Source organism: Mytilus galloprovincialis, chromosome 2 (genome assembly GCF_965363235.1).
Source record: "Mytilus galloprovincialis chromosome 2, xbMytGall1.hap1.1, whole genome shotgun sequence".
NCBI classification, from domain to species: Eukaryota; Metazoa; Mollusca; class Bivalvia; order Mytilida; family Mytilidae; genus Mytilus; species Mytilus galloprovincialis.
The window spans coordinates 69,345,702-69,417,790 of record NC_134839.1 but is presented as its reverse complement, the minus strand read 5'-3'; the positions used below and the strand labels follow the sequence as shown (position 1 = coordinate 69,417,790).

At 32.5% G+C, this 72,089-nt stretch overlaps 2 protein-coding genes and 1 long non-coding RNA gene across 3 annotated transcripts; all 3 read right to left on the bottom strand.

The window, feature by feature from the left end:
• Positions 1 to 17,086: 17,086 nt before the first annotated feature.
• Positions 17,087 to 20,761, bottom strand: LOC143062387 (uncharacterized). The gene is made up of 3 exons (XR_012974723.1): positions 20,596 to 20,761; positions 19,873 to 20,004; positions 17,087 to 17,875 (listed from the first exon to the last, which is right to left on the bottom strand). It is a non-coding gene; the product is annotated as an uncharacterized LOC143062387 (long non-coding RNA).
• Positions 20,762 to 24,243: 3,482 nt separating this feature from the next.
• Positions 24,244 to 42,952, bottom strand: LOC143062386 (uncharacterized). The gene is made up of 8 exons (XM_076234097.1): positions 42,723 to 42,952; positions 32,555 to 32,712; positions 32,197 to 32,336; positions 31,303 to 31,433; positions 29,509 to 29,580; positions 28,895 to 28,942; positions 28,413 to 28,730; positions 24,244 to 24,824 (listed from the first exon to the last, which is right to left on the bottom strand). The coding sequence occupies exons 1-8, from the start codon at positions 42,772 to 42,774 to the stop codon at positions 24,505 to 24,507; spliced, it is 1,239 nt and encodes a 412-aa protein (XP_076090212.1). The 5' UTR covers positions 42,775 to 42,952; the 3' UTR covers positions 24,244 to 24,504.
• Positions 42,953 to 53,547: 10,595 nt separating this feature from the next.
• Positions 53,548 to 62,993, bottom strand: LOC143062384 (uncharacterized). Its single transcript, XM_076234096.1, has 4 exons — positions 62,921 to 62,993; positions 57,766 to 57,813; positions 56,735 to 57,049; positions 53,548 to 54,403 (listed from the first exon to the last, which is right to left on the bottom strand). The coding sequence occupies exons 3-4, from the start codon at positions 57,018 to 57,020 to the stop codon at positions 54,057 to 54,059; spliced, it is 633 nt and encodes a 210-aa protein (XP_076090211.1). The 5' UTR covers positions 57,021 to 57,049; positions 57,766 to 57,813; positions 62,921 to 62,993; the 3' UTR covers positions 53,548 to 54,056.
• Between the last annotated feature and the right edge of the window lie 9,096 nt (positions 62,994 to 72,089).

Genomic DNA, 72,089 nt, shown 5'->3' with positions numbered 1-72,089 from the left:
AAAGAAACAAAAATCATTTTGACTTCTAGCCTGTAATTTCAAAGCATTAAAAAAAATTAAAGGACAGAAGATTTAAAAGTATAACTGTATTATGTCATGATATCTGAATGATGGTATTAGGTTCACGTGTGGTACTTTTATTTCAAATGTCCTATCGCTTTGGATTTTATAGCTTTATGTTTTATAAGTGATAAAAAATGCAATTTTATCGTGTTTAAATGTTTCTATCTAAAAAAGACAGTGGCCATTTTACTCTTTTTAGATGTCCGTTTTTCTTCGAAAAAACAATTTGTTTTAACATTGAAAAACAGGTCTAATTATATATTTTTTTAATTTAAGATAAATAAAAATTCCAAATAAATATATCATTAGTACTACAAGCCCTCATCACTTTCCAAATTATACAATGTCTTTTAAGTAACAAACGACAATATTAAGGCATAGACACACATGAAAAAGGGGGATTCAAAAGGAAATGGTACATACGAATACACTGCTATCATACCATACTCTGTTTTGCTTACAAAGTTTCATTAAGTCCTAGATATTGATGCAAGTTCCATGTATAAAGTGTGAAGGAACGAAAAGACGAACGGTTTGAACAAACACAACGATTAATATATATATACCCGCACTAGTTACTACTTTAATTAGAACTTTGATTAAGTCAAACTAGTTCTACACTCTAGGCGATTGAGATTTTGAAGAAAAAAAACCGTATAGACGTTGATGTATTATTAAAGATCGTATGTTGACCCTGAGCTGACTTTTGGTTTTTGTGTGTATGGTTGCTATCTAAACGACGTTCTAATATCCACGTCTTCTATTCATGTAAAACTCATCTGCTTACTATTATATAATATTGCATGATATAAGTTTGCCAAAATTACACACATTTCTTTTTCATATATGATATGTCCAATGTCGCATTAAGCTCAATGATAAATTCATCCTGGGTGTGGATCTTTTGTTGAGAGCAGTATAATTGTATCTAAAAAGATAGTTGTCTCATTGTTTACACTGTTAAATGACCAAGGAACGGACACACATAGGTACAAACTAAGAAAGAAAGTTCTATCGGCGTATCAATGCATATAACTAAAAGTACAGCCGTCTGAAAAGGGAGAAACCAATTTTGTAAGAATATATCAAAGAGACTGCATGGATTGCCAGTATACATAGAAGCTAATATTGGTTTGTATCAAGAACTTTATGGCAATGAGTAAACTTCTAGCAAAACAAGAAGTACAGGTGCTATTGAGGGTAACCATCCATCATGTAAATACACAAATAATTTATACTTAAAAAGTTTGTTGACTTTTCTTATACGAGATATGATTTAAACTTTAAATAGAGGAAGTTATTTAAAATATATAAAAAAAAAAAACACCAAATAAACATATTTATATGTTAAAATCATAAAATTACGAGAAAAGGCGCGTAGAATATGAATTGGAACTAGATGCATGACTTTTTTATTTTTATTTTTATGTTTGAAGTATTATGCAGAGAGTGCTCGTTTTATTTTCTTTGCAAATTAAACATGCAACAAAATGAGGAACCCTTCTGTCAAACGCCTATGTTTGCATGTATTTTTGTATTGAAGGTGTATTAAAATACTAGTATAAGAAATGTTCATGTTGGTGCGCATGTGATGACTACTGTGATAATTTAATCATGAGCATAACCATAAGTTCCAACCGTTGTCATGAGAAGCACACTCAAACTCATAAACCAAAAGAATCGGAAAACTAAATTAGGTGGGCTATTGGTACTTTACGGAACGGAACGGAACGGAACGGAACGGAAAGGAATTTCATTTAAGGTATCCAAAGGGGGCATTTATCAAAATTTCGAAAAATCTTTAAAACAAAACAAACTTTAAAATTTCTGTGTTTTACGGTTTTCCATATACAAATAACACAAATGTATACTTAATCTCATCTTCACAGGTGAAATGTGTAATAATGTATAACATCGGGAAATATTCTGTAGATGAATATGTCGGATTGTCCTGATAAATTATCATGAAATTAACGCATTTGCAAGTCATGCATTATGATATATAGACTGACCTCACGTCGTCCTTGATTAGAGACAGTGATCAAAATGAATCTGATTTGAACTTTTTAATTTATTTTTCCGTTCCGTTCCGTTCCGCAAAGTACCAATTGCTCTGAGGAATTGGTATTTAACGGAAAAAACGGAAACAGACATCTTTAATGTAATTAAAGCAGTATGATAAAAAAAAATTGTCTGACACCTCTTTTTGCATGAGTGGTATGTGTTTTATATAGCATTTTCGACTTGATCAATAATAAAAAATTTAACACAAAGGCAGGTTACACAAAAAGTCTTTCTCCTTCCATCGGTAATTATATTTTAAAAAAGAGGCCCTCAACAGCCCGTTCCGTCGATGATTAGAGACAGTGATCCAGTTGAATCTGATGTAAACTTTTTAATTTATTTTTCCGTTCCGTTCCGTTCCGCAAAGTACCAATTGCTCTGAGGAATTGGTATTTAACGGAAAAAACGGAAACAGACATCTTTAATGTAATTAAAGCAGTATGATAAAAAAAATTGTCTGACACCTCTTTTTGCATGAGTGGTATGTGTTTTAGATAGCATTTTCGACTTGATCAATAATAAAAAATTTAACACAAAGGCAGGTTACACAAAAAGTCTTTCTCCTTCCATCGGTAATTATATTTTAAAAAAGGGGCCTTCAACAGCCCGTTCCGTCGATGATTAGAGACAGTGATCAAGTTGAATCTGATGTAAACTTTTTAATTTATTTTTCCGTTCCGTTCCGTTCCGCAAAGTACCAATTGCTCTGAGGAATTGGTATTTAACGGAAAAAACGGAAACAGACATCTTTAATGTAATTAAAGCAGTATGATAAAAAAAAAATTGTGACACCTCTTTTTGCATGAGTGGTATGTGTTTTAGATAGCATTTTCGACTTGATCAATAATAAAAAATTTAACACAAAGGCAGGTTACACAAAAAGTCTTTCTCCTTCCATCGGTAATTATATTTTAAAAAAGAGGCCTTCAACAGCCCGTTCCGACGATGATTAGAGACAGTGATCAAGTTGAATCTGATGTAAACTTTTTAATTTATTTTTCCGTTCCGTTCCGTTCCGCAAAGTACCAATTGCTCTGAGGAATTGGTATTTAACGGAAAAAACGGAAACAGACATCTTTTAATGTAATTAAAGCAGTATGATAAAAAAAAATTGTCTGACACCTCTTTTTGCATGAGTGGTATGTGTTTTAGATAGCATTTTCGACTTGATCAATAATAAAAAATTTAACACAAAGGCAGGTTACACAAAAAGTCTTTCTCCTTCCATCGGTAATTATATTTTAAAAAAGGGGCCTTCAACAGCCCGTTCCGTCGATGATTAGAGACAGTGATCCAGTTGAATCTGATGTAAACTTTTTAATTTATTTTTCCGTTCCGTTCCGTTCCGCAAAGTACCAATTGCTCTGAGGAATTGGTATTTAACGGAAAAAACGGAAACAGACATCTTTAATGTAATTAAAGCAGTATGATAAAAAAAATTGTCTGACACCTCTTTTTGCATGAGTGGTATGTGTTTTAGATAGCATTTTCGACTTGATCAATAATAAAAAATTTAACACAAAGGCAGGTTACACAAAAAGTCTTTCTCCTTCCATCGGTAATTATATTTTAAAAAAAGGGCCTTCAACAGCCCGTTCCGACGATGATTAGAGACAGTGATCAAGTTGAATCTGATGTAAACTTTTTAATTTATTTTTCCGTTCCGTTCCGTTCCGCAAAGTACCAATTGCTCTGAGGAATTGGTATTTAACGGAAAAAACGGAAACAGACATCTTTAATGTAATTAAAGCAGTATGATAAAAAAAAATTGTCTGACACCTCTTTTTGCATGAGTGGTATGTGTTTTAGATAGCATTTTCGACTTGATCAATAATAAAAAATTTAACACAAAGGCAGGTTACACAAAAAGTCTTTCTCCTTCCATCGGTAATTATATTTTAAAAAAGAGGCCTTCAACAGCCCGTTCCGACGATGATTAGAGACAGTGATCAAGTTGAATCTGATGTAAACTTTTTAATTTATTTTTCCGTTCCGTTCCGTTCCGCAAAGTACCAATTGCTCTGAGGAATTGGTATTTAACGGAAAAAACGGAAACAGACATCTTTAATGTAATTAAAGCAGTATGATAAAAAAAATTGTCTGACACCTCTTTTTGCATGAGTGGTATGTGTTTTAGATAGCATTTTCGACTTGATCAATAATAAAAAATTTAACCAAAGGCAGGTTACACAAAAAGTCTTTCTCCTTCCATCGGTAATTATATTTTAAAAAAGGGGTCTTCAACAGCCCGTTCCGTCGATGATTAGAGACAGTGATCCAGTTGAATCTGATGTAAACTTTTTAATTTATTTTTCCGTTCCGTTCCGTTCCGCAAAGTACCAATTGCTCTGAGGAATTGGTATTTAACGGAAAAACGGAAACAGACATCTTTAATGTAATTAAAGCAGTATGATAAAAAAAAAAAATTGTGACACCTCTTTTTGCATGAGTGGTATGTGTTTTAGATAGCATTTTCGACTTGATCAATAATAAAAAATTTAACACAAAGGCAGGTTACACAAAAAGTCTTTCTCCTTCCATCGGTAATTATATTTTAAAAAAGAGGCCTTCAACAGCCCGTTCCGACGATGATTAGAGACAGTGATCAAGTTGAATCTGATGTAAACTTTTTAATTTATTTTTCCGTTCCGTTCCGTTCCGCAAAGTACCAATTGCTCTGAGGAATTGGTATTTAACGGAAAAAACGGAAACAGACATCTTTAATGTAATTAAAGCAGTATGATAAAAAAAATTGTCTGACACCTCTTTTTGCATGAGTGGTATGTGTTTTAGATAGCATTTTCGACTTGATCAATAATAAAAAATTTAACACAAAGGCAGGTTACACAAAAAGTCTTTCTCCTTCCATCGGTAATTATATTTTAAAAAAGGGGCCTTCAACAGCCCGTTCCGTCGATGATTAGAGACAGTGATCCAGTTGAATCTGATGTAAACTTTTTAATTTATTTTTCCGTTCCGTTCCGTTCCGCAAAGAACCAATTGCTCTGAGGAATTGGTATTTAACGGAAAAAACGGAAACAGACATCTTTAATGTAATTAAAGCAGTATGATAAAAAAAATTGTCTGACACCTCTTTTTGCATGAGTGGTATGTGTTTTAGATAGCATTTTCGACTTGATCAATAATAAAAAATTTAACACAAAGGCAGGTTACACAAAAAGTCTTTCTCCTTCCATCGGTAATTATATTTTAAAAAAGGGGCCTTCAACAGCCCGTTCCGACGATGATTAGAGACAGTGATCAAGTTGAATCTGATGTAAACTTTTTAATTTATTTTTCCGTTCCGTTCCGTTCCGCAAAGTACCAATTGCTCTGAGGAATTGGTATTTAACGGAAAAAACGGAAACAGACATCTTTAATGTAATTAAAGCAGTATGATAAAAAAAATGTCTGACACCTCTTTTTGCATGAGTGGTATGTGTTTTAGATAGCATTTTCGACTTGATCAATAATAAAAAATTTAACACAAAGGCAGGTTACACAAAAAGTCTTTCTCCTTCCATCGGTAATTATATTTTAAAAAAGGGGCCTTCAACAGCCCGTTCCGACGATGATTAGAGACAGTGATCCAGTTGAATCTGATTTAAACTTTTTAATTTATTTTTCCGTTCCGTTCCGTTCCGCAAAGTACCAATTGCTCTGAGGAATTGGTATTTAACGGAAAAAACGGAAACAGACATCTTTAATGTAATTAAAGCAGTATGATAAAAAAAATTGTCTGACACCTCTTTTTGCATGAGTGGTATGTGTTTTAGATAGCATTTTCGACTTGATCAATAATAAAAAATTTAACACAAAGGCAGGTTACACAAAAAGTCTTTCTCCTTCCATCGGTAATTATATTTTAAAAAAGAGGCCTTCAACAGCCCGTCCCGACGATGATCAGAGACAGTAATCAAGTTGAATCTGATGTAAACTTTTAAAGTTTTTTAGATGAAAATAACAAATCTTCCAACAAAATGACTAAAATGTATAAAACCGATGCATGAATATCGCCCAGCAAACATCCATGTAATCTATATTTATTGTAGCATGCTAACATAAGAAATCAGAGCTATTTAAAACGTTTCTCTTGTTAAAATGTTTCTTAGGAGAGGATCTGTTTTTGCCAAACTTTTAACAATTATTTAAGAGTGCTCAACTAAATAGAAATTTGTATAGTGAAAAAGTCTTCTCTATAATGATAACAATTATCTTTGCTGTTTCTGAACACCTCAAATATATGTACACAACTCTTAACATGGGCGATCTAATATTAAACAGAATTTTAATTTAACTAAACAAGTTGTACTATTACACCATTGCTCTTGAGGGGATAGTGTTATGTATATGTATTGTATGGTCGTATGTGTTTTGCAGTTTAGTCGTGAGAGTTGTGTCCCTTTGTATGATAATGATGCATATTTGTCATGTGATGTTATCTGTCTCTTTGAAATAAACGTGCTATGGAAATAGACGTGTTTTTGTTGCTCTTAAGCAAATGTAACTTTAGCGGCATGGGGAGGCAAGTATATGTCCCCCCATGTACGTAATATGGTGGAGGACTTCAAAACGACCCCTTTTAAGTGTATTTTATGTTAGCTGTCCCCGAAGATGAAGAATCAACTTTCTATAAGTCTAAACCACGAGGCTGGCGGCGCCATTATTTAACTTTTGACCACGTTGAAACCTTGGAATTTTCGTTCAGTACGTGGAGTATAGCAGTACCATGCAGTTGACACTGGAATCAATTTTTGGATTTTATGTGAAAATTTTGATGTTTCAAAAGTTTAATTTGGTAATTTAATTTTATAAGTAAAATAATTGCTAAAGTAATTGGCGTTATCTTTACTAACTAATCAGCTTGACCTATATGTGTATTTAGGATTTAGCAGGGAAAATGTGTTGCACTATTTAAATTATACTACAGACGGTACGTGTGAGATTTATCTCGTCGTACGCTACCCAGTTACAAGGAAAACACCGACTTTAATTATGAATTCATTTAAATTTTTGTCTGAAGGATTTTTTTTTTATTATTAATACATATATTTCTGTTAACAGTGGACTGATTTGATAGCGGATTGTCAGTAGCGGTGAGATAATAGTCATAAATAAAACCTAGGTTGATATTGACATTTCTGGAGCTATTCATTTGTTTCATCTTTATTTTATTTTGTGAGTGTGATGCCAGTATGAGAGATTGAACACGTTAGAGAGGGAGAATTAGTCGTATTTTCTTTTGACTGCATATGTAACTTATGAAGTGTTTCATTGATGTTATATTTACCATTTTCAAGAGTTAAAGGTCTCTGATGATTATCTATCAATTTGATGTATACAGCTACATTTATGACAATATTCTAGTATTTTCCATTTAGTAGACTGAATAAATGTATTAAATGCATATTTTTTTGTGTTGTTGAATGAACGTAATGCGTGCATAAGGTCCTAAGGGGGAGATCGAGATGCCAGACGTTCGGATTTTTCTGCATTGTTGATACTGGTGTGTATGCCAATGGATGCTAGTTGTGAGAACTGGTCAGCCACGAGTATTTCAGTTATTATAAATGTATTTACATGATTATTTGGAAAATGATTTTAGTTTTATACGGAAGTGATTACATAGTTTGAATGTAAAAGTGCATTTTTCTTCTTCTTGAATTTGTATATGGATAAAACACATAAACCATTTTGATAAAATTTGGGAAATTTTCTTTTTGGGGGCGGGATGTTATGTATATGTATTGTATGGTCGTATGTGTTTTGCAGTTTAGTCGTGAGAGTTGTGTCCCTTTGTATGATAATGATGCATATTTGTCATGTGATGTTATCTGTCTCTTTGAAATAAACGTGCTATGGAAATAGACGTGTTTTTGTTGCTCTTAAGCAAATATAACTTTAGCGGCATGGGGAGGCAAGTATATGTCCCCCATGTACGTAATAATAGAGCGCTCACGGCGACTTGAACAGCGCCTCATTATATAGATCAAGATCCGAAATCGGCAGCTTTTAATTATGCGTGTTATATTTGTTTATTGCTTTTTTTTCTAGAAACCGGAAACGCTGTTTTTCTCGCTTTTTATTGGTTTACATTTAGTAGTGAGTGCAAGTAAAGGGGTCTCTTATAACTTACTATATTGGATGTGCTTTGTTCATTGTTGAATGCCATTAGGCATACGATGTTTTATTGGGGTATACATCTTTATTAGTTCGTCTTTTGATAAAAGTTGTCTCATTTGTAATCATACCCATTATGTCTACTATGTTTATATAGACTACACTGCATTGGCTCTGCGATTCCAGTTTCCTTCTGTCGTCGTCAGGCAAGTATAATATTACATGAACATTCCTTCTGTCATCGTTGATTGAATTTATTTCCAAAAGAAGAATCATGAAATTTATAGTAGGATAAACAAAGAAGATTAACACATACATTTTTATTTATATTCAAACCAAATTAAATCAAAATTCAAATCCCGTGTCTACTCTTAAAAAGTTTGCGTACAAGGATCTGACAACACTCCGTTTTACTTTCTGTCCTGGTAGTTTTTACATCAGCTAATAAAAATTTAAGCTTTCAAATTTTAAAAGTGTGTATTAATCCGACAAATTAAGAGAACCTCAAAAGATCTTTAAAGATCATATAAAATGTGTCGATACGTTGCTTATAAGGATCTGAAAACGCTCAATTTTACTTCTGTTTAAAGATCTTTTATAGGGACGGACCATTTAACTTGCAGAGGGGGAGGCATGCGCGCATTTTATTTTTATTTTTGGGAAGTGGCGCGACAAATTATTTTTTTCAAATTTAACATTATTTTTTATGGTAAATATCCTCTGTCAAAATTTTTTTTCTCCCTTTGCTGGCCAAATTATTTATTTTCTCTATTCAGAATCAACATGTTTATTTACGAAAAAAAACATTAAATCAATTTTCAATAAGGCTCTCTATAGACACAATATTAACAACATGAATAAACATAATCTACTACTACGGTTTTTTTTTAACGACCTTGACAAAAGCCCTTGCACGGTTGATATAAATCAAATCAATCTAGCAATACACAATGATGAATAATAGTATAAATATTAAATTACATAAACAAATACATGAACAAAACGGATTACATGATAGTGTTTTGAGTTTTATTGTTTAAATATATAATGATTTGTAAGTATACTTGAATGACGATACATTTTTTTGATTTTTTGATTTCTTTGGATAGTGAATTCCACACCTTTTGACCACTAAAAGAAAAGCTGGGTTTGTATAATTCTGTATTTGATTTTGGAACAATACAATTATCTGAAAATGAGAGTCGAGTACTGTATGACTGTTTGCTATTTGTAGTTACAATAAGATTTGACAAGTATTGGGGTACCAATCCATTGTTTTATTCATACATTAATAAGGACTTGTGGTATAATATTCTATTACATGTATTTACTGGAATTATTCCAAATTCTTTAAAAAGTTCAACAGATGGTTTTTGAAAATCGTGTTCATTTAAAATAATTCTAGCTTCCCTTTTTTGTAATTTAAGCAAACTGTCGATTAAAAATGTGTTACAGTTGCCCCATATTGAACAACAGTAGTCAAAATTTGGAAGAATGTATGCATTATAAAATAAAATTCTTGCATTATGATTTAAATATTTCTTGATCCTTTTTAGTAGAGCTAAAGGAAGAATTTACCTTAAAGTTTTTAATAACATATTTGATATGATCAGACCAAGACAGAGTTGCGTCCACAAAAATACCAAGGCTTGTTCACGCTGACTTTCATTAATATATTGATTATTAATGAAGATATTAAAAGGTTCATTACACATGACAGAAAGTTTGTGTTTTGAACATAAACACATTTTCTTTGTTTTGGATACATTGATTAACATTTTGTTTTCATCACACCAATGAGAAATATTTTCTAACACAGTATTTAGTGTCTGGCTATACAACTTTTGTTTTTACCAGTAACAGAAATAGTACTATCATCAGCCAAAAGATCACTGTTATGATTTGGATTACACAAAGGCAAAAAAATAATGAATAATAAGAATAATATGGGACCTTAAACGAACCCTTGAGGTACACCTGTTTTTACTTTTAATACACCTGAAAAAGTATTTGAAATGTATACAACCTGCTGTCTATCAGTTAGATATGAAGTAAGCCAGTGCAGTGAAGAATAAGAAAATCTGTATTTTTGTAATTTCTGGAGGAGCAGTTTATGATGAAGAACATCAGAAGCTTTACAAAGATCCAGAAATACTGCTCCTACTAATTCGCCTTCATCAATTGCTTTAACCATTTATCTAACAAAGTTGTCATGGCAGTTTGACAGGAATGGTTCGAACGAAAACCTGATTGCAGGACATACAACAGATTATATGTGTCCGTATAGTTCATTAAATAAGTTTTTACGTGTCTCTCAAGTATTTTAGATACTAATTGTAAAAATGCAATTGGTCTGTAATTAAATACATCATTTTTTAACATTTATTTTCAAAAACTGGTATGACTTTAGCTACTTTGAATAATGATGGATAAACTGATTTTTTAATGCTTGAATTAAAAATTTGACATAAGGGAACTTAAATAAGATGAGAAGTAATTTTTAAAAACTTTGCACTGATATTATCAAGACTGCTTTTATTACATTACAGATGCCTGTTTCCGTTCGATTCCGTTAAATACCAATTCCTCAGAGCAATTGGTATTTTGCGGAACGGAACGGAAATCAGATTCAACTTGATCACTGTTTCTAATCATCTTCGGAAGGCCCCTTTTTTAATTTATAATTACCAATGGATTAGTAGAAAGACCTTTTGTCTAACCTGTCTTTGTGTTATTTTTTATACGTCCGTCAATTTTGACGGGACGTATTATGGTATAAAAATGTCCAGTGTCCGTCCGTCCGTCCGTCCGTCTGTCCGTCCGTCCGTCTGTCCGTCCGTCCGTCTGTCCGTCTGTCCGGTGTAAACATGTCGCACCGTAACTTGAGAACGACTTATCCAAATTTCATGAAACTTAACATAGTTGTTTCTTATGATGGTAAAATGATCTGTATACTTTTTTTGTGAAAATAAGATTACAACTTTTTGAGTTACGGCACTTTGTAACTAAAACAGGGGTGGTGTTTTTTTCACATGTCGCACCGTATCTCAAAAACGATTCTTGATTATGGCTTAAAACTTTAAATACTTCTTAGTTATATTAATCTTAATATCTGTATACTTTTTGGTAATGATTCAAAATTTCATTTTTGAGTTATTGAGTATTCTGTAAAAAAAAAAGAGGGGGGTTTACATCTCGCACCATATCTCAAAAACGATTTATGATTATTGCTTAAAACTTTACACACTTCTTTGTTATATTAATCTAAAGATCTGTATACTTTTTGGTGATGATTCATTTTTATATTTTCGAGTTATTGAGTTTTTTGTAAAAAAAGAGGTTTTTTTTTCACATGTTGCGCTGTATCTCTATTGCTTAAAACTTAACAGGCTAATGTTGCGTCGGGTTTCCAAATACATCTTGTACAATCTTCCTATTGAGCAGGAATAAGGAATGAGTCAGGATATACTAAGCATGACATCCTGTACAACCCTGTGTTATTCAAAAAAGATTTATGTTTTTTCACCAGACGACAGGCGTATCATGCGTTCATGGCGCAGCTGTTTATTTAAATATTGATCAAGTCGAAATGCTATCTAAAACACTTACCACTCATTCAAAAAAGAAGGGTCTGACTTGTTTTTATCATACTGCTTTAATTACATTAAAGATGTCTGTTTCCGTTTTTTCCGTTAAATACCAATTGCTCAGAGCAATTGGTACTTTGCGGAACGGAACGGAACGGAAAAATAAATTAAAAAGTTTAAATCAGATTCTACTTGATCACTTTCTCTAATCATCGTCGGAACGGGCTGTTGAAGGCCTCTTTTTTAAAATATAATTACCGATGGAAGGAGAAAGACTTTTTGTGTAACCTGCCTTTGTGTTAAATTTTTTATTATTGATCTGGTCGGGAATGCTATTTAAAACACATACCACTCATGCAAAAAGAGGTGTCAGACAATTTTTTTTTATCATACTGCTTTAATTACATTAAAGATGTCTGTTTCCGTTTTTTCCGTTAAATACCAATTCCTCAGAGCAATTGGTACTTTGCGGAACGGAACGGAACGGAACGGAACGGAACGGAACGGAACGGAACGGAAAAATAAATTAAAAAGTTTACATCAGATTCAACTTGATCACTGTCTCTAATCATCGTCGGAACGGGCTGTTGAAGGCCCCTTTTTTAAAATATAATTACCGATGGAAGGAGAAAGACTTTTTGTGTAACCTGCCTTTGTGTTAAATTTTTTATTATTGATCAAGTCGAAAATGCTATCTAAAACACATACCACTCATGCAAAAAGAGGTGTCACAATTTTTTTTTTATCATACTGCTTTAATTACATTAAAGATGTCTGTTTCCGTTTTTTCCGTTAAATACCAATTCCTCAGAGCAATTGGTACTTTGCGGAACGGAACGGAACGGAAAAATAAATTAAAAAGTTTACATCAGATTCAACTTGATCACTGTCTCTAATCATCGTCGGAACGGGCTGTTGAAGGCCTCTTTTTTAAAATATAATTACCGATGGAAGGAGAAAGACTTTTTGTGTAACCTGCCTTTGTGTTAAATTTTTTATTATTGATCAAGTCGAAAATGCTATCTAAAACACATACCACTCATGCAAAAAGAGGTGTCAGACAATTTTTTTTATCATACTGCTTTAATTACATTAAAGATGTCTGTTTCCGTTTTTTCCGTTAAATACCAATTCCTCAGAGCAATTGGTACTTTGCGGAACGGAACGGAACGGAAAAATAAATTAAAAAGTTTACATCAGATTCAACTTGATCACTGTCTCTAATCATCGTCGGAACGGGCTGTTGAAGGCCCCTTTTTTAAAATATAATTACCGATGGAAGGAGAAAGACTTTTTGTGTAACCTGCCTTTGTGTTAAATTTTTTATTATTGATCAAGTCGAAAATGCTATCTAAAACACATACCACTCATGCAAAAAGAGGTGTCAGACAATTTTTTTTATCATACTGCTTTAATTACATTAAAGATGTCTGTTTCCGTTTTTTCCGTTAAATACCAATTCCTCAGAGCAATTGGTACTTTGCGGAACGGAACGGAACGGAAAAATAAATTAAAAAGTTTACATCAGATTCAACTGGATCACTGTCTCTAATCATCGACGGAACGGGCTGTTGAAGGCCCCTTTTTTAAAATATAATTACCGATGGAAGGAGAAAGACTTTTTGTGTAACCTGCCTTTGTGTTAAATTTTTTATTATTGATCAAGTCGAAAATGCTATCTAAAACACATACCACTCATGCAAAAAGAGGTGTCAGACAATTTTTTTTATCATACTGCTTTAATTACATTAAAGATGTCTGTTTCCGTTTTTTCCGTTAAATACCAATTCCTCAGAGCAATTGGTACTTTGCGGAACGGAACGGAACGGAAAAATAAATTAAAAAGTTTACATCAGATTCAACTTGATCACTGTCTCTAATCATCGTCGGAACGGGCTGTTGAAGGCCTCTTTTTTAAAATATAATTACCGATGGAAGGAGAAAGACTTTTTGTGTAACCTGCCTTTGTGTTAAATTTTTTATTATTGATCAAGTCGAAAATGCTATCTAAAACACATACCACTCATGCAAAAAGAGGTGTCAGACAATTTTTTTTATCATACTGCTTTAATTACATTAAAGATGTCTGTTTCCGTTTTTTCCGTTAAATACCAATTCCTCAGAGCAATTGGTACTTTGCGGAACGGAACGGAACGGAAAAATAAATTAAAAAGTTTACATCAGATTCAACTTGATCACTGTCTCTAATCATCGTCGGAACGGGCTGTTGAAGGCCCCTTTTTTAAAATATAATTACCGATGGAAGGAGAAAGACTTTTTGTGTAACCTGCCTTTGTGTTAAATTTTTTATTATTGATCAAGTCGAAAATGCTATCTAAAACACATACCACTCATGCAAAAAGAGGTGTCAGACAATTTTTTTTATCATACTGCTTTAATTACATTAAAGATGTCTGTTTCCGTTTTTTCCGTTAAATACCAATTCCTCAGAGCAATTGGTACTTTGCGGAACGGAACGGAACGGAAAAATAAATTAAAAAGTTTACATCAGATTCAACTGGATCACTGTCTCTAATCATCGACGGAACGGGCTGTTGAAGGCCCCTTTTTTAAAATATAATTACCGATGGAAGGAGAAAGACTTTTTGTGTAACCTGCCTTTGTGTTAAATTTTTTATTATTGATCAAGTCGAAAATGCTATCTAAAACACATACCACTCATGCAAAAAGAGGTGTCAGACAATTTTTTTTATCATACTGCTTTAATTACATTAAAGATGTCTGTTTCCGTTTTTTCCGTTAAATACCAATTCCTCAGAGCAATTGGTACTTTGCGGAACGGAACGGAACGGAAAAATAAATTAAAAAGTTTACATCAGATTCAACTTGATCACTGTCTCTAATCATCGTCGGAACGGGCTGTTGAAGGCCTCTTTTTTAAAATATAATTACCGATGGAAGGAGAAAGACTTTTTGTGTAACCTGCCTTTGTGTTAATTTTTTTATTATTGATCAAGTCGAAAATGCTATCTAAAACACATACCACTCATGCAAAAAGAGGTGTCAGACAATTTTTTTTATCATACTGCTTTAATTACATTAAAGATGTCTGTTTCCGTTTTTTCCGTTAAATACCAATTCCTCAGAGCAATTGGTACTTTGCGGAACGGAACGGAACGGAAAAATAAATCAAAAAGTTTACATCAGATTCAACTTGATCACTGTCTCTAATCATCGTCGGAACGGGCTGTTGAAGGCCTCTTTTTTAAAATATAATTACCGATGGAAGGAGAAAGACTTTTTGTGTAACCTGCCTTTGTGTTAAATTTTTTATTATTGATCAAGTCGAAAATGCTATCTAAAACACATACCACTCATGCAAAAAGAGGTGTCACAATTTTTTTTTTATCATACTGCTTTAATTACATTAAAGATGTCTGTTTCCGTTTTTTCCGTTAAATACCAATTCCTCAGAGCAATTGGTACTTTGCGGAACGGAACGGAACGGAAAAATAAATTAAAAAGTTTACATCAGATTCAACTTGATCACTGTCTCTAATCATCGACGGAACGGGCTGTTGAAGGCCCCTTTTTTAAAATATAATTACCGATGGAAGGAGAAAGACTTTTTGTGTAACCTGCCTTTGTGTTAAATTTTTTATTATTGATCAAGTCGAAAATGCTATCTAAAACACATACCACTCATGCAAAAAGAGGTGTCAGACAATTTTTTTTATCATACTGCTTTAATTACATTAAAGATGTCTGTTTCCGTTTTTTCCGTTAAATACCAATTCCTCAGAGCAATTGGTACTTTGCGGAACGGAACGGAACGGAAAAATAAATTAAAAAGTTTACATCAGATTCAACTGGATCACTGTCTCTAATCATCGACGGAACGGGCTGTTGAAGGCCTCTTTTTTAAAATATAATTACCGATGGAAGGAGAAAGACTTTTTGTGTAACCTGCCTTTGTGTTAAATTTTTTATTATTGATCAAGTCGAAAATGCTATCTAAAACACATACCACTCATGCAAAAAGAGGTGTCAGACAATTTTTTTTTATCATACTGCTTTAATTACATTAAAGATGTCTGTTTCCGTTTTTTCCGTTAAATACCAATTCCTCAGAGCAATTGGTACTTTGCGGAACGGAAAAATAAATTAAAAAGTTCAAATCAGATTCATTTTGATCACTGTCTCTAATCAAGGACGACGTGAGGTCAGTCTAGATATCATAATGCATGACTTGCAAATGCGTTAATTTCATGATAATTTATCAGGACAATCCGACATATTCATCTACAGAATATTTCCCGATGTTATACATTATTACACATTTCACCTGTGAAGATGAGATTAAGTATACATTTGTGTTATTTGTATATGGAAAACCGTAAAACACAGAAATTTTAAAGTTTGTTTTGTTTTAAAGATTTTTCGAAATTTTGATAAATGCCCCCTTTGGATACCTTAAGTGAAATTCCTTTCCGTTCCGTTCCGTTCCGTTCCGTTCCGTTCCGTAAAGTACCAATAGCCAATTAGGTGTCCCACACATCTGAAAAAGCACTCTATATGCTAGAATATACCACTGTCAAGCTGCTGAACAATGATGAAGCCTTATTTAGAAATTCAAGAAATCAAGAAAAGGTATGTTGGGAAAATTAACATGATTGTCTTTCATTGTCGTTTTAATTGTTTGCTGAACGTCCAGTGACAAAGTGACGATACTTCGTTATATTATTGTTGTGTATATTCTTACTAATTTGATTCGTTTAAAAAGATTCACATGTTCAAATCTGTTTTCAAAGGTAGACTGAAAACAGCAGATAGAAATGTTTTTTTTTTAAGAATATTTGACAATCGAAACAACCAATCAAATGAATTGGTGCTCTACTTCTTACTTTTTGAAAATAATAATAGAACAATTAATTGTAGCCTTTGTATCCTTTCTTCCTTCGATATACATTTTTGTAATTCTTCCAAGTCGATATATGCTCGTAAAACAACTACGCAAAGCCTGTAATTGTATAATATACCCCATTCAATCCTTTAATATTTTCAGGGTTATTGGAATTTCGTGTCAAGGAGAAACTGACGATCATTAAGGATTATCTATGTCACAGATGACAACGGATAAGTTTAATATGTTTTATTTGTCGTCTAAAATCCACAATTCCGTTCTCCTTACCTTCTTCGTGTCTTAGACACAATCGTGATTTACTGAATATTCATTTATCGTGAGCGATACGAAGAATGGCATTGTATTAGCAAAGAAGACCAAAGAACAGTAATGATAATACACATTTAATTTTGATCAACAAAAGTATGACGAAAAAAAACCCGGTTATCTCTCTTAGAACAGAAAGTGACGCAAGTTTTGTTCTTGCTGCTGTAAAATACTATATAAAGTTTGAACAATCATAAAGCTGATTTCAAGAGAAAACAAAATCCATATACTCCAGGCCCAATACTGTGTAAGTATAACAGTGTATGTTTTTAACCTGAAAAATTGTTAATTTAAAAAACTACAAAACACAGAATATACGGTTGTTGAAGACAGTACAGTGCAACATCGTTGTAGAGAATTTTGTCCTTTGGTTTCTGGTCAAGTGGATAGTTGTCTCATTCACAAGTATATCACCTTTAAAAAAATCTCAACCAAAATAATATGGAAACTACCGTGTTTTTGACGAATTACAAAGAGCAATCTAACCATTTTATCATCGAATTGATTAGTCGTATGAAATAACGATATCAACCAAGACACAATTAGACGCATAGTTCTTTTTTCTTTGGTTTCAATACGTCCACTTTATTACTTTCGGTATGTCTTGGACATAGGTCCAACAAAACTATTCCTAGAAAAATAACAATAAGTATAACAGCTCCAAGTTGTCCTATTGATTTAGCAGATTTTCTGTCGTCCGATGTTGATATTTTCGTCCTCCGATACGAAGATAGTTTCGTTTTATCGACTGTCATAACTTGCTCCATTCGCCGAATGTTTTCCATCATCATACTTTTTGTGAGGTTGACAAAATGTGGAGTTTTGTCTGAACATGGGCACGAACATTTATCTGAAATTATAAAAAAATATATAGAAGTTTGACCTAACAAGTCTTCCTTTGTCGAGTACATTAAATGCCTGATGAGGGTAATAGCAAGTTTGTTGTCCCTGAAATACCAACTATTGCTCGAGGCGAATCAAAGGGACACCAAACTTGCTATTACCCTCATAACCAGTCATTAAGTGTTTTATTATACCGAACAAATCAACTTTCTTAAAAGTCTACGTAAATCATCTGAAAGAAAAGAATAATGTTACATAAACATGCACATGATGAAATATATTTTTTTTTATAGTTTTGGTTGTATTTATAAATATTTCATTTACTGTAATCAAGAGTCAAGACTAGGAAAAATTCCCGTGAATAAAATAAATTCTACTAGATTAGCTTAAGTACTGTACAAAAGTCATAGACCCATATAGTACATTTTTTTTTATATTTTAGATCTTTTAAAAATGCGTCGCGAAGATTTTCTTATTCTTTTTTATTTGCTTCTGGTAAGTGATATGTTAATTTGAAACTAGGACAGACATAAACAGATTAAAACAATTACGATATCAAAGTTGGCGTTGCCAACAAGCGCAAAAATTCAATCAGAGAAGTTTATGACGTCATTATTGTCCAATGAAAAATAAATATGAAAAAGTACGGGAAATATGTTGATGGAACTATTAACCGGGGTTATAGTCTTTGAAACTATTGACTGGCAAATAGTCTGTAGAATGAAATAGCACAACTATTTCACTACTTTTTGTTTAAAAAAAAACATACTGAGGTATAATAAATATATATAGCAGTTATTGCTGTATTAGCTTTATCGGTCTTTTGAAATTTGTCTAACAAACATGTCTTTCTTTTTGAAACAAAAACTAGATTATAATATTTACGGGTACTCTGAGATATGTAATATGTGTCTTTTGTGATTTTGTACTTTTATCGATCTGAGTAATTTTGATAGTTTGTTCTTATGTAATACTGTTAAACATCTGTGTCTGTGGGAGGGATTGGCACCTGCAAAAATGTTTCAAACCGCCGCATTCTGTATTTGTCTACCCCAAGTACGGAGCCTGTAGTTCAATGGTTATGTCATTTGGACTCAAGTGAAGAGTTATCTTATTAAGAATCATAACACATCTTTTTATCTTTTATATAAAATGTTAATCGACAAAGTGAGCCAAAATCCGTCTTAATCCCATTTAATAACACTTAGTTAATTGCGATGCAAATCATACTACATCTCCAATATGAAGAACAACAAAGATTTATACTTTGTTGGGTTCTGGCTATTCATCTGCTGGAGCGTAAAGAACATGTTTCAGAATATTTACATCTACACAACTATTTGAGGGCTTAAAAGTTTTAACTCCCTCAGGCAAAATTGACCTCAGATGGATTAAGCTATTACTTGTATGTCCCTTTAGGTCATGCCGCTCTCCACATTTCTGTTCTTGTACATTCTTGGCTTTCAAATATTTGGTTTTGAGCATTCGTGATTAAGGTAAATCAGGAAAGCGATTCGGACGCATACAATATTTCAAGGGTTATTTCCTTTTTTTTCTTTGCATCAGACATTGATAAAAAGATATTAATCTTGCTAGACCAATCATGAAATATAGCTACACATGAAATATAGATCTACATATAATTCAAAATTTCGTTCCTGGGCTTCCTGTCTTTAGCTTCCAATGATTTACCGGAATAAAAAAAATATTCGCTGCAAACATTACATGCATACATCTTTATATTTTCATCATAAATCAAACAAGAAGAGTCACGTTCTGACTTTTGAAATTCAGGCTTAACTAGTGTTGTAAAATAAGAAAATTGATGCAATAGAATTCTTTTTTTTTTGGGATGGAAAAAACCGGAAAACTTTGGTATCTTTCTATTTCCTTTTACTGATATAACCTCAGTTCCAGTTTATTTTGTGAAGATTTTGATATGTTTATTTAAAAGCACTAACAGTAAGCCAATTGTACATTATAATTTCATAAGGTTCTACATACCACTGCATACACCGCAAGATTTCTGACATTTTTGGCTAAAGTTGGTACTACTACTACACATGGTCATATCGAGTGACATCGTTTTGTGACACCCGGGCCAACTATCTTTGCAAATCTCAATAGTGTAAGAGCCTGTTACATATTCAAAAAATATATTGTTGTCGTCATAATAAAACGCTAATGCATAAAAGTATGAAACTGTTGAAAACTAATGGCCCCTACCCCAAATCACAGACCCACAATAAATATCTCGGATATCAGATATCCTTCATCAAAATGATGATAAATAGAATATTATTGATATATAAGCAGGTTTTCATAACGAATCGTGAACGACATTTAATACGCCATGATAATATATTGCTCAGTCAGACTTCAGTTTTAATGGTTTGTTAGTTTTTTTCGTCGTCCTTCATGTTTTGCAATAGCAATGACAGTTTTTGTTCGACTTGAAAAGAGTTGTGTATGCCCTCCGCTCATATCTTCTGTCTTCGATTTTTTTTTACAAAAGATCGGCAAATGATAATTTCAATTACCAAAAAAAAAAAAAAAAAAAAAAAAAAAGAAACAAGGACAATATGTAAAAAAAAAACCCAAAACAAGCAAGAATTGTTTTCTACATATATTTTGAATTTGAGGTAACACTCACAATTATTATATATAAATTTAAGTACTTGTATTACAAAAATGTATTGTGAGAACATTTACTAATAAAATACGTACCCGTTATGAGAATTAGAGCCATGCTGAAATATAACGTGATGTCAATACGACGCATCATATTCTTAAACCATCACTGGTTTCACTTGCATAAAAAATGCTTTCCCCACATGATCGGTAAAAAAGTACACGATAACGTATTATATAATATGTTTCTGGTCAATATTCGACCAGTTTTAAACAAAGGTATTTTGTTGATTCAATGATAAAGTGGTTTCCGATTTAAAGCTGATCATCTACGGCTCGACATATGATTTACACGTATACTTTAACTACAAATGTATTTTAATTATTGAAAGCGAGTGTAGAGCAAACATATGAACGGAAAAGAAAGTCGGAATATTTTTTTTTATGAACATAAACCAAAATATACTGAGACGAGCTTTTAACTTGGTAATTGAAATATTTAAACCTGAAATGCCATATTGCTGCTTAAGGATACTCAGTAAATGTAAATACATTATATTTTTAGTTCAAACTGGTAACACATGCCCAGATGGACCAACGGAAGAAGAGATTGTTAAACGTTAAAGTATTTATATATATAGTATTTGAAATTCTTTTGCTATCAAACACGACTTTATAATAAAATCCTATTCTGTGTTTGCCCTGAGCTGCCTTGAGTTATGCATTGCGTAATCTACTGTTCCTGTTGCATATTAGTGACTCTGAGTTGGTGAACATGAATTTCTTACCTAACAAATACCTGATATATGCTTGTGACTTGGTACCTTTTTAAATGCATATTCAAATAAAAGACAGAATGGCTCCCAGTATATACAGTCATGACATTAATTATAAAAGTAAGAAGATGTTAAATAACTGTTAATGGCATAAATATTCATCTGTGTTTTTAACATGCGGAACTGTATTTAAGATCGGAAAGAAAAAATGTTATTTGAAACTAAGAAAATTCCAATTGAAAATCATTCAGATAGAATTCGACTTAACATCGTCAAAACTAATGATCAATTTTACATGGTCTTTTTTTTTATATATAAATTTACTGGTATAGAAAATTTTGAATATTTCGAAAAAATAAGGAACTTCCTATCCCAGACATAGATTACCTTAGCCGTATTTGGCATTACTTTTTGGAACTCTGGGTCCTCAATGCTCTCCAACTTTGTACTTATTTGGCTTTATAACAATTTTGACCTGAACGTCACTACAACTTTCAAATAATAATATTGAATTTGGAAGGATAGTTTATGTTGTTTTTTTTTATAAAGAAAATCAGGCCCATGACCTCTTTTTTATTTTCTTTTGGAAGTATGGAAATAACTTCTTTCATTGAATTTTAACCAGTTCTATTGTTTAATAATTTAAAATTGGATGTACCACGTCTTCTGATTGGCTGACGTTATTTTGTTATCAACCCATAGACATAATTTAGTCATGTGACCTTGACGTCATCAACGTTTTTTCATGGTTTTCTATACGGTTTCAAATGGAATTTAGAATTAAATTATAAGAAATGACTGTAATATTTTTTCTGTCTATTCGAAATAACATAAAAAAATGTGGTGCACACTGTTAAATAACCCGCTACGCGCTTTATTCAGTGTGCACCAAATTTTTTATGTTATTTCTTCATAGACAGAGAAAATATTACAGTCATTCCTTAAATGTTTTCTTAACCCTTTCCCTTTCATGCATTTTAGACCTTTACTTATCGAAAATACATTATCAAAGTTTAAATGAATTCGCATCAATGGTCATACACATGCCATGTTGGGCTCAAATGAAAGATAATTGGTAAAATATTTCAAAAAATTAAGTTTGAAGATAATTCGTCATTTTTTGGTCACGTGGTATATTTCCAAAAGTCACGTGACCGTTGGAGAAAAATGAAAAATTACGAAATCCTTGGGCATAAAGTCGCGCAGAGACATATTGGTGGGCTAATAGGGTCAGGTTTTGATGGAAACACAATTCCTCGAGTCTGTTGAAGCCATATAAGTTATCATAGTGGTATAAATAGACGCATAACGTGCTATAGGCCTTGAAATATCGATGTCCGTAACATTCAAAATAATTGATTTTAGACGCTCTTTTTGTCCGATTTCAAACTTGGACCCTAGTTATTTGTCTAATTCGTTTTCAATCAATCAGCAACCTAAACTTTGATTTAACAAGGGAAAATTCATTGAATTACCAATGCTAACTTGATCTGGGACACCCTTGACCGAGCCCGATGGAGCATAGGGGGTAAAAAAGGGGGGGGGGGCAATTTTGCACACACACACATTCTTTTAAAAAAATTTTCGAAGGTTTCCTTTTTGAAATTGAAATTGAAAGTAAAGTTAAGTTTAGTTAAGTTACACTGGCATTGTAGTGAATTTATCGAAATTTAAGTACTTAAGTCTACTACTACGGAAGAAATTAAAAAAAAAATAATAATATAAAGATTCTCACCCAGTTTATTTTCTTTTTGGAATTATGTGTTCAGATGATATTTTTTTTGTTGCCAAATGCATGATTTTTACGCAAATCTAGGAGGAATCCACTCTTAAAAACTGTCATTTTTTTCATTGAAATATACATGTTCCTTTATTCAAACAAAAGTGTTTTCAACTTTAGTATACCGCAACACTTACGAAACCATGTTTTGTTAGATCTATTTCAACTTTGCAAAAAAAATTCAGAATATTTTAGCGGTTTTTGTCTCTTTTCTCATAATATCTTACAAGTTAGAACTATTAGTTTAATACTATTCTTCAAAAACTCACTGCACAGTTATTGAAAAAAGACATAAATCCTCTTAAAAGATCAGTTTTCTTTGCACTTCTTTTTGAGAATATCCCTCAAAATTCGAAGAAAAATAAATGGTTTTTACAGAAAAATTACACATCAGTAAGGGGCGACTTGTTTATTAACTAATAATGGTAGAGGTTTGATGCACATTAAATCGCATTGCTGGTTATCTGAGGATTAATTTGAGCCCTCAACCACATCTGTACGCCAGAAAATGGCGATTAAACAAGTCTAAATGTCCCCCAAAAAATCTTGAAATTGGTTTCACCGGTAAGCTGTACCGGTGTGAAAGGGAGAGGGTTAATAGGGAAAATAAGTTTTCCCAATAACCCATATGAAAAAATGTGATTTTGTTAAATTCAGTGAATTTCATTGCGAAAAAAAAGGTCCGTGACCCCTAATTTTGATATTCAAATTTGAAAGACTTTAATCCAGAAAGCTTTAAGAAAATTTTAAGTAGAATCTTTTGTTGGATATTTAGGCACCCTAGATTCCTTAAATTGCTTTTTTGAAAACAATGATTCGTTTATGCTGTATCAACTATGATGATTCAAGTGTATGCGTCATATCTATTATAAATTTAAGATTTAAAAGCACACTATTGTGTTTTGTTTATTGTTTTTTCTTTAAATTTTAAAAGAGACCGGCATTTGTTGAAGCCGATATATATGGCTATTTGTTGATCCGAAACATTTGCCAATACAATTTATTGCATCACCTCGTTATGATCTGTACTTGGCAAAACCTTGCAGAAATTTGGGTCCGCAATGCTCCTCACTTTCGTTATTTATTTGGTTTTTTAAACTTTTTTCTCTCGAGTGATGGTACACCGATGAGTATTTTATAGACGAAACGCGCGTTTTGCACGGTACACAATTTTAAGCCAAGTATCTATGATGAGTTTATTTACTATCTGATACAAGTACAAATCTTAATGCTTTCCCAAATCTAAATGCATTTATGGATTGGGAGATACTTAGCAGGTATCTTTATGAGAATGAGAAGGGACAAACAATAGCATTAAACACAAAGTATACCATATCGGTGCCTCTTTCGTACAATTAGCATGTTATTTTATTGAAACTATTCTAATGTAATAGTACAATTCTGCTTTTCTATCAATGTAGCATTATGATAAATGTTTGTCATTTCGGGTCACAGTTTTTGAGGTCTTCCTAAGCATATTCCTTTGGCAGTAGCAGTGTGACGTTTGATTGACATCAAATCCATTCCTAGAATAGCTGCAGCCATCAAACAAAGGCAGACAATACCTCCGATTCCCAATGACCGCGACGATTGCCTATCATCCGATGCAGACACATGTTTACTGACATACGACGATAACAGTTTTTTGTCAACTTTTAGTACCTTTTCCAATTTCTTAAGCGATGACGAAAGAAGGACTTGCAATTCCTCTGCTGTGTAACTTGATCCATTCTTGACTTGAGAACATGGACACTGACAAAGACTGGTATCTAGAAAAGTATATCTAGATAAATAAATTACACTACAATTATGATTTAATCCACAATTTTTTACCAAAGAAAAAACATGTACAAAGTCAGGAATATGACTGTATTTTATACATTTATTTCCCGTGCCTGGGGGAGATATGAAGATTTGTTAACTCAAAAATATATATATTTCACGAGGGCTCTGGCCGAGGGAAATATGATTTTTCGAGGGTGAACAAATCTTCATATCTCCCGAGGCCAAGGGAAATGCATGTTTTATTCCACTGCCTAAGCTTTTTATACTATCTGAACTTCAAATATTAGTTTGCATACCAGCATTTTCCCGACTTATCTGCTTGCTATTATTACTAAACACGACATACATAAATAACCATCCCAGATGGCCTCTTATTATTTCAAGACCTACCTATAGTATTTATTGTGAACTTGTTCTCGTCCTGAATATGCATGAAATATTTGCCACTGGACGTTAAGCAACCAACAATCAATCAATCATAGATAACCAGTACGGATAAACATTGATTATTTGATTAGTCTTTTTGTTTTACGTCTGAAATAAATTTGAACACGATAATGATATTTGTTACAGCTATTTAGAAAATAAGAAGTCTAAGCTTAAGAAGTTATGTACATAAACCGCGCGTAACGTCGCACGATTTAGTCCCGACATGTCAGAGGGGAATATGATGATAGTCAGAGGTGAATATGAAGTTTTGTTCAACGTCACGTGTTAACGTTTCAACGAATCAAATGTTGATTTCGTTATCAAAATCAACATGCAGTGGAATAATATACATTTTTTCCCCGTTCCTGAGGGAGATATGAAGATTTGTTCACCCAAGAATATTCATATTTCACGAGGGCTCTGCCCGAGGGAAATGTGATTTTTCGAGGTTGAACAAATCTTCATATCTCTCGAAGCTAAGGGAAATGAATGTTTTATTCCACTTACTATGCTTCGTTTAATTACTGAATATAAGATATTAATTTGTGTACGTTTGTTTTCTTATCTGCTTGTTTAAATAGCTAAACACGGCAAAAACAGTACGGATCAAAAGTAAATAAAAAACCAATTCTTCAGAGAACAATTGAAGGTCTTTCCACCTTGAAAATAACAATGAAATTTAAAAAACGATGTTAGAAAATGTAACTCCGTGTTAATGTAATGTGGTAAATCAAACTGATATAAAAAAATAAGATTACTAGGTTTATGCAGACGACTTAATTGTTTTATAATGAATCAGAAAGAATTTTTTACAAAGGTCAAAATCTAGAACGTCAAATTGACCTTTGACTTTGACCTCAATTTTGAGGTCATAAGTCACGGTGATCTCAAATCAAAAGACCTCAGGTCAATCACTTGTATGGTTGTGGAGAAATAATGATTTCAAATACATAATGGGAGAAAACTCCTTTAAGGGTTAACCAAAACACTTCGACTGAAATAGGTTGAAGTTGCGCCTTATTGTAAACAGTAATTTGGCAAACACATCATATCATTAACAGTTTCTTTTGAATAACAATTACAAGCAAAATTCAAAATTTAAATTTTTCAAACATGACCTTGACCTTTGAACTTGACCTCAATTTCCTTCAAATGGACCAAGGACTTTATATCAAAAGACTGTAGGCCTCTACAACTTATAACGTATGAGTTTATTCAATAAATCGCCTATCTTAAATTTTCAAAGGGAAATAACTCCATAAGATGTCTTCCTATCACTCAAGTCAAAATTAACCAAATCATTCTTAAGAGTAGATGAACAATTTGGTGAAAACAGTTTGCTAAAATCTTTTACGATTTTAGAGATATAGCGATAACAAGAAAAAGGGGACGCGGGGAGATAACTCCTAAAAGAATAAGTGTTCGGTCACACAGGGTGAGTTTTGAAACCCCCATCATTGTACAACATCATTGGCCAACAATCCATTCGATATGTTGTAAGACAAAAAAGCATCTCAGACGGCAGAAGAAGGAAAAAAAAATAATCAGAAGAAAAACAAAAGGTCTTAAAGTGGAAAGACCTAATTAATAGTCTTTTTATTTAAACGCTTGAATAAATTTAAACACGTTAATGACTTAGTTAACACTAATTTAATTAAACGACTTTTAAACGGTATGCACATTACATGTAACCGCGCGTAACGTCATACTACGAGGTCCCGACCTACAGAGGGGAATATGATGTTCAGAGGGGAATATGATACTCTGAGGGTAATATGAAGTTTTGTTCGACGTCACGTGTGATAGTTTCAACCAATCAAATGTTGATTTCACCATCAAAATCAACATGCAGTGAAATAAATCCATTTGTTTGACGTGTTTTAGCTTTTGATTTTGCCATGTGATTAGGGACTGTCTGTTTTATATATTTCTTAGACTTCGGTATTTTTTGTTATTTTACTTTTTATTAGGAAGTCTGTTAATAAAGACATTCACTGAATTCTACTCGATAAAGTTGGAAATTTGGATCATATAAAAAAGGAAGATAACTTGTGGTATGATTGAAACCATGAGACAACTCTCAACCAGGAAACACAATGACAGAAGCTAACAACTATAGGTCACTGTATGACTTTCGACTGTGAGAAAAACCCATACGGCATAGTCAGCAATTTAAGACTCAGAAATGACAAATATAAAACGACCAAAACGAGAAAACTATACAATACAGTGGACAGCCTATTTCAAAGTTATTCAATATAGTTTTCGGTTTCAAATTTCATCCTAAAATAGATTTTGGTATTATTTTAACTGAGTCCAATATGGTCATATAACTTTTCTACTGTTTCGGTTTTATAAATCATTGACATTCAAATAATCCTCTTTAATCGTTCCGGATGAATGATGATCCAGAAAAGTACTACAGACGCATGCACATTATAAAGTGTTGTTTTCAGCTTTACAGAACTGGGTCGATACTGCTACTGGTAGACTATCAGTACGCGAGGGTATTATCATCCTTTCAGTCAGAACATCGGTATTGAAATAATTTATAATAAACTTTTCTGAAATGTTATACCGATGATTTGGCAATTGTTTAACCGAATTCATATTTATCTATACATTCTGCCATTTAGACATCAAACACACACTTCGCCCTCTAGTTTAAGAGAGATTCTTTTTAAAATCTTACATAGGAGTTTTAATTTGCATAATTGAACTAGAAACAACAGCAGATGGGATGCACCCGATTCTTTCAGTTTTCGTTTTTACTTTGATTTTCTGTTTCATCCAAGGATTTTAGTCTCCATTAATTACGAGTTTCATTTTTCTTTAGAAATATTGAAATGAAAGATACGATTAATGAATAGAATATGGCTAACTGATCAATCAACATAATTATGAAAGACCGATTAAGAGGTGCGTGGAGACAATATTCAAGATTGATGGACACAAGATTGAAATGTATAAATGCTTTTGTACTTTGAAGTTTTTGGTGTTTATTGCATATCTTATGTTTTGTATATATCTTTTATTGAGAGGAATGTTAACGAAATGTCTTGTACGTGTTTTTTAATGATAGGTTGCTATCTCAAAAACCTGTACCTAAACGTTTAAGAAAAAAATAAAAAAATATTCAATACCCGTTAACATATTTATCTGAATACCACTTCCCTCTGCCCATCCATATCGGTTTTTCATAGAACAGGTGTAGTTCCCCTGGTCAGACAATTCTGCAGCATGGATAGTTAATGAAGGTACTTGGGTTGATGAACCACTGTATTTTGTATGATCTATGTCATTGGTTATAATTATACGGACGCCATTTTCAGAAGAATCGAAGTTCCAGCGCACATCGAGTACTGGATAATATGAAAGGTATGAACAAACGAGAGTAACATTGTCACGGCTGGTAAACAATACTGATGTCTGTGGAGTTTGTATGATTGGAGGGACCTTTCCTAAAAATAAATGAAAACTAATGTATCAATTTCATATGGAAGTTGTTTTTTTTAGGTAAATTACAGAATAATTTTAAGAACAAACAGGTATTCCAAAGAACAAGAATATGTTTTCTTTACTGATATCAATTGAGATTGCATTAAAACTCATCTGTAGATCTTACCTGGACATTCATTTAAATGTTGGTTAACACTTGAAATATTACAGCTATCTACAATAGATGGAACATTTGTAGAAATAAATAATTAAGTGTCAGTGTGTGCTTGCAAATAAAATTGAACAAGTAGAGTTATGAAGAAAAAAAACTACACAAGTTGAACAGCATACGTCTGATCTGTTTGATGAACTGGTCGTATTCTAATCTTCATATTTTGATTTATATTGCATGCACACTGCGGTATATGCATGTAAAGCATCAGAAGCTTCCCACTTTAGTACAAAACTGAAGAAATATAGGCCATTGTTATCATATCTTTATATATTATGTTTTTTTCTGATCATGTTTTTGTTTGTTTGCATACTAGTATACTTTTAATCGTAGCATAGACGTGTTTGGTTCAGTATATTGTTCTTGTTTTCGTTTCATCTTTTAAATAATTTCCTTCCGGATCTTGAATTTGTAAAATATAAAAACCTCTATGTTCAGGTTGATAATACGTTTTCGGTAAACGCATCTGATGGATTTAAGTTGATGGATACAGTGGGTGCAGCTGAGTCAGTGTTAAGAACCGATGCAATATTTTTTTGATTTTTTTTGTTAATCTGTGGAATACACACCTGACATCCAAAAGTAAACTTCTAAATATTTCGCAAAAGTTACAGTTGAAACGTTTGTTGGATTATTGCTACCTGAAACAGACAATTTTAAAATGTTCATTATTTTCAGTTCCAAATTATTTTATGTCTTAGACTACGTATTTGCATATCTCATAGTAACTATGTAACCGGTTACATTAAAATTTCTACAAACATTGAGTTATAGTTAAAGAAATCGTTCTACAAAATCCAATCATTCAGGTTCATTTATGTTTCCAATGAATTTGTACTTTCTGAAAAGATTTTTTGAAAGAGTTACATATACATCTTTAAAGTTTTGCAAAAGTGTGACTTATTGTTTATTTGGTTTAAGCAACAGTAAAGAACATTTTAAAATATCAAAGAAAAGTTTTACAAGGCGACATACTCCTTGATTTATTTCTGAAGTATTTCATAAGAAAATGTCAGGAATATGACAGTTGTTATCCATTCGTTTGTGTTTTTGTTATTCTACTTTTTACATCTACCAGTATTCGATTTTACGGCCAACGCCATGCTTTGTTTGATCGTAACAGCATATATGTGTCACCGATGGCTGTCACCATTGATATAATCATTTCAAGTTTACCTTAGCTGTATTTGGCAAACCTTTTAGGAATTTTGGTCCTCAATTTGGTCAATTCAAATGTAACATTTCCGAATTCTTTTTATCTATGATTGTTTACTACTGCTGACCATGAGCAACGCGACAGATGCTGCTAGTCGTACAGGAACTGCCTTTAAACGATCATATGAGTTCATCACATTAATTAATCAATTTTGATTGGAAACGATCATTTTTATATGAAGAACTCTTTATCAAGTGGACATTTAATGAATATATCTTTTACAGCCTTTCGGTAAATTTTCATAGATTTTTATGTAGTAAATTCAGAACTATTAAATCATACACTTAACTCGCAGTCAATTAAGACTTGTTCTGTCTATATTCAGACTGTTCAGTAATTTTTTACCTGTAAACATCAACATCTTGATAAATTTTCTGGAAGGCTACTGAACAGTACTGAATTGTCTAATAAGCAACTGAACGGCACTGAATAGAATACAATCTATTGTTTAGTGTTATAATAGACTGTTGTTTGTCTGCACTTTTGCATATAGTGCTGTCTGTTTTTTTTTTTAAACTATTGCTTAATATAACCACTAGGTATAGTTTCAAACATTTTAACACAGGAAGCTTCTTACACTTGTAAAACTTGAAAAAAATAGAAGTATGTCAAAGCCATGGTAAATTAAAATTCTTCAGAGTGATAAAAATAGCAATACAAGATAAAGCGCCTCCCTCCTCACAAAAAAGAAAGGTTTAAACAATAGTGAGAAAACAAATCCTTCTCCATATCAAACACTAGGTATTATCAATCGATGAAAAAAACATTGTTGTTTACTTGATTTTCCTACAAGTTTATTGAATGCATACATATAAGTTATGGAGGTAATACTTATATAAATATTTAAGGAATGACTGTAATATTTTTTTCTGTCTATGAAAAAATAACATAAAAAAAATGTGGTGCACACTGAATAACCCGCGTAGTTCGTGTTATTTAAAAGTGTGCACCACATTATTTATGTTATTTCGAATAGACAGACACAAATATTAAAGTCATTCTTTTTAATTTAATTCAAAAAAGGAGTTAATAATGATAAAAAATTTCATGATGTCGTGGTCACATGCCAAAATTGTGTCTATGAGCAAATAGACCAAACACTTTCAGCCAATCAGAAGACGTGTTTCATCCAAAATAAATTATTTACCTGTAAAATTAACTCCGCCTATTGAGTAAACAAACTGTGGATAATTGTCGTTGTCTTCTGTATAGTACATACCAGCATAAAGTGTGTCATTTCTTTCATTCATCCAAATAAACTCGTAGTCATAAAAAGTACTGGAAATAAATGATTGTGTATGATACATCATATAATAAATATCCTTGGCTGTTAAATATTCGGCTTTGAGTAAATCTAGAAAAGCAGCTCGTACGAATAACATTTATAAAGTGTTGTTTTCACTGTTTATAGATCAACCAAATTCATTCAGAGCTAAATCTATGATCTTTATTTAAATAAAAAATTATACAATTATAGTACAAATCGGTTAAATACATGACACAGTATCCGTAGTACTATGAAGAACAATGAGACTGTGTCGATCTAGACAAGATTCTCAAAAAAAATTTAACTACGTAAATTATTTCTTACAGAGACTTTGTTGTTATAACAAAGTTAATTCCCCGCCACATCATGTAAGAATGTACCTGTCCCAAGTCAGGAGCCTGTAATTCAGTGGTTGTCGTTTGTTTATGTGCTACCTTTTTGTTTTTCTTTCTTTTTTGTACATAAATACGGCCGTTAGTTTTCTCGTTTGAATTGATTTACATTGTCATTTCGGGACCTTTTATAGCTGACTATGCGGTATGGGCTTTGCTCATTGTTGAAGGACGTACGGTGACCTATAGTTGTTAATTTGTGTGTCATTTTGGTCTCTTGTGGAGAGTTGTCTCATTTGCAATCATACCACATCTTCTTTTTTATATTAATTCAGAGTGGAGTGCTGGGAAAACAGTTTATCTAGTTTATCTAGTTTTTAATGATCACAGACAGCCATGTCAATGAAATTTTTATTTTTTGGATGAACTGTGTTAAGTATACTTGATGATGAAATTATCCGTTGATTGTGGTATACCATTCCAGGTATATTCAGCAGCCCGTGACATCCATTCCTCAATTTTCAATGTGGTAGGGTTGGTATACTTAAGACTGCGCGCCGTATCGCCATAAAATACATATATCTGTAAATAAAGCAGAAATAGAGTGATACAAAATTTAATTATCTTTACTCAATACTAAAACAGAATTTTAACAGGTTGGCTTATTAATTTATGATTCAACTACTGAATTACATATAATTTGAAAATTCGAGAAAACATGACACTTTTAAAGATTTTTCGCAAAAAGGCTTTATAAATAAAAAAGGGATAGAAAAAATCACTAGGTAGTTTGGTCTTACAAATGAGATACAGCTAACGTCTGCGTAATCTATATAATCATGCCGGTAAAGTTCACTTGTACTGTGAGTACCGCAATGAACTTGTTCCATATTCCAGAAGTCCATTACACGTATACCACTTCCGTTGTCCATTTTAAGAACTGGAAACATGTAATTACCTACAGATGTAAAAATATTAATTGTTAAACATAGAATGTTTCTGAACTTGAATATTTTCAATTAAGGTCAATGTATTCACCAACAGGAACCCTGATTGAGTTTAACATTTTTGTTTCCACCAATAACTAAGATTGCCACCATAGCTTAAAATGGAACATAAATTGTCTATTTTGCAATCATACCAAATCGTATACTTTATATATGAGGGTTACATTCATAAATTGTCTTGTATATCGAAACGATACCAGATAAATAAATCCGACTTGGGCAAAAATTATCAGAATCTCAAGATCTGCCGATTTGTTTTCTCTAATTAAATTTTCGAGAGTTTACCAATTATCTTAAGGATGTTCGCTCGTCATGTTTTGGAATTTTTGTCAGATTTTCGGAATCCTCTGGTTTTATCCATTTGAATGCCTTCAAAAAATTTGCCCATTGACCACCATCTTTCCTTTTTTAATTTTTTACAAGTATCGATATAAGCTATCTGTAAAAGTCTTATACAACTGTTGTTATTTTTTAATAGTTTTTGAGAACTCGTCAATGATAAAGCTAAGAAAAATCAAGAGAGAACATTTTCCCGCCAAAATGTCATTGGCTAATATCTCGAAAACGAGCACACGGACCTATATGTATATTTTTGGCACATTTATTTCTTTTATGAAACCCCTATCAATATATACTAGTGTTATTAAAAGCTTGTTATTTTGAATCTGAGTAGCGAACTTAAGCTTGTTCTTATGCTATACACCTTAAAATGTAAGATGAGGCTTGAGCGCTCACAACCATATACATTTCTTATGTGCATATCCAAGCCAAGGGCCTGTAGCTGTGAAGTTTATGTTGGTTCATGTGTGTCATGTTAGTTTTCCGTGAATAGGCTAATTGCCAATTCCCGTAATTGACCCTGTAATTAGAGATCCCTAATTTGGTTGTCTCCCTTATGACGGACATTATTTTTTATTTACAATGGAGAGCTAGCAGACAGAGCAAATTTACCTGTGCGTAATGTGAGTAATCTATAAGTTTTTTTAATCTTTTAATTACATTAATTTGTTGTTTAGCTAAATTCTTTTGACATCAGAAATTATTTTTCATGAAAAATTAGTTAAACCGCCGATACATCACTTTCAATTCATCATGCTTTGCATTGGCAAAAGGGAATCTTGTCCAGTCTACGATTGACAAAGGGAAGTAATTTGTTTAAAAAGTGTGTAATAATAGAATCAAATCGGTAATTGGCAACCGGACTATTGTTTTGTTTGTTTTCTCGATTGAATTGCTACACATGTTTCATGTCGGGTCATCTTTTAACTGATTATACGGTTTGTGTTTTCCCCATTACGGGGACCTAAAATTGCTCATTGACAATTATACCACAGCTCCGTATTTTATTATATTATTTTGATATATTTGAATTGAGAAGGGTTTTAGCCATCAACGTACCTAATAACAAACTATTTAAAGATCACGACAGTAGATACTTGATACGGGAATGGTTTTCTATTTGTTCTTTGATTAAGTAGTCTCTTAATGTGTTTTTCTTCGTCGTTCCAATTATGTTCGTTGCTACGATAAGAATCTCATTACATAATCATCAAATATGAATCCATTACTGAAAAATGGAATTTTAGAAGTTAACAACTCCAAAATCGATTTTTGAAATCTTATTTTAATTAAACTGAACAACAACCTGTTGTAGTGTTTCTGAAATTGTCAATATGTTATAGAAACTCTATTTTCGAACCTAACATTATTTTTCAGATATAGATTGAATTGCATGTTTATAAAAAATATGTTTTATTCAGTCGTCATTGCGTAATGTTGTGAATGAAATATTAATCTTAATGCTTTCCACAGATCCGTTAAGTGCAAATCTTGTTGATTTCTTAAGATGTCAATTATTTCACCCGACCAATATATAGAAGACGTAGATGTCAAACAAATTCATTTAATATATTGGAGAACAATTGTTATGGTGAAGCAGTCTGGAACATTGAATAGAACATGCTGGAGCCAGATTAAAAACGGTCATTACGTTGATACCTAAAATTCTTTTAACAGGAACGGAATATTTTTTAATATAATTTTATACTTTTATATTAAGCCCCTGTCCCACTAGACCACGATCGCACCACGTTCACTGTGATCTAAAATTTATCCAGATCATGGTGAGGTCGCGGTATGAGCGGGATGAAAATATTAATTTTCGTTGTGTTCACGATGATACTACGTTCTCTTTACGCTTCTACAACGATCCCGTTACGAGTCTACCACGTTCTAACCAAGCCTTTTCTACGATTATCATGATCTTACTACGCTAATCACGTTCTCACTATGACTATACCACGAGTTATCCAATTGCAACACGATCTTACCATCCTTCATCAGCGATTATAGCACGTTCTTACCACGATTATACTACGTTCATATCGCGATCTTACCACGATCTCAGCAATAACGTCAACATCGTGTTCCATTGCTGTTTCATTCTTTCTATTTCTGATTAATACGTAGATTTCTGGGAATATAAAGTCATAATTCCAAAATCTACTAGAACACGTGGGCTTGGTGGTAGGGGTAGAAAAAGAGGCAGAGGGGGCCCTGATAGTAACGAATCCTGATTCAGCAGGGATGTCGGACCGACCAATCCAACCTAAATTACAACCTATTGCTTGTCCATCAAGCTCAAATGATGACATTTTAGTGAATGAGAGCAGAGATGACACAGATGTGTCAAGCATGGTTGAGCCGTAAGAGAAAATGGACAAGAAATCCTAATTAATAAAGACAAACTAAATCTGGAGAGATTTAATATATTTTGTCATTTTGATGTTATATTTCACATGGCCATACAAGTGCGAGGTTTGGCATGCCACAAAACCAGGTTCAACCCACCATTTTTTCCTTTAAAAATGCCCTGTACCAAGTCAGGAATATGGCCATTGTTATATTATAGTTCGTTTCTGTGTGTATTACATTATAACGTTGTGTCGTTTGTTTTCTCTTATTTTTGAGTGTAAATTCACATTGCGATAAGACGTGTCACGGTACTTGTCTATCCCAAATTCATGTATTTGGTTTTGATGTTATATATATATGTTATATTTGTTATTCTCGTGGGATTTTGTCTATGTGTGTTACATTTTAGTGTTATGTCGTTGTTCTCCTCTTATATTTAATACGTTTCCCTCGGTTTTAGTTTGTTACCCCGATTTTGTTTTTTGTCCATGGATTTATGAGTTTTGAACAGCGGTATACTACTGTTGCCTTTATTTATGTGAAAATGACAATGAGAATGAACGTAGTCGGGTTGTAAGAAGAGCGCGATGAGGACGACAAGGGCGTGCTAGAATCGTAATATGGTCTTAGCGTAGTTGGGTCGCGGTGAGAACGTGATGGTCGTAGTGAGGTCGTAATAATGTCGCTGTGAGATCGTATCGCAGTCTCTCCGAATAGAATCACGCTTTCGCTACGCTCTCGCTACGATGGTACAGCGACCTTTGCGATCTTTCCACGACCTTAGTGCGCTCTCACTACGCTTCTTCTACGACCTGATTTCGCCACGACCGCACCACGATTGTTTTGAACATGTTCAAAGTTGGCCACGCTCATTAAGATCTTGAAGACCTCACCACGACCGTGATACCGTGATCTTCCTTTGTCCAATCCTAATCATAACACCGATTTATTTGCTGATGATAGCACCATATCAGTCATTGGACAAAACAAAAGTTGCATCAGTCAAAAACTTAATACGGTTTTACAATATATTTTTCGCTGGTGGGATGACAATAAAATGCTGTAAATGTATCTAAAACGAAATCTATATGCATTGGATCTAAACAAAAGCTTTCCGTTACATCAAATGAAAACATTAAACTTGCTTTAAATGGACAACAAATTATAGAAAGTACATGTGAAAAAGTTCTAGGTGTTTTTATTGATGCATCTCTATCTTGGTCTTCTCATATCGATTATACAATCCAAAAAGTTAACTCTTCTTTAGCTTTACTAAAAAGGATAAAGAAATATTTAAATCACAAAGCTAGACAAATGTACTATAACGCTTACGTTTTACCTCATTTAGATTATTGTTGTTCAATATGGGGAAACTGTAATAACTTTCTATTAGATAGTTTACTAAAACTGCAAAAAAAGGCAGCAAGAATAATTTTAGACGAACATGATTACACCAAACCTTCAAGATAATTATTTCACGAATGTAACATTGTGCCAATTACACAAAGAATACTTTATCACAAATCATTACTAATGTATAAGGCAAAACATGGCTTAGCTCCAGAATATATGTCCAGTCTTATTGTATCAGCTTCTGCAAACCAAAAATATAATACGAGATTTTCATCCTCAGATAATTTTATTATTCCAAAACCAAATACGGAGTTGTATAAGTCTAGTTTCTCGTACAATGGACCAAAAGTGTGGAATGCTCTTCCTAATTCAATAAAAAAAATCAAATACAGTATCCGAATTTAAACATAAATACAAATCTATGTATTTTTAACATTACCATCATATTTTTACTGTAATGCCATATCATAATTGTTTATTGTATTTTAAATTGTACATTATCTTTATTTATCATTATTATTGATGCATTGTTTATTTGTAATGTAATTATTATTGTATTACGAGAGCCTTATTGAAAATTTGTGTAATCCAAATGAGTTACTCTCTCTAAATAAAGATATTATTATCATTATTATTATTATTATACGACCTTACTGCGATCTACAAGATTGCATTACGATCGTCAACATTTGCATTTTTTTCACAGATCGTAGTGCGATTGTGGCCTTATACCGCAGTCCCACTAGGCCACGATCGCACTACGATCTGTGAAAAAAATGCAAATTTTAATGATCGTAGTACGATCGTGTAGATCGCAGTAAGGTCGTATGACGGTCGTGAGGTCTTCAAGATCGTGATGAACGTGGCAAACTTTGAACATGTTCAAAACAATCGTGATGCGTTCGTGGCGAAATCAGGTCGCAGTAGAAGCGTAGTGAGAGCGCACTAAGATCGCAAAGGTCGCTGTACCATCGTAGCGAGAGCGTAGCGAAAGCGTGATTCTATTCGGAGAGACTGCGCTACGATCTCTCAGCGACGTTATTACGACCTCACTACGACAATCACGTTCTCACCGCGACCAAACTACGCTTCCACTACGACTATACCACGCTGTTCACGACCATAGTACGATTCTAGCACGCCCTTGCCGTCCTCATCACGCTCTTCTTACGACCTGACTACGACCATCATTCTCATTGTCATTTTAACATAAATTATATAAAAATGCTCCCTACATTTTGTTTGTCTGTATGTAATTATCCATTTGCTCTAACGGCTCAACCATGCTTCTCGTTTTTATATAGATTAGACCATTGGTTTTCCCGTTTAAATGGTTTTACCCTAGTAATTTTGTGGGCCCTTTATAGGTTGCTGTTCGGTGTGAGCCTAGGCTCCGTGTTGAAGGCCGTATCTTGGCCTATAATGGTTTACTTTTATAAATTGTTACTTGGATGGAGAGTTGTCACATTGGCACTCATACCACATCTTTCTATATCTATTGACACATCTGTGTCATCTCTACTATCGTTCACTAAAATATCGTCATTTGAGCTTTATGGACCAGCAATAGGTTGTTATTTAGGTTGGATTGGTCGGTCCGACATCTCCGCTTGATCAGGATTCGTTACTTAGTTCCCTTTGCCTCTACATCAACCCCTACCACCACGCCCACGTCTTCTAATAGATTTTAATGGCATGCCTGTGTTGTTTTCGAGAAATCTACATATTAATCAGAAAAAGAAGGAATGGAACTGTATTGATATGGAACACGATGTTGACGTTATTGCTGAGAACGTAGTAAGATTGCGGTATGAACGTAGTATAATCTTGGTAAGAACGTGCTATAATCGCAGTTGAAGCTTGGTAAGATCGTGTTGCAATCGGATAACTCGTGGAATGGTCGTAGTGAGAACGAGAAGAGCGTAGAAAAATCTTCATAAGCGTAGTAAGCTCGCAGAATAAGCGCGGTGAGAACGTGGTATAATCGTAGCGGGGTCGTTGTAGAAGCGTAATGAGGAAGTAGCAGCATCGTGAAAGCAACGAAAATTTACATTTTCATGCCGCTCATACTGCGACCTCACCACGATCTGAATTTATTTTAGATCGCGGTGAGTGTGGTGCGATCGTGGTCTAGTGGGACTGGGGCTTTAGTGGGACTGCGGTATTATAGGTATTTTTTGTCGAAACAATTAATTTGCTCTTTGACAAAAAAGTCAATACATCAAATAAATAACAAGATTAACAGAAATTACTAGTACAAACAAATATTGCCAGCATAACAGACTTCGCAACCACGTTACTGTGTTTTAATAAAAGTCAGGTTAACTGGCGTAAAAATTTCCCTTTGCATATGTTTTAAAATAACGTGAACAAAAAAATAACAAAAGAGCACATAATTTGGAAAACATAGTAAAATGTGTTCACTACCGCGGGAAATCTACCAGTCACTGCTACTTTAATTAAAATCATATATATATATTTCTATTACGACACATCAACCCACTCTAACTTTAAACACCGAACTTTTCCCTAAAAATATCCATAAGGATAAAGTGACTTTTTGTGATTTGGTGTTATTCGTAAAAAACAGAGTCATTAATGGGATCTTGAAATAAACAAAACGAAAGTTAAAGAAATAGACAAAAGGAAATACCTGTGTGATTAAATGTGAATTTTGTTGAAAATATAATTTTATCACGTAAGAAAAACATGCAATCGTTCAATGTATTATAAATTAGCTTTCAATGGCTACAGTAAATTATCCATTTAAGTCGTGTTATCAATCAATTTATAAAAAGTCCCACACAATGACTTATTCATGAATAAAAAGTTAATACTCTAAAGCTACATAAGAAAAATTAACGTACAATCTGAGCAGAAACGTGCGTCTCTGCAGAATATAAAATTATGGATAAGCCGTTCGAAGTCTACAGTTTTAAATGATTGGTAGGTATTTAGGATATTTTCGTTAATTGCGATATTTGCACATTAAATTAATAGTAAGTGCCACTACTGATGAAGTTTTTATTCTTCGTGAGTATCACCAGCCCAGTAGTAAGCACTCCTGTGCTGACATGAATTATCATTGATATGGTCATATTTATAAATTAATTGTTTACAACTAACAGAAAACCCTGGCCGTTTTTGGCACAACTTTTTTGATCTTTTGGTCCTCGATGCTGTTCGACTTTGTGCTTGTTTCGGCTTTCAAACTTTTGTATCTGGGCGTCACTTGTAGATCTTGTGTGGACAAAATGCACTTCTGGCGTATAAAAATTTTGAACTTGTTGCCTTTTGTTGGCTGTTGTTAGTGTGTTTCTTTGTCAATTGTGTTCTCCAATTTATTTATATTGTAGTCCTGTGGTGTTGAGTTGTCATTTTAATGTTATATTTCACATGGCTATAAAAGAGGGAGGTTTGGCATGCCACAAAACCAGGTTCAACCCACCATTTTTTCCTTTAAAAATGTCCTGTACCAAGTCAGGAATATGGCCATTGTTATATTATAGTTCGTTTCTGTGTGTGTTACATTTAAACGTTGCGTCGTTTGTTTTCTCTTATTTTTGAGTGTAAATTAACATTGCGATAAGACGTGTCACGGTACTTGTCTATCCCAAATTCATGTATTTGGTTTTGATGTTATATTTGTTATTCTCGTGGGATTTTGTCTGATGCTTGGTCCGTTTCTGTGTGTGTTACATTTTAGTGTTGTGTCGTTGTTCTCCTCATATATTTAATGCGTTTCCCTCAGTTTTAGTTTGTTACCCCGATTTTGTTTTTTGTCCATGAATTTATGAGTTTGAACAGCGGTATACTACTGTTGCCTTTATTTACAAAACTTTTGATTTTTTGAAATACTAAGGCTTTTCTGCCTCAGGAATACTAGTAGATTACCTTAGCTGTATTTAACTAAACTTTAAGGAATTTTGGTCCTCAATGCTCTTCAACTTCGTACTTTATTTGACTTTTTTTACCCTTTTTAGATTCGAGCGTCACTGATGAGTCTTTTGTAGACGAAACGCGCGTCTGGCGTAAATACAAATATTAATCCTGGCATCTATGATCTCAATCGATTTATGACTTTTAAATAGCGGTGTTCTACTGTTGCTTTTATTACATAAACATAGGTTAAATAGTTTGATACTTTGCAGAATATGATTTCAAGACAAAGGTTGCTTGGATAGATAATACATATTTTTTATCAATACTAAGGTGTTGTTGTTTATCTTTGTTTTTTTTTGACAAAAAGGGAGTCCGGGCTTTCAGCAGTTATCAGCCCTACCGAGTCGTTTATTTGTATAAGATGTATATTTTTTTTTCATTTGTTTTTGTTTCTATCAATTTATGACTTTTGAACAGCGGTATACTATTGTTGCCTTTATTTAAAGTGCTATCACATTGATTTGTTCAAATGCTGATTTGCTTCTATAATATTTGTATCTGTCACTTTTTATCTATAATTCGATGTGATAATTTTTGATTGAATGACAAATCACAGTAGACATGTTTCAGTGAATTAGTCCAAATCATCCGTTCACTGTTCTTTAAACACTCCTAATATGCGAACCTATATTTATGATTTATAATGTTAATAATTGTCCTGTGCGTGTTTTGTCTTCGGTATTTTATCCCAATTTACTTCAAGCCGGTAATTTAGTGGTTGTCATTGTTTGTTGAATGGAATATTTGTTGTTCGTCGTTTGTTCCGTCAATTTTTTTTTTCAACTTGCCATTTCGCGGAACGAGTATACATTATCGTCTATAGGCGCGGGATTTTCTCGCTGCGTTGAAAACCCATTGGTTGACCTGGGCTGTCTTTTGTTCTTTAATTTGTTTCCAATCTCGATTATATTTAACATTTTATCATGTAGCGGCATTTATAGCCGACTATATATTATAGTTATACTTAATGTTGGTCGGCATTATAGCTGACTATATATTATGGTTGTTCTTAATGTTGGTTGCGGCATTACAGCCGAATATACATTATGGTTATACTTAATGTTGAAGACCGTATGGTGAAATATAGTTGATAACATCAACTTTGCTTGTTGTCTCGCTGACAATTAGACCACATATCGTATCTTTTATTCATTTACATTCGAAAATGCCTGTACCAAGTCAGGAATATGACAGTTGTCCATTCGTTTGATGTGTTTTGTCATTTGATTTTGCCATGTGATTAGGGACTTTCCGATTGAATTTTCCTCGGAGTTAGTATTTGTGATTTTACTTTTTATTCATTTACCACGTGAAACAATAGTTGTCCGAATTAAATTTGATAAGAAGTAAAATATTTAATGATAGCGAAAAAAAATGATTTTTGTGTGTTTTTGAAAAGAGTGGCATTGCAGTTGTTATCAAATAGTTCGTTTCTGTGTACGTTGGCATTTGTTTTTGTTGCACTTCAGTGTTCCTGTTGATAAATTTGTCCCTTTTTTAATTGATGTGTTTTACCTCGATTTTGGTTTACGGTATACTACAGTTGCCTTTATTCATGGTATATATTATTTCTCATCTTATATGCAAGAATTTGTTTTATTTCGCCATTTCGTACATGCACTTGTATGCAAAAGCTGTTTTAACGAAAGAATTTTTGTAACAAATTTCATGTTACTTTCATACATTCCGCCCTCACTCTTACAATCTTACAATTTATATATTCGGTACTTATACATCATCGGATTTCAAATGCTTGGCTTTGAGCGTTCCTGATGAAGGTAAATCAAGAAAAGCGCTTCGGACGCATAAAATTATTAAACGTTTTGTTTTCAATTTATTTTACAAAACTCCTTCCACGATTAATATTCTATGTATTACATGTAATCATTTAGACTCTTTCAATATGTTATGATTAAAACAATACTATACGATTTATTTAAATTTGATGAATACTGATTTTAATCATACTTACCAAACGTCAATGAAAATGTTGAGAGTATATATGTTAACCCGTCTACGTACATCCTTCTAGTCCTCTCACAGCCAAAAAATTATCTCTTTACACAGAAAAATTATCATCCAAAAATCAAATTGATGTTTTCAAAATGAATTTAGTTCTGGTATTGAAATCACGACAGAAAGTGATTAGTAGTCCAGCGCAAATAATTATTATTCTATGTTTCTAAAATTTAACATTTTGCATTTGATTAATATACTTGATACTGAACTAACGACGGCATGCAACATTGCACTTTTAATTACAGGTAAACTCTGGTGAATTTTATATTAAGTACGTTAAACATGCATCATATTTTTTATTATGTATTTTGAATAGATGAAAGAACACAAGTTCCAAATCTTTCGAAACACATTCAGGCTTAATTCAAAATACATTTGAGGGACATACAATATACAATAAAAGTAGACTGAAAATCAAAAATAATTATCGAAAAAATAAATGAAAGAAATTGGAAAGAGAAGTACAGAATATGTCCATGGGATGCAGATGCGTAGCAAATGTAGTCACGAGTAGTATCATTGATTTGCGAAAAAAATATGACTGGTTTGTTTGTGTCCCCCCCTAAAAAATATCCTGGGCTTTTGCAAGTTTGCATTAAAGTTGCACAGCAATTGACCCATTTTAGTCAGCTACTGTAATGCAAAAACCATCAGAAGAGCTATTTTTCAACCGTATCCGCGGACACATCTTTAACAACAAAATTTATGAAATAGGCAAATTTTAATTCAAAACGACATCGGTACTAATTGGTTTATTATATTAACAATATTTAAAAATTAATCAGGTCAACTGACCTTAACTGATATTTGTAAATTATTGTATGTATTCAATGGTATGTTGATCTCTATATGTTTAGAGGTTCTCTATGTCAATTGTAAACTGACCTTAACTGATATTTGTAAATTATTGTATGTATCCAATGGTAAGCTGATCTCTATATGTTTAGAGGTTCTCTATGTCAATTCTAAATAATTTATCTATTTTATGCACTATTTTTATTCATTAAGAAAGCAAGTTTTAACTGTTTAAACTCAATTTTGATGCACTGTATGACTTGAGTACAACATTTTTTAGAGATTCTATAAGAACCTTCCAATCATTGGACATACGTTTAAAATTTTAGTTTTACTTTAATTTGATGTGATCATGGTGTATATTTAGATGTTGTTTTCCAAAATTAAAGATTGAACCATTAGACAAGGTCGTGCAAAACCACGACTTTAGACTAATAAAATTGCACGAAGAAAACAACAAAATATGACATATATGCAAAATCTTGTTAGTTGAAATTACGTGGAGAATAAGGTGGTTTAACTGTAGATCTTACATTGCTTGTCTTATATCTATGCACAGCTTGCATAGTTTTGAAGGATTTAGAAACATCTATATCGTTGAAAGTTGCCCTCTGGATTTATTTTCGTTATTCTTTCTTTGGGTTACAGTCTGATTAATGAATATCGAACTTATTATTATTCAATTCAATTCATTGTCCTTTAAATTAGAATTTTTTGATTGGTCTTGGTAACATTTAAAAATAATTGTCTCCTGCTCAGCCATGGGATAGAGTATATTGTCTACTTCGAATAAGCAAATCGAACTCTGACATTTAAACATGAAGATTAATAAAACATTAATACCGAATTCCAAGGAGAAAAAAAATCGGAAGGACCCGAACCAAATTTGAAAATCAAAATCTCAAACACATCAAACTAATGAATAACAACAGTCATATTCCTGACTTACTACATGCAGTCCTTTATATAGAAAATGCCAGGTAAAACCTGGTTTTATAGCTAGCAAAACCTCTCAATCGTATGACAGTGGCATAAAATTGTATTATATTGACAACAATGTGTGATCAAGATAAACAGACATAAAAGGTGAAAATTTCTAAAAAAAGGGTTGAAGCTGTCAACATTTCTGTCAAAATTTCGTTTAAACATAATCGCTATAAAACCAAACAAGTGTGTCAACAAAGAAAAACAAAATAGATACACCAAAGCACATAAGCAAAAATGAAGGGCAAGAGTACAAAAAAAAAAAAAAAAAAAGAAATTGACAGCAGCACAACAAAACATTGGCGGGATGCATAATATATACCCAGCCACGCCAAAATGATACCAACAACAATTAGCTAAAAAGTAAAAGTAACTTACAAAGACAAATAAACAACACTATAACACTTAATCATGATGATAAACAACGTCAGTACCTTTTAATTTTCTTCAATACCATCATCTGTTATTTGTGAAGTTGGTACGGAATGTAAATCAACAAGGTCTTGGTATTTTGTTTTAGAAAAAGGACGAGACGTTCTATGTTATTACCCTGGTTCATAAACTTTTCAGACACTAGTGACGTTTTATAATAGCTTGGGTTACAGCGGTAAGCACTTGAATACCGAATGAGGTTGGAAATGTATATTCCATATCTAGGTGCAGTTGGCATATTGCTAATCAGGTGGGTTAAAATTGATAATTTCAAAATTGCAATCCTTTGCGGTTATCTTAGATTCTGATTACTTAGATGACCGCTGATGTCAAATTCGAGGTATAAGTTTAAAAATGAGGCGTACGAAGTCGAGTCTGTTGTATCTTTTATTTATAGTCTGGAGGATATATAATGGAACCCAATCAGAAAAAGTTTGCATTGTTAATGGAAACAAACATCATCAATATATCTGAATGTGAAATTAATTATCCGACTTTTTTTTTAAGTCTGAAGGAACTCCGACTGAAATGAAATTAAGAGGATGTCGGCAAGGAGAGCCACATAGTTCGTTTCTGTAGGTATACCGACACTTTGTTGAAAAGGTCTATCCATTAATTCACCAAATATTTTGTCAATACGAAACTCCATCATACTGATAACTTGTCTCTCTATTCTTCACCTTTTTGTCGAGCCTTCGACTTTAGTCGAAAAAGCGAGACTAAGCGATCCTACATTCCGTCGTCGTCGGTGTCGTCGGCGGCGTCCACAAATATTCACTCTGTGGTTAAAGTTTTTGAAATTTTAATAACTTTCTTAAACCATACTGGATTTCTACCAAACTAGGACAGAAGCTTGTTTATGATCATTAGATAGTATCCAGAAGTAAATTTTGTAAAACGATAAATCCATTTTTTCCGTATTCTACTTTAAATGGACTTAGTTTTTCTGCGGGAAAACATTACATTCACTCGGTGGTTAAATTTTTAAAAAATTTGATAACTTTCTTATACTATTTTTAATTTGTACCAAACTTGGACAGAAGCTTGTTTATGATCAAAAGCTGGTATCTAGAAGGAAATTTTGTTCATATTTTGTACCTGTGTATCTGTATTTTACTTATAAATGGACTTAGTTTTTCTTCCAGTTAACATTACATCCAGTCTGCAGTTAAAGTTTTAAAAACATTTATTAGATTCATAAACTATCCTGGATTTTTACCAAACTTGGACAGAAGCTTCTTACAATCAAAAGATAGTATCAAGCGGAATATTTTTATTGATTTTTTCCCTCAATTTTGTTGAGCCTGCAATTTACAGCAAAAGTAGGCGAGACACTGGGTTCCGCGGAACCCTTACAAATTTTTGTTCAGTATGAACAAAATATTTCGTATGCTATCTCAAAGTAGTACATTTTTAGCGTATGCTACCATTTTGATATTCAAAAGGACTGAGGTTTATTTCTTTTAGAACTTGTTTTCAATTTCACATAACGAATGGTGGTATACAAATTTACGGCATACGTTATTTAATAAAATAACTTGTGGTTATACAGGGATAATACCATAATTCATATATAGTTCCACTCAACAGTCATATTCATGACTTGCTTCGGGCATTTACTTGTGTAACAAATGCTGGATAAAACCTGGTTCTATAGCTAGAAAACCTTTCAATCGTATGACAGTTGCATAAAAATGCATTATATTGACACCGATGTGTGACCCAATATAAACAGACATAAAAGGTAAACATTTCTATAATAGGGGTTAGGCAGACAACATTGTGTTTTAATCATTATCACTGTAAAAACAAACATATATGTCAACAACAAAAAATATCAAATGGATATAAAAAAGCACATAGGCAAAAATGAAAGAAAAAATTACAAAAAAAACATAAATGACCACAGCACAACCAAACATTGGCGGGATGCATAATAAGGATATCAGCAACATTTATCTAAACAGTAATAGTTAATTATTTACAAAAACAAATAAAAGAGCATTATAACACGTAAATATGATGATAAACAACGTCAGTACCTATAATCTTTACTTAATACATCATCTATTATTTGTGAAGTTGAAACGGTATGTAAATAAACAAGGTCTTGGTATTTTGTTTTAGAAAAAAAAACGAGACGTTCTTTGACATAACCCTGGTAAATCAAATTTTTAGACACTAGTGACGCTTAATTAAGCCTGGGTAGCAGCTGTAAGCACTTGAATACCGAATTAAGTTGGAAATGTAGATCCAATATGCAGGTGCAGTTGGCATATTGCTACTCAAGTAGGTAACATTGAAAATTTCAAAATTAAAATCCTTGCGTTCATCTTAGATGCTGGTTACTTAGATGACCGCTGATGTCAAATTTGAGGTATGAGTTTAAAAATGAGGCGGATGAAGTCATGTTTGTTGTTTCTTTCATTTATTGTCTGGAAGATAAATTATGGAACCCAATCATAATAGTTATCAAGGTACCAGGATTATAATTTAATACGCCAGACACGCGTTTCGTCTACATAAGACTCATCAGTGACGCTCAGAGCAAAATAGTTTTAAAGCCAAACAAGTACAAAGTTTAAGAGCATTGAGGACCAAAAATCCCAAAAGGCTGTGCCAAATACGGCTAAGGTAATCTATTCCTGGGATAAGAAAATCCTTAGTTTTTGTAAGTTTTGTAACAGGAAATTTATAAAAATGACGATATAATTGATATTCATGTCAAAACCGAAGGGCTGACTACTGGGCTGGTGATATCCTCGGGGACGAAACGTCCACCAGCAGTGGCATCGATCCAGTGATGTAAATAGTTATCAAAGGTACCAGGATTATAATTTAATACGCCGGACGCGCGTTTCGTCTACATGAGACTCATCAGTGACGCTCAGTTTATATTGCTGATGGAAATAGCATCACTAATATATCTGAATGTGAAATTAAATAATCTGATTTTTTTTCGGCTGAAGGAACTCCGAGTCATATCAACGTCAATTGAATTCATTAGCTTGTCTAAGGGATGGGTTAAATGGTTAATTCTTATTTCGCTTTAAATTTTGATATTTTCTTTACTTTTCATGCGTAATTCATCTGCAGCGAAGGGATGTAATTGAAAGGTCACATGAAATGGATTCAATGAGGTCGAATTACTCTCTTGCAAGTGCATAATTAATCAACGATGTTTTTTAGCACAATTTGACAAAATTAAACCAAACAGCTAAAAGCAAATTATTATTTCCCTCAACCATTACACTTTCATTAATGATTAAAAAAAAATATATCGCATAGCTAATGCCCTTTCAATATGAAATGTAAAATGTATTAAACCGAGAAGTGAATTGAACTAAGTTTAACAAATCGTTATCATCACACTTTGATGGACATTTGTAATGTCTATTTACAATTAATGAAAATAAAAATTGACTTTTCCGTATTGTGCTTTGCAATAGAAGATAAAATTGAGAGACAAAATAGACTAATTTTCAAACACCCAATCTATTTAAAAGTTATATCATTTTTAAGTAAATATATTTGTTTTTAACCAAATGTGAAAATTGTGTATATGGGAATTTGTAATTTCAATAAAAGCTGTGAACTACAGAGAAAGTCAAGATAAGCAATGATGTACTTGCATAAAAAAAAACAAAAAACAAACAAAAACATGACAGACGCACATATCATACGTGTAAGTATGAAAACATTATGACCTAACTTTAATATTTGTAGCGAGTTGCATGTTTATCAATCTTTGTTTTACATAAACACGAATTTAAAAAAAAGATCTATTTTTAAAACAATTACATACTGTACTTTATACTCCGGTTGTAGTTATAATTGTCTACATACAAGGACCAAATGATGAGTTTATATTGACGTGGGCATAGTTATACAACATGTTTTCATTAACTGTCAATCAAATTTACATATATTGATTATATTGATTTGTGATGAAATGTCGTTTTTTATACGCAAACGTATAAAACATTGTTATAACATAATGGAAGTGTTCGGTATAGTCAAACACAATAATTAATGTAAGATACTTTTTGGTCATTAAAATAAATGCGGATCTTTTAATCAAGTTAACCATCAGACATACTAATGTATCAGATAAGACCGAATCGCTGCAAAACGGACCAATTTTAATGCGTATATATTTTTTTTTTTATGGTAAAGGAATAACCAGCAATGAAAACGTTGTAGAATGATTTGGAATTATGTTATTGATAATAAAATCTTGAAATACTGATTCGTAGAGTTAAGTACCTCTTTGTTTTTCTGTTTTGTACCTTTTGGTATACAATTGATCGAGATTAAAGTAGGAATGTTTGAGTTCGCAAACATCTTCAATAGTTACACAACATATTCATGTGCCAGTTCAAATCCAGGAACATCAAAAGTTGTCGTTTTCAGTAAAACATTAATGTCTTTTGTCATTGAAAAACATATAATAGTCTTAGTCAGCAATTTATAAAGCAATGTTATGATTGATTAAAAGAAAAAGGCGAAAGATGCCAATAAGGCCATTGTTTTCCTTTCAAGATATTGAATTGATGACTGTTGGAACTTTCTGCGACCACAAATGAGGATATCAGCTAGTAACATCAAATGCAAATTATTCTAAATATTGAGCATGACTCTCGTTACATGAATAATCATTATATATCTTCATACAAAGATATGCAATCTACAATACTAATATGTATGATTACACTTAACCACAAGGATCAAATAGGAATCAAACGTATTCAAACACGAGCTAACGGATGTAAGAACGAAACGAGCTTTACCGATTAAATTCTATTATATTGCGTCTGTTTTTGAGAATATACATTTTTTATATTGATCAATTTAAAAAAACAGTTTCTTACTGAAAACGGTTCTCATAATACCATTATATCTATATACACGATTATCAAGTTTCATCGAACTAGTACAAGAGAATTCAACCATAATTTTCTGTATTCGGAATAAATTTCGTAAAGAAATAAAGACAAAAATGTCATTTGAAAATAAAGAAAGAATTAAAAGAAACTTGCAAATACAAGACAGGACTAACGTCTCCTGTTATAAATTTGTCAACCGCCATTTGAATGCACACACAGTCCAAGAAGTCACAATCAGTAATATAATGTAATTAGTGACGTTACAGATTAAACGACTTTTCAGATATCGAAGGATTAAGGACTGCCAATATATGTCGCTAGGGAGTTGTCAAACACACATATTGGATCGGTAGACCTATATATGTCGCAAGGGAGTTGTCAAACACACATATTGGATCGGTAGACCTATATATGTCGCTAGGGAGTTGTCAAACACACATATTGGATCGGTAGACCTATATATGTCGCTAGGGAGTTGTCAAACACACATATTGGATCGGTAGACCTATATATGTCGCTAGGGAGTTGTCAAACACACATATTGGATCGGTAGACCTATAATTGTCGCTAGGGAGTTGTCAAACACACATATTGGATCGGTAGACCTATATATGTCGACCGCTACGGAGTTGTCAAACACACATATTGGATCGGTAGACCTATATATGTCGCTAGGGAGTTGTCAAACACACATATTGGATCGGTATACCTATATATGTCTCTAGGGAGTTGTCAAACACACATATTGGATCGGTAGACCTATAATTGTCGCTAGGGAGTTGTCAAACACACATATTGGATCGGTAGACCAATTCGTGATAGTTATTATAAGCTATATGTAGTATCAGTTTACAGCAGTATACTATTGTTGCATTTATTTAGTCGTTTGTACTCATAGATATGTAGAAGCAGATTATCGGTGTAATGAACAAACCCATAGAAAAGATGTCAGATTAGTATGAAATGTAAGAGCTCAATAACGCATCAATGAGAAATGTAAACCTAATAGACCATTTTCGAGTTTTTCCGTCACCGGGAAAAACTCGTCAATTATGCGCGCCTTTATGATGTCATTAAACAAAAGGGAGGGGATCGCCTGCAGCCCTACACTATAAACGTTCTTCAATGCGTCTTAGTGATCGTCATTGTGCGGGATAAACTAGAAATAATATTTGTTCTGTAGGTACTTAATCACAATTCCCTAATGACATCAGTGCTGAAAGACAATTGTGAGAATTCAATTTGCCGAAAAAATCGTGCAATTTAGCTTTATAGTTTTCCTACCACTCGCATTGGACATTGGAACGAAAGTGACGACGCCCCTAAATGCACAAATGATGGTCACTAAAAACCAAAGTTTTTGACAAAAATGCATCGAATTTGAAAGTTGTCTATCGACAGTGCATAGGGTGTGTTTTTGCTGAAAAATTTGATGTTGACAATAGAAAAGATGAAAATCATCACATTTGTTATATGTTCTTGTTTGAAGTTGTTCATCTGTGGATCGAAAAAAAAAAGACAGGATAAAAAGTAACCTATCTAGTTTTTGTAATATTTCTCATAGCATGCCCTCATACAGGACCCCCATTTTTTGTAGTAAAAGGTCTGTGAAATTATACGGTGTATTGAATCCTTCAAACAAATATACAATGGAGATTATAGGCTTTTTTTCTCTCATCAGCAAAATTCCCTATACAGTTTGATCATTCAGACAAAGCTTACAATATATTGATTTTGATATATATTTTTTGTTCCTTCTGGTCATATAGTTCTTTGCATATTTCGGTTCTTATCCATCCTATGCTTTCAAATATTTGGATTTGGGCGTTTCTGATTCTTTTTAATTAACTGCGCTTATCCAGTAACATTTGTGGTATCACAATAGCAATGGCTAAACATTCTACCAAATTGCAGTTTGAATCCTTCTCCAACAAACTAATCAACTGGTAAAATACTTTAACAGATTGCTCAAGTGAAAGATTGTTAGTTTGAAGTGAGTGCTGTGAAATAAATAGAAATACCACCCAGCTTCAATTAGTTGATGTCTTTGCCGTTAACAAAATAGTTACTTACTATAATATGAGTCACTGATTAAGTTTGTAAGTCTATAATTGATAGCTTTGTTTTCCAACAGCAATTAAGTGCGAGTTTGTAATTTGGATATTTTTTTCTAAATCAATAATTTAGCTATTGTGGGGAAATAATTATGTGCTGACATTAATTATCATTGATCTGGTCATATTTATAAATTAATTGTTTACAAAAAATTAGAATTTTTGAAATACTATGGCTTTTTCTATCTCAGGAATAGATCACCTTAGCTGTATTTGACAAAACTGTTCGGAATTTTAGTCAACTATGACTTTTTAAAGATTCGAGTGTCACTGATGAGTCTTTTGTAGAGGAAACGCGCGTCTAGCGTCTATAAAAAATTTAATCCTGGTATCCATTATAAGGTTATTTACATTACATTAAAATCTGATTTTTTTTATATCAACTTCATTCATTTCTATAAGTAAATTGTTTATAACATTATTTCCCTGAATATTTAACTTTTATCCTCTGTTTTGAAAAACACACCGAAATTTATTTTTGAAAAGATTAAAATTTAAATAAAAAAATTATAATGGCACACATTAAACGTTCTATAAATCATAAAAATTTCTCTATCAATATATTAATAAGGTATCACGAGCCCAGTGTTCACCAATTCTATATTGACATGAATTTGTTTTGATATGGGTGAATAAAGATCAACTGTTTTGCATAACCTTGAATTGTTCAAAGTACTAATGATTTTCTGCCACCGATAATTAGAAAACTTATATAAGCAGTATTTGGCAAAACCTTTCTAAATTTTGTGTCCTCAATGCTCTTGAACTTCATACTAATTTGACATTGAATTTTTTTTTTCAATGCGTATTGATGAATCTTTTGTAGGCAAAATCCTATGCCTGGTATCATTGATTAGATATTTAATATACCATCACTTAAAGAAAATTATTTCCCTTAATTTAATGCTAAAAGATCAATAATTCTTATTGAAAATACTATCCAAATAACATTTGCACAATATCTTCCTATTAGACACTGTTTTGAACTATTTAAAAAATATATATCCATCTATGATAGATTTTTTTATGTCAAAGTTAGACCTTCTAAATCAGTGACTCATATTATAGTAAGCCATTATTTTGTTTGCAAATCACGATAAGGACATCAACTAACTGGAACTGGATGGTAAGCATTGCTTTTTATTTCAAATCACTCACTTCATACTAACAATCTTTCACTTGAGCAATCTGTTGAAATATTTTACCAGTTGATCAGTTGGTTGGAGAATAATTCAAACTTAAATTTGGTAAACTGTTTTAGACATTGCTATTGTGACACCCCAAGGGTTACTGGATAAGCACAGTGAATCGAAATAATTGTGTAATTTTGGTCTCTTGTGGAGAGTTGTCTCATTGGCAATCATACCACATCTTCATTTTTATACGAAATATATCAACAGCAATATCAACAGCAATAACTGAATTCCTTCTGAATCTTATTAGAAAAATATGTTCATAACAAAATATGTACTGCAAAGATAAATAAAGATACTGTTATTTTTTTTTATTGAAAGTGGATAATGAATGAAAAAAACAAATTTTTTATCAAATAATGAATTATTTTAAAATGAATTACAGTAATAGTATATTAAACAGATTTTTTTAATATAAAAGATGAATGGATGTATCAATATATACATAATACAATTGAGTCAATATTTTTTGTGACGGACATATTTTATGACTGGAACTAAATAAGAAACAATTTTAATTGCTATAATATAAGGATTTTTTTTAACTAAAGATTATGGGGACACGTGTCTTTTGCCTATACAATGTATGAATATTAATAATCTTGAAGTAAAAAAGGTGATAAATATTGATAGTTTCATCTTCTACCTTAATAAAATATATGCTTTACTGTGTTGAATTGTAGTAGAACAAGTGCAATGACTTATTTGCTTCCTACTTTGTTATCAGTTTATATCTATTACTTAAGCTTATTTTCTATACTACCTTATTTGAAAACAGTTTAAAAAAAAAAAAATAAAAAATAAATATGGTATTATTTTTATCATAGGTTTATGCATTCAATCTCCTCTAATGCGCTTCAAACTTTTCCGTTATGGTCAAATCTTAAGTGACACGATTACCACGTATGCCAACTTTCTTAAGTGCATCACGATGTCTTTTGAATGATGTGATATCAACAAAAATAACTCCACCAACGATGAAACTTAAGAAAACAATCCCCAACATTCCAAATGTCTGCGACGATGGTCTTGAATCTTTGGCGCTGATCCTTTTATTGATTGTAGATGATAAATTACTTGTATCAAGTTTGAGTTCTTTTTCAAGTTTCTGAATAACTGGGGCTAAAATCACTTGCCATTCCTCCAAAGTGTGGTTGGTTTGATTCTGAGCTGCCCAAAAAATGAGCTTATCTTTATACTCACAACTACATGGGCACATCGGTTCAACATCTGAAAATTAAAGATGTTTTTGTTATTATAACTTTCAGTAAAAGCCTGATTAATGCATACGTTTTTATAGACTTAATAAAAATAAATAAGAATCGAGAAAAGGAGCTTTTCAGTAATTTCCATAGGGTTTAAAACTACCACTATGTTTTCAGTCCACAATCATTTCATTTGATTGGTTCTTACACAACATAATGTAACATCCACATAAAAACCGGGCCTGGCTACAAATATCTAGCAAGGCCAGACGGGAGATGTTCTTGTTACCTTAATTGTATTGTACATGTTTGCATTTCTGCAACCAATCCCATTAGTTATTCTGCTTTATAGTTTCAAGCCAATATTACTAGAACCTTTTTTTGCTTTTAAATTTCATATTCCTGACAAAATCTATTTTAATTCACAATTATGCAAACATAAATTTACTTACGGTTTTATCGCCTACTTGCAATCGTTTCCAATTAAAAAAGTAAAGGATTCATTTCCCCCTTTTTAAAAAGTAAACAATAATTCAGTGCAAATTTTGTAAAGAGACTTTAATGAACAATGTTTGGTTTCATCACATAGTTACCAGAAATCACAAACCAGAAATCACAAGGGTTGTGCCCTGGTATTTTATGTAATATGTCATTTTTGTCATTACTTTATGAGAATAAGGGTTCAATCTTTCTAAAGATATTCTGATAGAACATATTTATAATATCTAAAGTGTCAGAAAACGCCATATGAGGTGACAAACGTAGACCATATGATAGTCCTGTCCTGTGACAATCATTAGTCGTGTCTGGATTACGTTCGACCAGATGGTGGTCCAGCTTAAAAAACGATTCATACAACTGCTTTTCCCACATTTTTGACGTTTTTTACATTTTTAAAAGCAGGTTTGATTCATAATTTTTAATATAACGTAATGCCTGTACCAAGACAGGAATGTGACAGTTGTTTTAACTCGTTTAACGTGTTTGATCTGTTGATTTTGCCATTTTATAAAGGACTTCCCGTTTTGTATTTACCTTGCATATTTTTTTTTTTTTAATGTTTTTCTTTTTTTCAATGTGCGCGCAAACAGATGTTGTTGTTCTATTGATATTTATAACAATTTTTCGCGAAATATCAATATTTTCATTTTATATTTCTTATAAATTCAGTTTTAATATCAAACTATAGCTTCGTTCTTATGCATGCATCCAGTCGTTTTGTTATTGTACTATGATTAAATTTTGTATTCTCGTCTTCAGTTGTTTGTGCTTTGTCTATATGCCTTTTTGTTTTTCTTTGTTGACATATTTGTTTGTTTTTAGACCTTTTTAACGTGATTAAGATTATAACACAATGTTGACTTTTGTACCCATATATTTGACATTTTATCATATTATATGTGTCAATTTAATGGAATTTTACGCGACTGTCATACAGGTGAGTGCTTTAGCTTGCTATAAAACAAGGTGCAATCCTCAATGACTAATGTTATCCATTCGCTATTGAGTTTAATTAAGATTTAGCATATTTTATTCACTCATAGAAAAATGGAAAGGACACAAGTAAACCATACTTACGAAGCCCACTCTGAATAACAATAAATTACAATATGACACTGGTATTAAATGAGCATGCAATAACTTAGAATAAACACTTTACGAGTCTATATTTAAGAATTAATGGTTTAAAAAAGGATGATTTGTTAAAACAAACCCTGGCCACAAGTATTGACACTCTCAAATGTAATAAGTTATCTTTGGTATTCTAATATGGTCTATATTTTAACATATATTGATGTTGTTATGGAAAGTTTTAACGTTGAAAAGGTTAAAAATATTTCGATAAGTAATCATAGGATTTTCTGAAAAAATACTATAGACGATAATGCAATTGTTAAAAAGGAAAATTGAGTACTTATCTTAGATTTGAAAATATCTTCAAAAGGGAAGTATATTTATGTCAAGCTAATTAAAATTAGTATCGAAAAGCTTTACTCAATTAGGAAGCAGTGCTCTTCAGTTAGCCTTTGAGAAAGGTAGATATTAGAAAATCGATGATGATAAAAACATTTGTGGGCAGTGTAAACATATGCAGAATGGAGACGAGTTTCACTTTTTGATAGAATACACTGCATAATGAAAGGAACGGAATTTTATTCTTATTGATACAAGCATTCAATGTAAAAACTTTTGTATTGTTTATAGACAGCTGAACAAATTACAGGTATAATATATTTCACAGTAAAGTCAAATGGGATTTTACAGACAACGGTAAAGGATAAGATGTAAAATACAACCTTTAAAAGTAATAATAAATCACTATATGACAAGTCTGTAATATAAAATGAAATCTTACTAGGTGCCAAGCTTGCATTGATTACACTGCTCATTCCAGATCCCTTGTAATTCTCCACAATACATCTGTACAGACCTTCATCAGACTGTGAAAAGCTTTTCACTGTAAGAGATGGTGTGCTATAAGTAGAGCCACTGTATTTAGAAGGATTCGTTGTTTCGTTGATTTGTTTGTGTGCATTATTTCTGTCCGTAAATGTCCATTTTACTCCTGTTACAACGACTACCGAGTGATATGAACAATGAAGATTAAGATTGGCTCCTGCTTGTGTGGTCACATATGTCATAGAGGTGTTAACAATTGGAATGGTTGGACCTAAAACAAAAAGATAATCATATCATCAGATCAATACTTAAGGAGGATAGTTAGAACAGAGATGAGAGCCTTGAAATCAGATCTATAACATACCCAGTAAGTTCAGTATGTTATGGAGTTGTTTGTGAGATAAATCAGTGCTTAAACACCAGCCTCTAATATTACATTGAGAATGGAAACTGGGAATATGTCGAAGAGATGTTTACTAATATTTTGGCATTGCATTTCTCAGGCTTTTTATGTCATCTTAACTTTAAATCCGTTGGATATGTTTTGATTCGTTCGTCTAGGATAACATGATGTTTTATTAGAGGTAATTGCCTTTGATCTTGCTTTTTAGAAACTGAGAGTTCTATCATATCGATGATTTTTGTCTATTGTTTTCATGTTTTGTGCTTAGTACAGATTTAACAGTAAAGGCAGTAGAATACAACTGGTTTCAGTTGATATAAAGATTTTTTTATCCTTAAAAATTCTTATTTCCCTTAAGCGATGCCCTCTGGAAATGCCCGGGGGAAATTTGATTGTTTTTGGTGAGCAAATCTTCATATTGCCATCAGGCAATGAAAATAAATGTATAATATTTCACAGGTGTAATGTTATACGGAAGTCTGATTATAATGATATCATCCAATTTTTATGTATGAAAAAAAAAAAAATAAAAAAAAAAGGTCATTCCGATTTGACAAATTCAAGATTGTGAATGTTAACATTACCTGGACATGGTCCTGAATTTGGCACTTGGCTTGTTGAATCGCAGGAACCTACATTAAAAAATGAAAAGAAAATGAAAAGAAAAAAACGAAATTCAATATAGAATCCTACACAATATTATAGTAGAAATATACATGACATCATACATGTAATACATTCGTAAATACAAACGATCTTGTAATTCCTTCTCGTTGTGTTAAATGTTTATCGATGATATTTGTTTCGAACTTTATATAAGCAATAATATTAGTTACACAGTGTGCAATTGTCCTAATACGAGAATTTATCTTACCTCCTATACATTTCTAGGAATGTGATTGGTTAAAAGCGCCCTCGTGGTGACCGTGTATATTTGATATTAGGTTAATAGGGAGGCGGGGCTTATCTCATACACGGTTAGTAGTGGAGTTACGTCCCTTTATATTTCTTATAAGGTAGTAGGGAGGCGGGGCTTATTTCATACACGGTTATTAGTGGTGTTACGTCCCTTTATAGAAACATAACGGTACTGAGAAAAAAATCGTAAAGGTTTCAACACACGAAGAAAGTGATGATTAAGATTGAAATAAATTCTTAAAACACATTTAAACCTAACAAGTTGTTATTGTTGGTATCTGTTTTTGTAGGATCAATGGAAGTAGTTTCTTAATGCTAGCAGTATTGAAGACGTCCTCATTTTGATATTTTACTAATCTAAATTGCATACTAAAGATAGTCGGTAAGATAAATTCGTTACATAGTGTGCTAGTGACCTAATACGGTATATATGGGGTCAGTAAATTCCATATGGGGTGCTTCGCTTCGCTCTCACCCCATATGGAATTTACTGACCCCATATATACCGTATTCGCTCTCACCCCATATGGAATTTACTGACCCCATATATACCGTATTAGGTCACTAGCACACTATGTAACTAATATTATTGACCCGATAAATTCCGCATTAGGACAATAAAACATTGTGTAACGAATTTATTCTGATTTTATTATTCTACATATTATCATATTCAAATTCAATTTGAGGACAATATCAATCATTTATATTATAGAGATTTAATCTGAAACTGTAATTTTTTTTAAAAATTAGCACTATAAAGCAACTCAAATTTTATTATTTTTATTATGTCAATGATATATGGGAGGATAATTTCAATTAACGTAATAAATAAGGGAGATAATTCCAATTGACGTGATAAAAAATTGTACCGAAATTTATTAGGACAATATCAGCCAATCAAATTGCGAGAAATTACTCTGAATCAGTATATGATTGTTTCTGTCCATTTTTATGTCTATGTAATGACATGATAGTATTAAGTAATATTTGCTTATCAAAAAGCGGTATCGACAAGAAGTGAACTATGGCACAAGCGATAACATAAAAAAACATCTCTTATTTTTAAAATACGAATGAAATATAGCCTATTATTCCAATTGACGTGATAAAAATTAATTGCATATTTTGGCTTTAACATTGATTCACTGATAGGGTCTTTGCATCGGAACTAAACACATTTATTTCTAAAAAAACAGTTGTTGGCATGACACGGGTTATGTTCTTCTCATATATTTTATGATAGTATGATACTAAACCCCTAACGGGAGGGATTGTACCTGATATTCATATGATGAAGACATAATCTTTCAATCAGTTTAATTGAGGTCTGGAGCTGGCATGTCAGTTAACTGCTAGTAGTCTGTTGTTATTTATGTATTATTGTCATTTTATTTATTTTCTTTTGTTACATCTTTTGACATCAGACTCGGACTTCTCTTGAACTGAATTTTAATGTGCGTATTGTTATTCTTTTACTTTTCTACATTGGCTAGAGGTATAGGGGGAGGGTTGAGATCTCATAAACATGTTTAACCCCGCCGCAATTTTGCGCCTGTCCCAAGTCAGGAGCCTCTGGCCTTTGTTAGTCTTGTATGATTTTAAATTTTAGTTTCTTGTGTATAATTCGGAGTTTAGTATGACGTCCATTATCACTGTACTATTATGCATATTTTAGGGGCCAGCTGAAGGACACCTACGGGTGCGGGAATTCTCGCTACATTGAAGACCCATTGGTTGCCTTCGGCTGTTGTTTGCTCTATGGTCGGGTGGTTGTCGCTTTGACATATTCACCATTTCCTTTCTCAATTTTATTATGGTTACTAGGCTAATCTTCTAAACACATGTTATAAAGATATAGATTTGAAGTAATGCAGCAATCTTGTTTTTGAATACAATTGAATGATTTATAGAAGAGGGACGAAAGATACCAAAGGGACAGTCAAACTCATAAATCTAAAACAAACTGACAACGCCATGGCTAAAAAGGAAAAAGACAAACAAACAACAGCACACATGACACAACATAGAAAACTAAAGAATAAACAACACGAACCCCACCAAAAAACTAGGGGTGATCTCAGGTGCTCCGGAAGGGTAAGCAGATCCTGCTCCACATGTGGCACCCGTCGTGTTGCTTATGTGATATCAAATCCAGTAAATAGTCTAATTCGGTAGGTCACATTCATGAAAGGGAAGGGGGATTGTAGTTACGACGTAAGGAACATATCCGATATCATTTGTGAAACGGTTAATCCATAACGGTCAACCAACTTGTGATGGCGTCCGTAAAATTTACAAAGGGATGATTTCAACTTCACCATTTGGAACTCTTGGTTTAATAGCTTCCTTGTGAGCAGCAACCCTCTATCAAGAAAATCATGATAGGAAACACAAGCACGGGATAGAAGTTATATGACTTACAAGACAATATAAATCGTCTTCATAAACTATCTGCAGCTGATATTCTTTATCAAAATTAAACATATTTTTGCTACTCATAATAATGTATTTGTAAAAATTGTTAAGTTTATTAAGCATTTGGCAGTTTTAAGGATTGAGTTAAATATGAACCATAGCTAAAAAGGGAAGTTATGTGTCCGCAATATAAGCGATAGATTGTGTATGCTTTCTGTGACAGTTTTTTATATTTATGTATTATTTGTTTTTTGTCTTTTCTACGATTTATGCTGTTGCGTTCCTTTTTTAAAAGCTCTCGGCTGACCACATTTGTTTTAGGGTTAAACTTCTACATGATTTAATTTTTGAGCCAAATTCGTGAAAGTTGAAAGATATATGCGGGGTATATATCTCCCAATTGATACGATATTCCCGTGCTTGCATTTCTTAGATAGAGGATTGCTGACCAAAAGGAAGCTATTAAACCAAGAGTTCCAAATAGTGAAGTTAAAATCATCCCTTCGTAAATTTTACGGACGCCATCACGATTTGGTTGACCGTTATGGAATAACCGTTTCACAAATGATATTGGATATGTTCCTTACATCGTAACTACCTTCCCTTCCCTTCATGGATGTGACGTACCGAATTAGACTATTTATCAGATTTGTTATGACATAAGCAACACGACGGGTGCCACATGTGAAGCAGGATATGCTTACCCTTCCGGAGCACCTGAGAACCCCCCCCCCTTAGTGTTTGGTGGGGTTCGTGTTACTTATTCGTTAGTTTTCTACGTTGTGTCATGTGTACTATTGTTTGTCTGTTAGTCTTTTTTTGATTTTTAGCCATGGCGTTGTAAGTTTATTTTCAATTTATGAGTTTGACTGTCCCTCTGGTATCTTCCGTCCCTCTTTTGTCGGTCTACCTTGATTTCATGTTGTTTCGGTAATCACACATTTGATTTTTCAATAGAACGGAGGAGGCTTTCAAAGGAGTTGCAAAAGAAATTTTCTTCTTCACATAATATACATTATCGTGATTGCCACTATATTCTTCAAGACTTTTAATGTGAAAACCGTAGATACTGCCTCCTGAACAATACTACACATTTGCTGCTCAAGTAATGAACATAAATTTACATGTCCACGCGTTATCTTACATTGTTTATATAAGGCATTCAGCCAATGATTGTACCTTAAACGAGTACATTCATTGAGAAAAGTCATTACACATGCGTTTCCTTTCATTCTGTTTTCAACAGTGCAATATCCATATAACTAAAATTCAGTCTGCCAGAAAATGCCATGAGACATAATCATAGTACTATCAGACTAATTCAATCTCGTTTAAGGTAGAACGATCATATCAGGTCTTCTGCCATCTTTGTTTGTAAAAAAGCAGAAATATCAACGTCAGGATTGTAATTCAGATTTTTTTTTCTAAACGATTAAAATAATGTGATTAGTCGAATTATTATGACTGTTTTTACGAATTCAGAATAAACAATGTAATTAGTCGTAATTGCCATATAAAGGGAGGTAGCTCTGATTAGGAATGAACAGTTCATTTTTAAAAATATTTTGTTTTGTAGGAAGAAAACGAGTACATATACATATACATTGATTCCAATCTTTATCTTTATTTTATGAAGGATATTATAAAAGCTATAACATTCTATTTTAAATTATATCGTTTATTTTTATTTCTTTTCGCATCAAACTGTATTATGCTTTGTATAATCTTATGAAAAAAATGGTCGTAAAAGAGCTCTTTGACCAGAATTTTTCCGTAACAGATATGTTAGGACTGTAAAAGGTGTCAAACGCATCTTGGAAGTCAGCGTTGCGTTTCTGCACTCAAATATATAAGTTCTAAATGAAGTCAAAGCTTGAATGCAAATGTTCACCAATTTCGGTTGATGACATATTTATAGAAAAGTTGCAAACTTATTATACAACATGCTGGCATATACTTGCATTTGATTGAGAATAAATTTTTACAGGGACAAAGAATATTCGATGCCACTGTCATATAAGTGAGAGGTTATGCTAGCTATAAAACCAGGTTAAATCCACCATTTTCTACATGACAAAATGCCTGTACCAAGTCAGGAATATGAAAGTTATTTTCCATTCGTTTGATGTGTTTGAGCTTTTGATTTTCCCCTTCGATTAGGAACTTTCCTTTTGAATTTTCCTCGGAGTTCAGTATATTTGTGATTTTACTTTTCATAACAAATGTTATAAAAAAGATAAAACTGATTAAAAAAATACTAAAATATTTATTCAAAATCAATGATTGACCTATAATATAATTTGCAATATTTATGATTATTATCGATACATACCAAACTTTCAGAAATATAGACCAGTGATATGTGTCTTTTTTATCTATCGCCTCATCGAACATAATACCTACTATCTATATTTAAATATACTCTGAATGAATCAGCTGTTTCAATGTTGCTGAACGTCAATGGGTCTGTATTCTCTATAAATACAAAAGTGAACACGGGTAATACACCATTTCTAGATTTTATCTTTAAGTAAACTATGAGAATACAAGTAATGGTGTACAACCAATTTTTGTCAAAAGCATTATTATAACGATCGGTTTCTCTTTTCAATCTTACCGATAAGATACGATCCGGGTAAACTTATCAATCCTTTACATATAACTATTCTAAAAGGTTACCAATTCAATACTGTGATTAGATCTTTAAATATTGTTTCTATTGGTATGAATAATGGTGTTGGCATCAGTAAATCAAAATCATAATGGATAGTTTTGTTATACACATATACACTTTAAAGTAACTACATATAATAAAGAGACCAAAATGACATAGACATTAACAACTATAGGTCACCGTACGGCCTTCAACAATGAGCAAAGCCCATACCGCATAGCCAGGTATAAAAGGCCCCGATATGACAATGTAAAATAATTCAAACGAGAAACTATGCGCCTTATTGATATAAAAAAATGAACGTAAAACAAATATGTAACACTTAAGCAAACGACAACCACTGAATTACAGGCTCCTGACTTGGGACAGGCACATAAATAAATGTGGAGGGGTTAAACATGTTAGCGGGATCCCAACCCTCCCCTAACCTAGAACCGTGGTATAACAGTACAACATAAGAACGAACTATAAAAATCAGTTGAAAAAGGCTTAACTAATCAGATGGACAAAAATACAAGTGGACGTTGCCGGGTACTTGTACATCCCGACAACAGAAAGACACTAGGGACAGATCTGAGAGTACTCGCAGTTATCTGACAGCTAGTTGAAAGCCACTAATAACTAATAAAAAAATCATGCATATAAGACTAAACTATCATTCCGTACATATCCAACATCCAATGGATTTAGTGTAAAGACGTCATAAACAGTAAGAGAAAAACATGACCTTGTGCAATGCCAAGTTACAGGTATCGACAGATTGTAGATCCATGAATATGTATATGTATATAACATACTAGTAATATTTAGTTTGCTTTTAATTTACTGATAACCTTTTAGAATAAGTTTATTTAAATATCAATTACAGTCTATCGATACTTTTTTTTGAATTGGCATTTCCCAAGGTCTTGTTTTTCTCTGACTAACTACGTCTTTACACTAAATCCATTGGATGGCGGATGTGTACTGATTGCTAATTTTGCCTAAGATACACAATTTTTTATTAGTTGTTATTGGCTTTAAACTTTCTGTCAGTGATTCTTTGTAGTTAGGTATGAGGGTTGATATATACCCTGCCAAGTCCTGTTGTGTTCCTTTAAATGTTTTTCTTTGTTACGCTCTTAAGTTAAGCTTTTTTTAACTGAATTTTATAGTTAGTTCCTATGATGTGATGATACACCACTGTCCCAGGTTAAGTAGGGGAGGGTTGAGCGCACTTACATGTTTAATCCCGCCAAATTTTTAAGTGCCTGTCCAAAGTCAGGAGCAAGTAGTTCAATTGTTGTCGTAGGTTCGTGAAGGTTACCAATGTTTTTCGTAAATTGTTTTGTTATATGTAATATTACAGTTGCTAATAATTGCCTACATTCACTTTATTTGCACTTTGGTGGATAGCTGTCAAATTTGCAGTCATACCACCTCTCCGTATTTTTGTACCACTAGCTATGCTAGACGGTGACAGTTAATCAGATCTGTAACGACTATTGCTATTATTGACCTCAACACTTCATCACTTCATGTTCAAAAGTTAGGATACAAAAAATTGAAAACACTGGCACCAAATAGGGTCAACACAAAAAGAGTAAGCTAAAATCGAGCAGTACTAGATGTGTAACTTAGTTTAGGTTGTTCATTTGCATCGCCACAATACAGTTATAGTCCAGCTGGTCGTGTTATTACTGGCGACATTGGCGTCGTTACCAATGAGCAGCTAAGAAAACTTTTAGCCCAGAATCTAAATATAGAATTCTCAAGCCCATCATATGGAAAAAGAACTTCAGGTTACTGATGGATGCAGTTGAGGACTATGTAAGCAAATGGAAAAATCGCGAACCAGATGAACCAGAACTTGACAATTTGTCTGAATGGATCAAAGCTACTCGATCATGCATTCAGAAGTGCATTCAGAAACTACGATGTACTATGTGCATAAGGGTTGCCAACTCTTCAAAGAATCAGGATGTTTTGGATGTTTTATTCTCTTTGCATGACATATATGTCGTTGTTCCAGCGGATAAAGTTCAAATAATATTGTCTTCATATGTGAAAGCCACTATTGGCAATTAATGCCTCACAACAGAGCTTGGTATAAATAGAACAACTGGTAATCCTACATATTCTTTGACCTTATTTACCAAGGATGAAATTTTACAAAATCACTAATCTGTCCTTCTTTCATTTTGGTATCAACATAAAAAAGAAGAAAATTTACCGTCATTATACTGGATACCAAAACGTCACAAAACTTCAGATCATAAAAATGTTCAACTAAACATCTTTCTAAAGTACTGGCTACTATTCTAGTTGAAGATGGCCTTCAAAATTATTGTGATGAGATTTTCTACCAGTGGCGTTAACCATATGTGGATTCTCAAAAATTCCAAAGCTCTACTGCTTAATCTTAGATCACATTCTCTGCAATTTTGCAGCAACATAGAGAAGTTTGATTTTTCTACGCTTTACACTACTATTCTCCATGACCAGTTTGAAGATCGACTTCACCATCTCATTAAACAGATTTTTTTTTAATATAAAATGGGAATCGTAGATACATATTTCTTGTTTTGGGTTATAATAATTCTTATTTTGTGAAGAACCACACTGAAACAATCAGAAAATATATTGAAGATGATATTATCAAAATACTGGACTTTTGATCGACGATATATTTGTTGAGTTTGGAGGATTGATATTTCAACAGACAGTCGATATTTCAATGGGTACAAGTTGTGCATCCTTACTGGTCGATTTTTTTTGTACTCGTATGAAGTAGAATTCATTCAGAACCTTTTAAAAGGCAAATAGAAAAATGAACCTTGCGAAAGTCTTTAATTATACTTTCAGATATATTTTAGCCAATACTTAGATCTCATTTCCTCAATATTGACACAGATGAACGACTTCACACTAAAATCTACCACAAACGGGACGATTTCAACTTCCCAATTATCAATTTCCCGTTTCTCTGCAGTAACATACCCTCTGCCCCTTCGTATGGTGTTTACATATCTCAGTTAATACGTTATGCCCGTGCATGTTCACACTATACGGACTTCATATACAGGAGTATGCTCCTCATGCAGAAACTACTCCAACAAAGTTATGAGGAGGAAAGATTAAAAATGACACTCCGTAAATTTTATGGACACCATCACAAATTGGTCGATCTATACGATGTGTCTTTTTCTAAACTTTATAAGGACATTTTACCACGTCTTATATTGTGGTTGCCATGACGTCGTCTGGTCTTTTAAGTACCGAACATGATCTATTCCCGTATGTGACTGCTTTGCTGAGTGTGAATTCACATTGCTATAAGATGTGTCATGGTAGTTGTTATCCAGCATTCATGTATTTCGTTATGATGTTGTATTTGTTATTTTGACCGGATATTGTTAAATGTCTTATCTTTTGTAGTTGTAATTCTATTTTCTTTTAAATTTTCTGTCCATATGTAAAAGTTCAGATAATTTATCCCCCAGTTCATTTATAATATTTGATCGTATAGTTCGTTTCTGTGTGTGTTGCATTGTCGATTGGTTTTTTGTTGCAATTCATTGTTTACTGTTGCCTTTATTTGAAACATGTCATATTCTAACGAATTAAAGAATTAAAGTAAATTAAATAACATTGTATAAGACTAGTGTTCATGCTTTTCAAAATAATATAATATAATACATGCAAATTACCTGTGTATGGTGAACCTTGATCGCTATTATACACGAACTGTGGACTATTACCAGGATCAGCAGGGTCAAAATATATTCCAGCAAATAGTTTGCTATTACTTGGTCTTTTGTAAAGGTATTCATATTTACCATGACTGGAAAAAGGGAAAGAATAATACATTTTTATAAGTATCAAAATCAAAGAAAGAAAAAAAGCCCCATCAAGAAGTTATCAAAGTCGACAATCTTTGAAGCTTGTGGACTTTTTATTTTAAACACGAGAGCTAAACATCCTTTATAAAAAGCTCTAGGAAAAAAAACCAAAAGTAATATTCATGGTTGTTTAATATAAAAATGATTGCAAAATTATGCCGAGATAAAACTTGATTGTCCACTCTAACCAAAAGACCATACCGGTATTTTCTATAAAACTTATATGCCGTTATTAAAACAATCATAAAATTTAGTATAATAGGATTGTATAAAATAAATAACAAGACTATTGCAACACGGATACTTGTTAGCAGTTTATATATATTCGCTGTTTTTTCAACAGAAAATGTTAACCGTTTCAAACAAAACAATGTTGCCTTAATTTTGTATCTTGAAATAGGAATGATATAAGTACGACAAGTGCCAACATTTCCCCTTTTATCTGTACTACCGGAATGGGATTGATATCTCAAAATAGTAAGACAAATAAAAATAGTTTGTCATATCATTTAGCATTCGGTATTTTGTTACATATCTTTTCATTTTTTTTTATATAAAATAAGGCCATTAGTTTTCTCGTTCGAATTATTTTACATTGTTTTGTCGGGGCCTTTTATAGCCGACTATGCGGTACTGGCTTTGCTCATTGTTGAAACCGTACGGTGACTATAGTTGTTAATTTCTGTGTTATTTTGGTCTCTTGTGGAGAGTTGTCTCATTGGCAATCATACCACTTTTTCTTTTTTTTGTATTAGACTGACATTTTTGTCCTAAAGGATAAACACTGGTTATATTTGTGATTGATTTGTCTTGTTTCATAAATTTGTACTTGTTTGGCTTTATAACTATAATAATTTTGATCTGAGCGTCACTGAGGACAAAACGCGCGTCTGGAGTATTTAAGTTATAATCCTAGTTCTTTTGATAACTATCATAAAGTCTGATATATCGACTTCTAATTATTGATGAAAAGATATATAACAAAATACCTAATGTTAAATTATACGGAAATATATAATATATAATATAAATGAGAGCAATATTGGTATACACAACTACACTTTTTTGTTGAGTTATATGGCGGTTGTTATTAAATAGTTCGTTTCTATATATGATGGCGTTTATTTTTGTTGCAATTCGGTGTTTCTGTTTCAAGCAGTAACTCAAATCAAACTTTGTACAACAGAAGAGCTGATTTGACATTAGTGACAATTTGTCACGCCTTTATGAATGCGCACGGTGTTTTATCAAAGGCGTTCAAAAAGTTTTCAATAAAAATTATTTCACACACAAGTTACTGTATTTTTTTTTTAACAAAACAAAAATAATTATTCAATTTATTTTTTTGCAACGTAACCTTCAAAAATAGTCCACTTACAATTCATAAAACGTAGAAAGTTTTAATAGACAAAAAGTATTCTACATTGTCAGAATTGGAGCAAATATGATACAAATACTGCTTAAAAATCAAACAGAAACTGAATGAAATTGATACTTCAACATTCACGACATACACATGTGGCACTTATTCATATGATTTGCCCCACGTGGCTTTAGCCCTTTTGATTAAATAACTTCCCTTAGTTAAGATTATATCCAATTTGCAGATAATCCAGTACTTTTCCGTCACAGATCTTAAGGAAATGTGTCTTTGAAAACTTTAATATGCGTATATTTACAAAAATGATGTGTATATATAAGGGAAAATGCTTAAAATTTGACTTTTTACGAAATGGGAAGGTTGAAATCATCATGATTTTTAAAGAATTTGGCCGAAAACGTAAGAAAGCAGGTAAGTTAAAAGCAATTTATCTATAAAAATCAGCCTACAAGGTGTTCCTTATATGCGGACAAATCATGAACAATATCTCCTTGTATCTTTATTTCTGTTTTGAATCTTACTTTTTGTTACGATTTTACGTTAGTTTGTATTGCAATGTAATACGCTTCCGATTTTCATACTAAAAAGGCCGAAAGTTTTCAAAATAGACAGTTCATTTTTACACGGACAGAACCATAAAAAACATGTACAATTCACCTATATGTGACAAATTGTTGATTTGACATAGGAATTGGCATACTGGCTTCTTTTTCATTCAAGGGGCATATACAATCTTTTGTAATGGCTGCCGACATAAACAACTGTGTTTGAAAATATTGAAACTTTGGCTAGAAATATGTGCTATGAGATGCACATGCTGTGTACAAAAAGGATACAAACTTGATCACAAATGCAGTATGATACTAGAAAATTTAAAATAAAAATAAGTTCCTTATTTTTGTCATTTTACTATTTCATGATAATTGAAAACTTAAAAGTAGTACTTTTAAAGCATAATGACAATGTCTTCAAATAGGTAATTTTAAATTGTGAATGAAAACTTATGTATGCACGTTGATTTGTTCTAAACAGTAACCCATTTACACAATACCTGCTTTACTATAAATTCTGATGTAATAATAGCACTTTTAACTCAGCAAGTGATATATGAATGCATGTCAAACTGTCACTAGTACCAAAAGTCCCAGTGATCGTCTATTGCTACGGTTTAATCATGTAATGATGCTTGAAACAATATAATCTAAAAATGACATTGGCATAGTTGTATGACAACGGAAGCCCATTTAGGGCCTTTCTAAAATATGACTTGAATATGAAATCATGAATTTAAATCGTTGACACGAATTGTTTAATTCGTTATAGCAGATGAAATTTGTGATAACGAATCGTTAAAAATTGTGAAAACAAATTTTTAATTCATGATTACAAATCAAACTCGCTATCATTTTTTTTTGTAATTTGTAATAACGATTATTTTCGTGATAACGAATTTTTGGAATTCACTAGCACAGTTTTTTTTTTGTAAATTGTGATTTCGGATTAGAATTTATTATCACAGATTGTTAGCTCACCTAAACCACAAGGTAAAGTGAGCTTTTCTCCTCACGTTGCGCCGGTCACTGTTCATTAATAAAAAAAAAAAAGTAAAAAAATTCGCTAAATTGCGAAAAAAAAATAATAGTTTAGATTTAAATCATTTTTTTGGGGCAAAATAAGCAAAAGGGATTCGACACAAACCGATTTAACATTTAAAACGTCCTCTAAATGTACAAATAAAAACACAAGAACATTTCACTTAGAAGTTTTTGTCGTGTAAACCGGGTGGTTAACTTACAAACTAATATGTTCGCCTGTGACCCCGTTTACACACTTTATAACACCCCGCTTGTAATATGTGTGATTGAATGTCATAATTATTGACATGTTCTTATCTTTTTAAGGTAATAACATATTTTTTTACATGTTGTCATCAGAATTTGTTCAAACTTGATATGTGTTTTTGGGTAGTAAGCATTGTACGTAAGTTTCATAAATTAGGTTGCGGCAATATATCTCTGTAAATTAATCTCAGTTACAGGTATAGATATGTGATCTTTTTCTGTGACAAATGCTTTTGACCATCAACAAGAACTTGATGTCATCTGATGTTCAGTACTTCAGTATTTTGAATGTTTTCTTGGTATCGTGTATCAATTTTCACAATCATTGCAAAATGCTTACTTTTTTAGCCTTTGTATCGCTCTTCTGATGAATAACTGATAATCTGCATCAATGTTATAAGAATTAGATATTAGCTGACATAGATTTATATGAAAAGTGCTGTTAAACTTAGATAATCGTTATAATTATAACACATTAATATACTCACTTTGTAAGATACTGGTCGGATAGTTGATAAGTAGAAAATTCACTATAATCTGGAATTTCTTGAAGAACCTGCTGAAGATTACTGGACATTTTATGCCGATTAGATTCCGTGTATTTTATTTGCAAAAAAGTACCCGATTCCATCCAGAACATGTTATACCACTGAAAGAGATATTACAAAATACAAAAAATACCATATATTTTTTCTGCAAAGGTTCTATATTTCATTCCCATTACCTACTGCCCGGTCAGTTTCAAGAACATCTCATGATAACGATGTCAAAATCAGTAAACTATTTGCGTCGGTTATCATACCGATTAAATAACTTTATATTTGACAATACAGCCTTAATCTTAATTTAATGCAGGGAATGTTATTCTTAATGTTTGAATTAAACATGCACATGAGTTTTTCAAAGTCATTATAAATGCTTATATGCACAAATAGTTTTGTACACTGATAGTTAAAGAATAACGCTAAGATGCATATTGATAAAACATTCTAGCATTCTACAGTAATTTTGTTTCTTTTTTCATTTTTTTACTTGATATACAAGAACGTTTTTATGTGAATTAAAATAAAAATGAAATGAAGAGGTCGGCCATTTAAAGACTTATATATCGTATCGTATATGTTGACGCATCTGCACATTAACAAATACACATTAGGTCCAGGAACACAGTTATCATTCCTTGATTTACGTTGTCTGTCCTTAGTGTAGAAAGTGTCAGGTCAGTGTGTTACTTGCCATTTTTTATACCCCTTCTAAATGTAATTTCATTTTTTATGCCTCAAATGGCATGAAGGTGGATGAAATTACACTGTTAGCAGTAATTTGGTCCAGCTGAAAAACGTTTATTAAAAAAAATAGCACTTTGGAAGCTGTCAAAAGTTTTCAAGAACCCCTTAACATATATTGTCTATATTTTGAGTTAGAGCCGATGAAGTTTTCTATTATTTTCTATAATTTGTCTCATAAAAGTAATACAAGACAATGTAAAAAATATTATTGAGAAAGTGCAGGTGGTATTTTATTTTTATTTTCATTTATTGTCTAAAAGAAATGCACTACGAAATAACTGTGTTCTCGACATCATTATGTGATCCCGAGCTTTTATTGTATATACTTTCAATAATGCAGATGGACAACTGATTAATTACTTATGCTAGTATTTAATGGCGTAGCTGACTTAATTGTTGGAAAATGTCTTAACTGTGTTTGCTTTAACTTCATATGGTTTATATGTCGTTGTCTTCGACAATGCCAATAAGGTAGAAATAGGAGCCCACAGCGGAGAGATAAGTGA

Coding starts and splice junctions, on each gene's coding strand:
- LOC143062386 (XM_076234097.1), bottom strand. CDS start 42,774: ATGTACGTAGACGGGTTAACATATATACTCTCAACATTTTCATTGACG. Junction 32,713..42,722: donor AACATTTTCATTGACGTTTG/GTAAGTATGATT, acceptor TTACATCTGTAG/GTAATTACATGTTTCCAGTT. Junction 29,581..31,302: donor AGGCGGAGTTAATTTTACAG/GTAAATAATTTA, acceptor TGTCTGTTTCAG/GTAGCAATAATCCAACAAAC.
- LOC143062384 (XM_076234096.1), bottom strand. CDS start 57,020: ATGACATATGTGACCACACAAGCAGGAGCCAATCTTAATCTTCATTGT. Junction 54,404..56,734: donor CAATGCAAGCTTGGCACCTA/GTAAGATTTCAT, acceptor TTTAATTTTCAG/ATGTTGAACCGATGTGCCCA.